The sequence below is a fragment of the Podarcis pityusensis genome (assembly GCF_964106645.2).
Source record: "Podarcis pityusensis genome assembly, chromosome: 16".
NCBI classification, from domain to species: Eukaryota; Metazoa; Chordata; class Lepidosauria; order Squamata; family Lacertidae; genus Podarcis; species Podarcis pityusensis.
In genome coordinates this window covers 6515250-6587338 of record NC_138041.1, presented here as the reverse complement: position 1 = coordinate 6587338, position 72089 = coordinate 6515250, and the positions used below count along the sequence as shown (strand labels likewise).

The following is a 72089-nucleotide window of genomic DNA, read 5'->3' as shown; positions in this document are numbered from 1 at the left end:
CTATGCTGCCTCTACGTCCGCCCCCGCTGCCACCACCTATGCTGCCTCGACGTCCACCAGATCCACCAATGCCACCACTACCACCCATGCTACCCCCACCTAAACCACCCAAGCTACCTCCACCTAAACCACCCCCACCACGGCCCCCCATACTTCCACCCCCATAACCACCACCAATGCCCCCATAACCTCCTCCACCGCCCAGACTGCCACCTGCACCTAAACCACCAAGCCCACGGCCTCCCATACTTCCACCCCCATAACCACCTGCACCACCAAGGCCTCCATAACCTCCTCCTCCACCCATACCACCACCTATGCCCATGCCGCTGCCGCTACCAATAGCACGTCCCCCCATTCCTCCGCTGCCTCCATATCCACCGCCATAGCCTGCGCATGGGTTGTATTGCTCAATGCCAAAGTTTTGGTCAGGGCAGTAGAGCGCTGGTCCTGGGATATTTAGGACGAAGGGTGGTGGCTGTATAGTCACTGTGGATGCAGGACAGCTGGCATAGCACATGTTTCCACCGCCTCCGACGGACATCTTTGCAGGGTGAGAGCTGTTTCTGAAAGAGCACAACGAGAGATCAATGTGGTATGCAACATTTAATTCAACAAACTCGTTCCAAATCCCTACAGATTAATAGAGAAGTTGATAAAGTCATGCCCTCTGCTGCAGCTCACAAAGGTGTCCATGAACAGAAGCGCCCCACAGCTGGATCAGTCCAATAACCCATTGAGTCCTCTTTTCACATTAGCCAACCGGATGCCTACAGAAAGCCCACAAGTAGCCACTCTCCCCACTTGTAGTTCCCATAAACTGGTATTCAGTGACATTGTGCCTTTGGCAGTGGAGAGTAAACACAGTCATTGTGGCTAGAAGCCATTGATATCCTTCTCCTGCCTTAATTCAATGGTTCTAGATTGCAACTCCCATAAGCCCTGACTCTGCTGGCTGCATGGGCTGCTGGAAGGTGACATTTGTAAGAACATCAGAAGAACCCTAAAGACCATCTAGCCCAACATCCTGTTCTCACAGTGGCCAATTAAATTCCTCCAGGATGCCCATGAGCAGGGCATGAATGCAAGAGCCCCTCATTGTTACCGATAAAAAAAAAAAAAGAACCTGACTGCTGGATCAAGCCAAAGGCCCATTTAAACCAACCTCCTGTTCTCACAGTGGCCCACAACCACTGCAGCAGCACTCTGCCCATTTATGATACCCAGCAACTAGAATACATTCTATTGTAGAAGCAATTACCTGCCAATTGCCCAGCTGGCATAGTTTACTCAGGTCACATATTAAGGAAATTAGGAGCAGTCTAACATGTTGGTCATGAAGTCACTTTGGAACAGGGTTCTTTAACCTTCAGTCCCCAGAGGTTCTTGGGCCACAGCTCACATCATCTCCAACTGGTTTAGCAAATGGTCAAGAATGATGGGAGTTGCCCAACAACATCAGTGGACCGATGAACATTGCTTTAGACCTTAATGCTTCATGGCAGTATCTAACAGTGCAACTGTCATTGGCAGACAGCAGCCTGTGAAGACTATAATGCCCATGCCCTTCTTGGGGGCTTCTGATTGGCCAACTGTGGGAAACAGGACGTTGGGTCTGGTGGACCTTTGGCCTGATAATCCAGAAGGTTATACAAATCTATGCTGTGGCCACATTTGGAATACTATGTCCAGTTCTGGCCACCTCAGCTCAGGAAGGATAGTGTACATATCAAAAGGGATATTTGTAGAGCTGGAGAAGCTTCTTGAAAGTGCAAGCAAAATGATCCAGGGGATGAAGGACAGCTTTGTCCTTTGAGGACAGGTTCTAGCATTTGAGACCTCTTAGTTTAGAGAAAAGGTAACTAATGGAAATTTATAAAACTATACGTGGCGTGGAGAAAGTGGATAAGACAGAGCTTTCTGTCCCTTTCTCATAACAGTAAAACTCAGGACTAGCCAATGAAGCTAAGCGTTAGTAGAAAATACTTCTTCACACAGCAAATAGTTAAAACTATGGAGTTCGCTCCTGTGGGAGGCCAATGGCCACCAACTTGGAAGGCTTTAAAAGTGGATTGGAAGAAATCATAGAGGATAAGGTTACCAATGGCTACAAACCATGATGTGTTTGCTCTGCCTTCATGGTCAGAGGCAGTAATGCATCTGAATATCAGTTGCTGGAAACCACAGGAGGGGAGAGCAGTGGTGTGCTCAAAACCCACTTGTGTGTCCCAAAGGCGTCTGGTTGTCCACTGTGTGGACAGGGTGATGGACTAGATGGGCCACTGGCCTGATCCAGCAGGCTTTTCTTATGTCTTCAGGGAACTGACAGACTTTTGGTCTGATAATCCAGAAAAGAAGTTCATTAGACAAAGTCCCTGTGTTTCGTGGTTCTTGAACTGGGATCAGATGAAATATCTTCTGAATTAGTGCCATGGGAGTGGATTTGTCCAGGTTTCATTATTTAGTCATTTGTTTTGGAAAAGGATTGATGAAGAAGACCTTTTCAGGTGGTAGTTATGATCACAGGGAAATTTGTGTGGGAAGCAGGGATGGAACACTTTGGAAAGAAAATCAAGGGAGTTGGCTGCTCAAAGCCCGAACAAAGCGTCATTACTCAAAAGCAAGCCCTGCTGAAAACAATGAGTTTCCCTTCTAAGTGAACAACCCTAATTTAATTGGCCATCAGTCTTCAGGATGGGGCGATCATCTTAAGCTGCACTGCAAGATGTTGCAACTTGCCCTTAGGTTAGCATGATGCAAATCTGAAACCAACTAAATTGACAATGAGTTTTAATTAAAAACCATTAGAGTAATCTCTTAATATCTGACCCTTTAGCTATGTAGTGCTTAATGCAAGAAGAAGAAGAAATATCTTGCAAACCAGCAGCTCCCAAGTCCAGAGGTTCCCTACCTTCCCAATAGACTTGAAGACTTAATGATACTCCTATCATCTCTTGCCTGGCTCAGGTTCAGATGGTGCAGAAAATAAACTCCCCCGCTGTCCCCAAATGGGAAACTGTAACAAAAGGCCATCACAGCCTATATTCCTGTCCTGCTACTAATGAAAGAGGATGAGGACTGCAGAACCCTCTCTTTGTGTCGTTAGAGGACCACCATTGCATTGGCTGCTAAGTTTTGTTTAAATGGAAGTGGATTGAGATTGGAGAGGCTGGTTGGGTTATTCTCTGGCTCAGATTTCAATTAAGAATTATGGAACCTTATTTTCTTTGAGGTGAGGATTCTAAGCATGCAAAGCTCATATCCCGTTCCAGAAAGCATCATCTGCATCTGTATTTTGTATAGTCAAAACTGTTTCTCACAGAAGTGATTGTACCGTTTTGGGTGATGGCAAGCTCCTCCACATAATATTAAAACCAAGGAGGATGTGTTGCATCTAAATAGCAAACAAGTCAACATAGATCAATCACTTTTGCCAGAAACATACTTAGAAAGCTTTCAGAATGCAAGGTTTTCATTGTGCGTGTTCTGCTAAGGTAGTCTCCCAGTATGTTATGATCTAGGGTTAACAAGCCAACTCATTCCACTTTCAATCATGTATATGGAACTGAACACACACACACACATTCATTTGGGTCAAAACACATTCAATATTGGTGCATGCAATGTCTTGACATGAGGGATGCCCCCACAACTTCCCATACCCAAAATTTAGGAAGGGTCATAAGATGCTGCTTTATACTAAATGGGACCATCGGTCCAAAGCAATCTGCTGCAACCTAATCCTTTCCAGGTGTTATGGATTTCAACTCACATTTGCCCCAGCTGGAATGATTGTGCCCAACTGAGTTGATGGGAGTTGAGGTCCAAAACATCTGTAAGGCACCAGGTTGGTGAAGGCTGAACTACACTGATTGGCAATGGCTCTCCAGTATTTCCATAACAATAGCCTTCCCAGCTCCTCCTGAAGATGCTGAGATGCTACTACTGAGATTCATTCCATGAGGACATTGTAATGCCACTGAGCTATGTTCTTTTTAACATAAGAAACTGCCTTACATCAAGTCTGACCACTGTCCATCGAGCTCAATGTTGTCTACACTGATTGGCAGCACCTCTCCAAAGTTTCCGACAATGGTTATCCTAGCCCAACCTGGAGATGTTGGGGACTGAACCCAGGTCCTTCCACATGCAACTCTGAGAAACAATCCCTTCTCTGGATTTTTTCTCTGGATTTCTGAGTCCCCAATAAACTCACCTTGTTTTGCAAGAAGTTCCAGCAAAATGAGAATTAATCACTGCTCTTCTATTGATCTCAAATTATATATTGTATTGTTGTGTGCGCAATTTTTACACATCATTTAGTTCACTCAGGTTTCCCACCCTTCCTTTAAGGGTGGATATGCATCAAACCCCACACAGAAATAGGGTCAGTTTAATGGGGTTGGATCAAGTGCCTTTGTGTACATCGTTTTCTCAAGGTGCAGCAGCAAATTTTGCTCATTGGTGACAACAATTTCTGAGTGCAATTCAAAGTGTTGGTGCTGTCCTTTAAAGCCCTAAATGGCCTCGGCCCAGTATACCTGAAGCAGCATCTCCACCCCCATCATTCTGCCCAGACACTGAGGTCCAGCTCCGAGGGCCTTCTGGCGGTTCCCTCACTACGAGAAGCGAAGTTACAGGAAACCAGGCAGAGGGCCTTCTCAGTAGTGGCGCCCTCCCTGTGGAACGCCCTCCCACCAGATGTCAAAGAAATAAACAACTATCTGCCATTTAGAAGACATCTGAAGGCATCCCTGTTTAGGGAAGTTTTTAATAACTGATGTTTTAATGTATTTTTAACCTTCTGTTGGAAACCACCCAGAGTGGCTGGGGAGACCCAGCTGGATGGGTGGGGTAGAAATAATAAAATTATTATTATTATTATTATTATTATTATTATTATTTCTATAAATTCTCCATATTAAATCAGAACTTGAGAGAAGTCTATTGCAATGCAGAAAAAATCCATGCTACACCAAAGGGACAAGGGAATCCTTTCCTCCCTAGTTTACTTGCCAGCTTAGAAGATATTTTGGAGTTCTGAATCATTCATTCTTTCCCCTGCTACATCCTTTTTATGACTTGCTTATAGCTGTGCTTCTCTGTTACGCTATATAGGCAAGAGGAGATTGCATATGGATAAGAACTTAAAAACAAAAGAATTGCAACAGTAAGGCTGGGAGGCAGGACTGGTCCCAAGGAGGGGCATAGGCACCTGCAGAGGGCCTCCATCTGCGGAGAGAACTTTCTTCTAACTGCTTCTCTAACTGGTAATGTTGATAGGAAGAGCCAGTGGTATCTTGAACTCCTGAATATCATGCAGAAGGCTGAAGATTCAACCCCCAGCATCTGTAAGTAGGGTTGGGACAAACTCCTGTCTGAAATCCCAGAGATTTCTTGCCAGTCCATGGAGAAAATGCTGAGCTTGATGGACCAATGACTTGGCTTGGTAGAATGCCACCTCCTATGGAGACTTCCAGCAGGTGGTCACTGCACTTGCTGGAAGCGAGAAGATACTGAGACAAGGGGCTTTAGGTGGGTTATTTTGCTCCAAGGTCCACCAAAACCTGAAGGCAACCCTGGTGGCAAATTCCACTCCGCAGCCTCCACAGCCTCAGAGTTCTAACCTGAGGAGAAGCCTTCTACTGCTCCACAGGCCCATATGTGTGGAAATCAAGCTTGAAAAGAACATTTTCAAAAGAATCCATAATCTTGTTGATAAGTTCTAACTTAACATTGGCAAATTTGCCAACTTTTTAAGTTTCCCCCACCCTCTAGAAATACTTGCATCTGTTTCCTTGATTCATAATGTTTAGCAGACGGGCAGAACATAAGGACATAAGACCATAAGAGCAGCTTGTTGGAAAAGGCCAATGGCCCATCTAGTATAGCATCCTTTTTCTCACAGTGGCCAATCAGATTTCTCCAGGAATCCCACAGGGAGAGCATGAATGCAAGAGTCCTCCCTAATCATTACCCATAAGAACATCAGAACAGCCTGGCTGCTAGATTAGGCCAATAGTCCACCTAGTCCAACATCCTGCTCACACAGTTGCCAAGCAGATGCCCTAAAGATAAGCCCACAAGCAAGACCAGAGCACAAAAGCACACTCCTCCCCCCTGCAGTTTCCAGCAAGCAGCAAACAGAAGCTTTAGTACTTCCAACCATGGAGACATTGCACAACCAGAAGTTCCCAGGTTTGTTCTCCAGCATCTCCAGGTAGGGTTAGGAATGTTCTTCAGCCGCAACCCCTGTTGCTACTCAGTAAAGCTCACACTGAGCTAAGATGGACCAATGGTCTGAACAGCACAAAGGCAGTTTCTCATGTTCCTAGGATCAAAATTCAGATTCAAGCAACATTAAATGTGGGCATCATCAAGCTGAGAGAACCACCTTGAAGAGGTTCATTCATCTCCAAATTCATTTCAATTGCAATATCAGCTTTGAAAGACACCCGCTTTGACTTACCTGTGCTTGTTATTGGAGGATGGAAAGAGTCAAGAGAGATGATGAAGGCAGTCCTTGGGTGCCGACCTTTTTATACAGTTTCATCCACCACCAGGTGAGTATGACACACTTTTGGGTGTGAATTCATCCATTGACACCTCCATGGAAATTGCTCTTAAGTAATCACCCACTCCCCATACTCTCCAGTGGTTGATTATCAAGCCGATAGGAATAATCACCTTATTGATTGTGTTTACTATTTTTTTTTCCTGCGACTCAGCACACTATGGACTCCACCCAACAAGGTTGCCAAATTGAGGTTATGAACTCTTGGTCTTAATACCTTAAGTGGAAAGAAGTCCAACCTATGAACATCTGTGTAAACACTTTGCACACTGTTCCAAATGTGGAATCACATGCCTTGCTTGCTCCAATTGTCCCTAATTATCAGGGAAGGTCCCAATGTTTGGGATCCTGCCTTGGAATGAATATATATATATATATATATATATATAATCACTCTCCCTATTTTGTCCATAACCTAATGGGGTCATTCAAGGAAACTAAATATTTCCCACTACATAGTTAAATTTTGGAACATGCTTCCATGAGAAGTAGTGATGGTCACCAACTTAGACAACTTTGAAAGGGGGCTAGACAAATTTATAGAGGATAATATGACTAGCATGGGACGCGGGTGGCACTGTGGTCTAAACCACTGGGCCTTGGGCTTGCCAATCAAAAGGTCGGTGGTTCCAATCCTACCGACGGGGTAAGCTTTTGTTGCTCAGTCCCAGCTCCTGCCAACCTAGCAGTTCGAAAGCACGCCAAAAAGTGCAAATAGATAAATAGGTACTGCTCTGATGGGAAGGTAAATGGCATTTCCGTGCACTGCTCTGGTGTCAGTGTTCCATTGCTGGCCATATGACCCAGAAAAACTGTCTGCGGACAAACGTCAGCTCCCTCGGATTCTAAAGCGAGATGAGCACTTCAACCCCAGAGTCGTTCGCGACTGGACTTAACTGTCAGAGGTCCCTTTAGCTTTACCTTTAATATGACTATCAATGTCCAGAAATCATTATGGACATATATACTACCTCCAAGATCAGAGACAGCATGTCTCTGAATACTGTTTGCTAGGATTCAACAGTAGTAGAGGGCTACTCTGTTTGCAGATTTCTTGGATGCATCTAGATGTTCTTTGAGCAGAAAAAGTTGCTGGCCTAGATTGATCTTTGGTCTAATACAGCAGAGATCTTCCTACATTCTCAAAATCAGCCTGTTTGTGATCTGAACAATTTTTGTATATGTTTCACTTCCATTACCTACAGAGATGGAAAAATCTGTCCATTTTGTTTTCTCTCAGTTTCTCATTTTTTCTAATCTTTAATTCAGTTTTTTTCCCATTTCCACACCGGTAAACGGACACAAGTCACCACTCACTGGACAGCAGGCCAATCTACACTCAGTGTTGACACAAGATACATTCAGATACCACTGATTATGTTTCTCCATTGTTTCCTTACCTGATGTCCACATTTTATGTGATCTGCCACATGCAACAAAAATCACTCCTGGAAATCCAGTGGAATATAGTGGAAGTTTAGCCTCATTTCTGTGTTAACTGTTTTCAGAAAAAAAATCAATTTGCAACCTCGTGAACCTGCAAAACCACAAGAGTTTTGCACTGCAATTTCCCCCTGATTTTCATGGATTGTGTCATGAAATGATATATGGGGCAGTATTCCAGCATATACGTAGTTCATACTATTCATGACAGCAGAACCACTAACATTATAACTAGGGAAATGAACACTATAATCCCCACTACTGAATGCACCCATTTTCTAGGGTGTTTGCAGTCTTTTTAAAAAAATATATCTTTGACCCAATGAGCCAAAAAAACACTGACTATTAAATCACTGAAGGCCAACCTGTTGTATAGCATAATGGATGCTGCTAACATCTGATCAGTGATGTATAATATTGATGGGGTGTATGGCTCATGAACTGGCAGGAGAAAAGGGGTGTTCCTGCATAATATCAGAGAGAAATGAGGGAAGGCAGAAAATGGAAGATCATTTCTTTTTTGGCATTTATATCCCATTTTTTTCCTCCAAGGAGCTCAAGGTGGTATACATGTATATCACCCATCCTCACTAAATCCCAGCAACAGCCCTGTGAGGTAAGTTAGGCTGAGAGGTACTGATGGGCTCAAGGTCACCCAGTGGGCTCACCAGTGGCTGAGTGGTGATTCGGACCCTGATCTCCCAGGTCTTAGTCCCACATGTTAACCACTGCACCACACTGGCAGACGGTGTTGGCTGCAAATGGATTTCTCGATAATGCACCCTACCAATTCTAACCAACACTGCATTTCAAATCTACAACAAACAAGCAAGCCATCTCTTAAACATGGGCTGCAAGGAGATATCGTGCCACATCGCACACATATATTCAAGAATCATGTAAAATATTGCAGCGGGTTAACTAACAGACTGTTTTGCTCTGGGCTGCAAATTCTAGTTATAAACTGTATCAATGAATAGAAATGTCTTAAAATACAGTTTATAAGAAAGGGATAGCGAAGGAGAGAGTATATACTAGGGAGAGAAAGAAAGACAGGTATAGAAAAGAATGAAGAAATGTGTGTGAGAGAGAGAGGAGTGCCAACCTGGCCCCACAACCATGGGTGCCCAGGCCATGGGTGCCGTGCAGGATGCATGGCCCTGTCATCGAAATTTGTGGCTGTCCGGTCCCTACATTGGGAATTTTGTGGTTGCTCAGGCACCCAGGGCCCCAGGGAGTTGGCACTCATGGGGTGGGTGGGTGTAGGTAGGTAGGTAGGTAGGTAGGTAGGTAGGTATTGGGTTCAATTTCTAGCATCTCCAGGCAGGGTGAGAATGTCCCCTGTCTAAAACACTGGACAGCCACTGCCAATCAGAGTATACAATACTGAGCTAGATGAACCAATGATAAGACTCAGTATAAGGTATCTTCCTCTGTTCCTATATGTTCAGTACCAGGAGAACTGTAACCTTGCAATTATTTTTCAGGGATATGCCATAGCTCTGTAATAGAATATCTGTTTTGAATGCAGAAGATCTTGGGTTCAATATCCAGCATTTCCAACTAGGGCTGGGATTGTCCCTTGTCTGTAACCCTCGACAGCATTGCCAGTCAGTAAAGAAATTATTGAGCTTGATGGACCAATGGCAACTTCCTTTGTTCACCAACTGTACACATGCTTAAAGACACAAATGATAACAGGGACACTTTTGTAGACACCCCCCCCCCCCGGTTTATATATTACAGAGATTCTTCTGCCTGGTGTATTCAGTCACTTTTCAGAAGTCCGCCTTGCCCAGGCTTCTGAAGCAAAAGATAGCTAATGTAGTGATCAGAAGAGTTTTCGAAATAAAGAAAAAAAGCTTAAGAAGCATTTAATACAACATGTAATCTCTCTACAAATCTAGTTGTGCTTATATAATCACCAGGATGCTCAGTCAGCAGCATTTACTACATTGAGGTTACAGGAGAGGAGGGAAGACGTAACCACATTTTGCCAAAAAGGATAACTAACAACTCTTCCCTGGGGACAAAGTGGTCATGATGACTATGCTCTGCCTCCACATTCAGAGGGAGTGACTTCTGAATACCAGTTGCTGAAAGCCGCAGGAGAGAGTAGAGTGTTCTTGCGTCCAGGTCTTGCTTGAGGGCTTCTCAGAGGCATTTGGTGGACCACTGTGAGAACAGGATGCTAAACTCTCTGGGCCATTGGCCTGATACAGCAGGCTCTTCTTTTGTTCTTCTTCCAAATATTTAAGGGACTCCTTTAGGCAGTTAAGATCAGCAGAGGTGGTGCTATGGATATTTCCACCACCCTCAGAAGTTTGAGTTGTTGTAGCCTGGGAGAAGGCCTTCTCTGCGGCACCTCCTAAGTCCTCCCTCCCCACAGAGATGCATCTGACAACTTCACTGTCCAGCTTTTGGTGAATGCTGAATATATACCACTTTACTCTAGCATTTCACATCTGAAATATTTGTTTTCAGAACCCACTTTATGCTTGTGTGACTACAATTAGTTTTAACACTGATAGAGTGTCAGGTTATATGGTTATAACACACCCTGAGACTAGGTCAGGGTTTCCCAAACTTGGGTCTCCAGCTGTTTTTGGACTACAACTCCCTTCATCCCTAGTTAGCAGGACCAGTGGTCAGGGATGATGGGAACTGTAGTCCAAAAACAGCTGGAGACCCAACAGATGATCCACAGGGTTTCTCCCAGTTCTATGATTCTATGCACTGTTTTTTAATTATTATTAAAAAATCAATTAATGTTTGTTTTTAAATGGTTCCCCCCTTATGTTTATAGCTGTTCTTATTTTATCTGCAAGCTGCCTTAAGTCCCTGTCAGGAAAAAAGTTGAGGTAAAAAATAAATATAATAAATATAATAAAACAAGTGAATTCTTTTTTTATGAATCCCAGTGAACCAGGCCAGTCAAAGTTCCATCTTCTGCAGCCCTGACTGATCAATCGGATGCCCTGTTGTGAAGTCTGCAAGCAGAACAACTTCCATCTTCATAGTTCTAGCCTCATGAGAGAGGAAGAGAAACTTTTCTTTGCCATGTCATGCATGATTTTTAAAATATATGGGCCTTTTGCTTGCCTTTTCTCTAAGCAAAACAGCCCAAATGCGGTCTAAAGTCTTCCTAGTTCAGAGCTTTCAGCCCTAGTTCAGGTGGTCCCAATGGTATGAGGTTTTGCTCGTTTATCTCAGTTGGCCTAGGTGGGGCTCTAAACAACATGGTTTACACAACACAGATCTAGCCCTCAATCAATGAAAGGAAGATGTTGAAAAACACCCAGATCACCTGCCTCGTCTCTCAGGGTGAAGCCGATGGATGCACACGCCTTTTCCAGCTGCTATGCCTTTCAGCATGAATCAGCTGATGATTACAGCTTTATCTGAACAAAGGGATGCGAACATTAAAAAAGAAAGAAAGAAGACAGCAGGACATGCCATGACCCAATTAAATCCATTTCCATTTTGGCACACTCGTCTCCACCCTTCCGCCAAGAATTGGGTTTTGGGACATATCTGTCCACAAAAGCCCTACAATACAAAACAAGTCAGGCTGAAAGAGGTTGACCCATCACCATCCTGTTGGCATTAAGGCCTTGTTTATTTGTAAGCCTTTTCGCCTGATCCAGCAGAGCTTTTTAAATTTCTAAAGTCCAGCATGGTTTCAGCATTTCCTACTTATCAACAACAGAAGAAAGGTACCAGTAGTAACAACCTTATTGCCCAGGCAGGTGCAATCTGTGGTCCTGAAATCAGTGCAATGATTGACACGGGACACAGGTATTGGGTGAAATCAGGCCAGTGTTGGCAAGTTAAATTAATGGAATATGCTGAAATGTCAAAACTGACAATAAGAGGAAGAGACGACAACGAATTTAAGGAAGAATGGAAAATGTTTATTTCATAGATACAGAAGCATTGCACACAGGTTAATACATTAACAGAGTTTTAAGATTACTTGTAATTTTGTTATGAATGGATAATAGGTCATTTAAATAGGTTCAAAATTTAATAATGGGCATGCGGTATGTTGATAAATAATCGAACCAAGGAAGGGACTAGAGGGAAGGCAATTTGTTTTGTTTTGTTTTGTTCTTGTATTGTTGTTTTTCTTTTTGTTATTTTTGGAAAATTAATAAAAAAGTTATCAAGAAGAAAAGAAAGAAATCAGGCCAATGGACTAGGGTGATTTCTTCATTTCCCTCTGCCCCTGCTGGTGGAGTGCCACTCCACTGTGTTGGAAAAGCACTCAACCTCACTCGAATGGAATCACCCGGCAATGTACCCTTAAGCAGGACCTAAGCACAGGTCTCTCTGGGTGACTGAGGTGAGAGATTCCAGGCAGACAGATACCCCAACCCAAGCTCAGGGTGTGGCAGTGGTGGACTTTGGTCTTTGAAATTTCAGCAGCGCCCTCTGAGATGCAAAAATTCTGTGTCTTGCACCTTCTGTTGTTGCAGTGCCCATCTTGGCTTGGCACTCAGTGCTCCTGAGAATCAGCCCTCTAGTCACAACCTGTTTTCTCCCATAATGTTTGCCTGCCCCATTCCTAATGGTTCTTCCTCTTGTTTATGCTGAAAATGTGATGTTTAGGTGCTTTTTTAAAAGCTGCTAATAGTGTTTTATAGATTTTATTTTTATGCTGAGGTCTTTGGATGAAGAGTGGTATATGCATTTAAGAAAGAAAGAAAGAAATCCCAATGGGAACCAAGGGAGGACTTGATAAATGTAGGTTTTTTCGCGCCTTTATGATTTATCGACTGTGAAAATCAAAAGAGGAAGGAGACAGGGAAGGCATAACAGGGTGAGGTTGCCCAGAAGATAAATGTTGCAGAAGGATGCTGGTTTGTTGGTAAAGCACCTGTTTTGCATGGAGATAGTCCCAGGTTGAAATCCTGGCATCTCCAAAAAGATTCCCTGTCTGAAACCCTGGAGAGCTATAGCCAGCCAACATGGGGCAATACTGAGTTGGATGGACCAAAGGTTTTGGCTTGATAAATAAGAACATAAGAAGAGTACAGTGGTACCTTGGGTTACAGATGCTTCAGGTTACAGACTCCGCTAACCCAGAAATAGTACCTCGGGTTGAGAACTTTGCTTCAGGATGAGAACAGTGTTGGGAAACTGTGTACGTGCAGCTACTCACACAGAGGCAATTAAGGTTTGGCAGACAGCCAGAAGGCCATCTGAAGGAGTAAGTCTGCCTGGTGGTAGCAGAGGTCGATGGATCGTAACCATCCTCTGCTACCACCAGGCAGATTTACTCCTTCAGATTGCCTTCTGGCTGTCTGCCAGAAATTGTGTGGCGGCAGTGGAAGGCCCCATTAGCTAAAGTGGTGCTTCAGGTTAAGAAAAGTTTCAGGTTAAGAATGGACCTCCGGAACAAATTAAGTTCTTAACCCGAGGTACCACTGTATGCTGGATCAGGCCAATGGCCCATCAAGTCTGGCATCCTGTGCTCACAGTGCCTAAGCTGATGCCTACAGCAAACTCACAAGCAGGACACAAGGACAACAGCTCTCATGTTTAAAAACACTTTTGTTTTAAAACCAGAAGCTTTTTCATTGGGTACAGTGGATAGGGAGATACCAAGACAAGAGAAAAAATTGTTCTTATACGCAACAACTGCGGCAAGACTTTTGTTAGCCCAAAGATGGAAACAACAGGAGTTACCAACAAAAGAAGAGTGGCAGATGAAGCTGATGGACTTTGCGGAACTGGCGAAGCTGATGGGAAGAATCCGGAAATCAGCGTGACCAAGCATTCCAGAAGGACTGGAACAAATTTATATTACGTTTGAAAGACAACTGTAAGCAATTAACAGCATTTGCAGGGTCATCTGAAGATTTGTAAGATGAAACTGCTGCCTATTCAGGTTGAGTAATATAATATTTTAGGTAACGATATAACTAGGAAACGAAGCAAAGTGGAACGATGCAAAGTTTAATTTTGTAAACCATCAGACGGGAGGGAGGGAGGTCGTTAGGCTCAGTTCAGCCAAAGAGATAAAATAAGAGGATATGATGTTACGTAATGTGATTATGGGGACACGGGTGGCGCTGTGGGTTAAACCACAGAGCCTAGGACTTGCCGATCAGAAGGTTGGCGGTTCGAATCCCCGTGACGGAGTGAGCTCCCGTTGCTCGGTCCCTGCTCCTGCCAACCTAGCAGTTCGAAAGCATGAAGTGCAAGTAGATAAATAGGTACCGCTCCGGCGGGAAGGTAAACGGCGTTTCCGTGCGCTGCTCTGGTTTGCCAGAAGCGGCTTAGTCATACTGGCCACATGACCCAGAAGCTGTACGCTGGCTCCCTCGGCCAATAAAGCGAGATGAGCGCTAATGGTCAGGGCCCCTTTACCTTTATCTTTAATGTGATTATATGTAAAACCAATAAAAATTATTATTATTATTATTATTATTATTATTATTATTATTATTATTTTAAAAAAGACAACAGCAGCTCTCTTCCCTGCTGTGGTTTCCAGCAACTAGTATAATGCAGCTTCTTGTTTTCCTTTGGGGATGGGCTTTAGCTCAGTGGTAGAGCATCTTCTTAATATTCAGGAGGTACCAGGTTCAATCCTTGTCATCTCCAGGTAGGTCTAAGAAAAGACTTGCTGTCTGAAACCCTGGAGAACTACTGCCGCTCAGTGTATGCCGTGCTGGCCTAAGATGAACTAGTAGCCTCACTCAGTATAAAACAGTTTCCTATGATACTGAACTGGGTTGGGGGATGAGGGTAGTCTCTGTAGAGGACAGAATATAGATATAGATATAGATATAATAATAATTAAATCAAAACATTAGTTTTATTGTTTTGTAACAGCACGTTCTACTGTTGTAACCCTCCCTAGGGCCTAATGGAGAAGGGGTGGATAAGAAACCCCATTCATTAAGTAATTAATTAGAACGATTGCTCACTTCCTGCTTCAGGCAACAAGGGTAGAGGTGACTCACATATGGAAACATCTTGAAGGAACCATAGTAGAAGCTTGACACACTTAGGTTTGTTTTCCTCTCGATACGAGAGAGATAAATTGGAGCAAACGTTTTGCTGGTTTAGAGGCCAAATAAAAGAAGGCACGTTCCGTTCAGCGTTAGTCAGTTTACACGGGGACAGGAAGAGTTTTGGAAAGGGCCAGTACGATAGGCACTCTTCTGAAATGGATGGCAGAGCCAGTTCTTTATTCCATAAATTGTGTCAGAAAAGAAGGAACGTATGCATACATGCAAAGTGTGCCAGAAAAAAAAAATGGGACATCCTGGTTTTTTATGTGCATGATAGCAGTGACCATTTGAGGTGCCATGCTATTGTGCCATACTCTTGTCAGGAGCCTTAACAACTCTTGCCCTGAAAAAGGACTTTGGGTGGCTATACCGCACAAGATCTCACAATGAAAAAGTGCTTTTTCAGGGTGGGATCACAGTGCAGGTCATGTGGACTGACGCAGGAGCTTCTCCCAGCAGATGTGTGCCCTGTCTCTTTATCTGAAAAAGTTGGGCACTATGCACATTCCATATGCTGCAAATACCCTGTGAATAGACAGGGTCTATTCCTGCATTGCAGGTTGTACCACACCCTCCAACATTTCTCTGATGAAAATAGGGACGTCCTATTCAATTATTTGTATTTGTATTTGTAATTTTACCTCACTCGTCTGACTGGGTTGCCCCAGCCACAGTGCAGTTTCCAACATACCGTATTTTTTGCTCTATAAGACTCACTTTTTCCCTCCTAAAAAGTAAGGGGAAATGTGTGTGCGTCTTATGGAGTGAATGCAGGCTACGCAGGTATCCCAGAAGCCAGAACAGCAAGAGGGATTGCTGCGCAGCAATCCCTCTTGCTGTTCTGGCTAATGAGATTCAGAATATTTTTTTTCTTGTTTTCCTCCTCCAAAAACTAGGTGCACCTTGTGGTCTGGTGCGTCTTATAGAGCGAAAAATAAGGTATATAAAAATTTAATAAAACATTAAACAACTTCCCTATATAGGGCTGCCTTCAGATGTCTTCTAAAGGTTGTCTTCTAAAGGTTGCACAACCCCATACAACATTTCTCTGATTCTGTGTCGGTCCCTCAGTTGTGGCAATCCCTCCCGACAGCGGTGCAACTGGCTTCTTCACTATCTGGCTTCCTGCAAAATGCTGTAGACACACCTCTTCCACCGGCCCTTTGAGACCTGAGATATGAATTTTCAGGAGCCACCCTATTCCCGTGATTGCAATCTGTTTTAACTGTCTATACTTCTGAATTGTAAGTTCTTGTAAGCTGCTCTGGCACCTGCTGGTGAAGGGCAAGAAATAAATGTAATGATTACAGTAATGATGATAAGAAGAGTAGTAGCAGGTTGTGTGTGTGTGTGTGTGTGTGTGTGTGTGTGTGTGTGTGTTTTACAGAAACGCTGGGCAAAGACATCTGTTTTTGAAAGTTGAAGTCAGCAATATATAGTTTTGGGGTGCAAGGAGAATCATAAAATCATAGCATTGTAGAGTTGGAAGGACCATGAGGATTATCTAGTCCAATCCCCTTGAATGCAGAAATATTTTACCCAATGTGGAGCTCACCTAGTTAGCATCACCTAGGGTACAAAATAGCCCGGCCCTGGCAATCAGGACCTCAAGTACTTTGCAAGAGTGGACCAAGCTTAAACTGTTGAGTATAACAGTCCATATCAAATATGTCCATTTCCCCAGTTAGCATCATTTTTCTAATCACCTAAGATTAGGCCCTCCAAAACCAGAAGTCCACAATTCATGTAAGAGTCTTCTGTCTCGTATAGGCCTCCACTAACTTAAAGGTATAGGTAAAGGACCTCTGGCTGTTAAGTCCAGTCGTGAACGACTCTGGGGTTGCGGCACTCATCTCACTTTACTGGCTGAGGGACCCGACGTTTCGGCCGTAGACAGTTTTTCCGGGTTATGTGGCCAGCATGACTAAGCTTCTTCTGGCAAAATCAGAGCAGCACACGAAAATGCCATTTACCTTCCCATTGGAGTGGTACCTATTTATCTACTTACACTTTTGATGTGCTTTTGAACTTCTAGGTTGGCAGGAGCTGGGACCGAACAACGGGAGCTCACCCCATTGCAGAGATTTGAACCGCTGACCTTCTGATCAGCAAACCCTAGTCTCAGTGGTTTAGACCACAGCACCACCCACATCCACTAACTTAGGCCCTCGTTAAGTAGGAGGGAGTGAATTTGCAACAATATTTGCAGAAATAGGGGAAACTGCCTTATAGCAAGTGAGACCTTTGGTCCATCTAGCGCAGTATTGGCCATACTGAGCAGCAGAGGCTGTCGGGGTTTCAGGCAGGGGTCTTTCCCAACCCTACCTGGTGATTGAACCTGGGACCTTCTGAGTGCAAAGCAGGTGTTCTTCCAATGAGCTACATCCCCTAACCCTCTGGAGCAGAATCTTTAGACGTTCATAGGGGTTTAGTTGAAAGGTAGAGTTGGTAAGGTCATCCCCAAAATTCTTCTGCTAGTGAATGAAACTGCTGGATCCAGAGTCCTTACATGAATGAATATAATTTAAGAATATGAGAAAAGGCATGTTGGATCAGGCCAATGCCCTTCTAGTCGACCATCCTGTTATCACAGTGGTTCCAGTGGCGGAGGAAGGGGGCGGCTCATCCCAGGTGCCATCTCTAAGGGGGGTGATGAGAAGGCACTCCAAGGGGGGGCTCGCCCTGCCGCCCCTGGGCACAGCGGCACGAGCCACCACCACCGCCCTGCCACAGCCATGTGCGGAGGATCCTTCGCTCGCGGCTGCAGCGACGGCAGAGCGATCCTGCCGCTGTCAGCACAGCGCTCGAGTGGCTCCGTCGGCAAACCGCCCCATGGCGTGTGTGCACCACTGCTATGTGCTGCGCATGCATGCGCACCACTGCCACATATGGTGCACATGCATGCACAGCACATAGCACACCATGCATGCAATGTACATACGGTGCACGCGCATGCCCCGCCGGGCAGTTTTCCCCGCCCCCCGACACCCCGGACCAGGTGCTGGTTAGCCTTCTTTTGCCTCTGAGTGGTCAACCAGATGTCCCAATAAGAAACCCTCCAGCAGGACCCAAGCAAAAGGGCACTCTCCCCTCCTGTTCCTTCCAGCAACTGATATTCAGAAGCCTTATTGACTCTTGACTATGGAGACAGAGCAAAGTCATCATGGCTATGATGAGAGGGGGGAAATATGTTGGAGAAAAAAACTAACAGGAACATCGATGACAAAGTTCTCATCAGGAATTGCAACAATCTCACCTTCACAAATAAAGAACCATATAATTAAAAGCCACTACTCCCTTAAAAGTGGAGTAAACATTGTATTAAATCTTGTTTGGGTGGCAATTAATTGCATTGTGTGTGTGTAGTGGGGGGGTGGCTCATATCCTTGATGCTGCCCCCAAAACAGTATAAAAATGCAGGCAACTCAAAACACTCCAGAATCTTCATCTGATTCCATTGCGGCTTCTCCTTGCTAGATATCAAGGTAAGAGAGTAAGCAGACCAGCTTCTGAAATGCTCCTTGGTGGCTGCTTTTATTTTTACTTGGTTTAGGTCTGGATTCAGAATTAGAGTTGTGCAGCCCATTGATGCTAGGGAATAGCATGACTTAAGGGTAGTAGATGTGTGTGTGTGTGTATGTATGTGTGCTCCTGTTGTTTTGTCAGTTACGTATCTATAGGTATCTTGATTTTCTTGATTCAAATATGTTTTTGGAAGCTCAGGTCTCTAACATCTCAATATCTAGCACTGTAGCTAAGTTTGTTTACTTGACCTTGTTTCCTTATCTGATTTCTCCCATTACATATATTTTATTCTACTACATCTGCATGGTAGACAGCATAGTGCTTTCCAAATGATGTTGGACTCCCACCACCATCAAGTATCTAAACACAAGAACTGGAAGATAGGAGCAAAGGAGCTACATTACACCAAATCATACCATTGGTCCATCAAATTAGGCATTGTCTACACCTGGGATGGTGAGCCTGTTGCCTTCCAGATGTTGTTGAGGTACAACTCCACTCATCCTTGGCCCAAGGCCCTTCTGGCTAAGGCTGATAGGAGTTGCAGTCCATGAACATCTGGAGGACTTCTTATGGGCTACAGCAGTTCTCAACCTGTGGGTCCCCAGATGTTGTTGGACTACAACTCCCATCATTCCTAGCCAGCATGACCAGTGGTCAGGGATGATGGGAGTTGTAGTCCAACAACATTTGGGGACCCACAGGTTGAGAACCAATGGGCTACAGGTTTGCTCTGCTCTCCAGTCCTCTTCTACAGAATTCTGGTTTAACCAGGCAAGTGTTGGGAATTAATCCCACAAATGGAGCATGAACAGGCCCAGAATGATGGGATAGATTGGGCTGTGGCCCCTTCTAAGACTGGCCAGGTGGTGATGGCAACCAACTTGGATGACTTTAAAAGAAGTATAGACAAGGTTAAGGAGGATAAGCTACTTCAACTGCTGGCAGCTATATGCCTCTGAATACCATTTGCTGGGAATCACCAGCGGGGAGCATGCTGCTGAGTTTAGCCCCCTTGCAGGCTTCCCATAGACATCTGGTTGGCCACTGTCATGAGCCACATGGAGATATATTGACCAGACTGGTCTGACGGGAAGATGAAAATGGGGAATTGTTGACACTGGACTCTGGTGAAGGGCCCAGTAGGCTGAAGGACATTGATTCAGACCCCAGGAAGGTGACAAGCAGACTGTAAGGACAGAATCCTACCTTGGTGCCATCAGGCACCTCAGATGCTACATCACCTTTTCCTGACGCAGCACCAGAACTATCTCCCATGCCTTCTCCCACTGAGGAGGTTCCTGCAGATAGATTACACAGTGAGACAGCCGAGTCAGTTCCACCTCCATCACCAAGGATATGGAGATGACTGTGCCCAGTTACATGGCTTTGGGTACCACCCACACACCTGACTGTGCCCACCTCACTCTTCAAAAGGAGAGCCATGGGGCGTGTTAAATGTTGGGACAACCACAGCCCTGGTTGTACCTGTTGAGTGCCGACCAATGTGCCTTTTAACCTGACTTTAACCTGAAGGCCTTTGTCTAAAACAGAGCTGAGATTTTAAGTACTGTATCCACCAGTGAGAACAAGGACAGCCAATGTAAGAATGGGATGCTGGACTAGATGGGCCATTGATCTGATCCAGGTGCAGGACTTTTCTTACATGCTTATGAGTAACAATGAGGTCGGGCTCTTGCCCTCAAGCCCTGCCTGTGGGCTTCCAGGAGGAATCTGATTGGCCTCTGTGAGGATGCCAGACCAGATAGGTCATCTTCTTATATTCTTGATGTGGCTTGAAAGCAGAGCTTTGTTGTGGGAAAAGGAGATAAGGTAAAAACTAGCATGTAGAAGGAGAGGGAAGGAGTCAGAGTTGAGGCTGAGAGTGATGCAGTCAAACCCTGGAGTTCTTCTGGTAATATCCATGAACTCCGTTTTTTTCCATATAGTTGGGATCTCTTTTGCATTTTTAAACTAATATCAGATTGCTTTGAACCTTTTCTCTGCACATCCACTGCTTAAAAACACTTATGGGATCCCCGTGGGGGAATGCTGATTTTGACACAACCTTCCATTCCTTCAGTTCATTTCGCCTTCCTTTTTTATGTCCTGATGCACATTGATAAAACACTACGAAAAGCAATTACTGTGAGCAGATTGTCTCATGAGTCTTCTTGTGTAGAGTTTAATCATGCACACATCCATTCCTGCAGATCAGGAAACCCCTGCACAAAACATCAATCAGATTCATTCCTTTGTAGTGAATTATCAAAGCCTATATGAGTATTGCTTATGTAGGGCAAAGGTGGCACACAGGTATTCAAAGCTGCTAAGGAGAGGGCCTTTTCAGGGGTGGCACTTCAGTTCTGGAATGTTCTCCCAAATTTTTATGCTTGGGGGTCAAATGTGCCCCCCCCCCCCAGATCTCTCTATCTGGTCCTCAGGAAATTTTCCAGGCCACATCTTTCACTGGTCCTGCTATGCACCCTGAGTGTTTTTGTCTAGCTCGAACATGACCTTGAATTCTGATAATGCCACTAATTTGCCTGGTTAGAAAATAAAGAGGGATATTTGAGTCAAATTACATTTCTTGCTTTGCCAATTTTTTGCTTCTGGCCCAACACAACACTGATTCACGGCCTAGGTTGTCTAGAAGAAAATGTGGTATTCAGCCTGAAAGTTTCCTAGCCCTTGTCTTCAACCTTTAAAACCTTTAAATTATGTTTAAATCTGTTACTATATGGCTTTGTGGTAGTAAGCTTTTGTAAGTATCACCCAATGGCCATTGGAACCTCTCAGATAATGTATTTATTTTAGGAATGTAAACGGCCAAAAAATAAATAAATTCCAATATATGTAAATAAACATTTCTGCAAATTTTAGCCTGAGATCAATGAATTGGCTCCTGGGTAAGGTAAACTTGGCCCTTTTTGAAATCATTGGGGCTCCATCACCAAGTTGAAAATAGTTTTAAGGTTAGAGGTTGTATTTCAATATTTTGTGGATATTCATGGAGCCACCTAGAGAAAGTTTTTAGTGGGCACACACATGGAAAATAAATAGAATAGAAAGCTACAGGAAACTGAACGTCATGTGAAGAATTCTGGAAATGTATTTCTATATTTAAACTGATTACTCCTCCTGCATTGGTTTCACAATGGAAAGAAGACCAGATAATTTCAAAATCTAAGAAGAAAATAGCTGAGAATAATTACAGAAGATTTCTAACCATGTTTTCCTTACTTGCTTTCTTCCTTCGCCTTCTCCTTAGCTGTGATTCCTACATTGCAGGGAGTTGGTCTACATGACCCTTTTGGGTTCTTCCAATTCTATGGTTCTAATATTCCTGTATGCATTTACCTCCTCTTCTTGCCATAGCATGGAGTCTCTACATCAATATTTCAGCTGCCCTTCATCTGAAGGCCTCCCTGATCTTAGCTACCCTACAGAATTGCCTCCAAAACTAGCTAACCCATAGAATCACCACCAAATGGGGCCTGAATTGAATTTCTGTAGGACACTTAGAGCTCTAGGGGATTGCAACAGCAGGACTAAAACATTTTGATAAGACTCTGTACATTCTCAAGGAGGTACAGTGGTACCTTGAGTTACAAATGCCTCGGGTTACAAACGCTTCATGTTACAAACTCCACTAACTGGAAGAGTTACCTCGAGTTGAGAATTTTGCCCCAGGATGAGAACGGAAATCGTGTGCCGGCGGTGCAGCAGCACCAAGAGGCCCCATTAGTGAAAGCATGCCTCTAGTTAAGAACAGTTTCAGGTTAAGAATGGACCTCCAGAACAAATTAATAACTAGAGGTGCCACTGTACCTCATAGCTATATAGGTCACCTGCCTCCTTGTGTTGCTTCCCAAATGGTTTTTGCTCCCTCTACAAACTCTGTTTTGCACCTCCCTCTGCAATGCTGCTTTGTCTCATTCTACTACTAACATCCACCCATTCTGGAAGTTAGAATGCTGATAGACATTCTATAACTTCACAACAACTTTGCCGGTGATGGAAGCATCTCAGCATGAAGACAAGCATGCCCCATATATTTTAGTTTAGTCATAGATTTAGAGGGAAGACACTTATATTTAGATGGAAGGATAGATAAGTCTAGGCATTGCCTTGACTAACAAGGATTAACAACAATTTCAAAATTAGACAATGCTTATTTCTGAAACATTTTATTTTCAATGCTTTATATGAAGCAACCCCATGAGGTAGATGAAGTTTAGAGAGTGTGATTAGCCAATACCCACTATTGTAGTTTGGGCAGAAAGTGGAACTGAACCAAAGTTGCCTTGCTGGATAGTGGCTCACCATTGACTGGAAAAACAACAACAAAGTGAAGAAATCAGAGACAAAGTGTATTAGTATTGTGTTCAATGGTCATCAGCTTTCCAACTTTTGAAATCTTACCAGGCATTGTCTGTGTAGCTTAATAGCCAATGACGCGGGACGCGGGTGCTGCTGTGGGTTAAACCACAGAGCCTAGGACTTGGCGATCAGAAGGTTGGCAGTTCAAATCCCCACGATGGGGTGAGCTCCCATTGCTCCGTCCCTGCTCCTGCCCACCTAGCAGTTCGAAAGCACGTCAAAGTGCAAGTAGATAAATAGGTACCACTTTGGCGGGAATGTAAACGGTGTTTCCGTGCGCTGCACTGGTTTGCCAGAAGTGGCTTAGTCATGCTGGCCACATGACCCGGAAGCTGTACGCCGGCTCCCTCGGCCAATAAAGCGAGATGAGCACCGCAACCCCAGAGTCGGCCATGACTGGACCTAATAGTCAGGGGTCCCTTTACCTTTACCTTTACTCAGCAGCCTTCAGTGTTAGAAACTTTAGTTTTCAAATTTGATATTCCCAAAGGAAGCCCAAATGCTGTCCCCCAAATACTAAATTTTAGATGCTTTAATGAGTGCAAAAAAAAAAAAAAAGGTTCCCCATATTTTGACCATCCATGTTTACTCTTTTGCCTGGTGTCTTGTTCCAGCGTCACCTCCATCAGGAAACATTATGTCCGGAAGACACTCATGCCATGCATCCTGTCCTGCATCTACGGTCAGAATACAGCCACCACCCTTTGTACTGACCATCCCGGGACCTGCTCTTTATTGCCCACACCAGCCTTTGCGCATTCAACATCACAACCCTTGCGCTCGTGGTGGTGGGAGATATTCTGCCTTTTTCTATGAAGCTCCCTTCGAACTGGAATCAGAGGAGGAACCGGCTTCTGGATATGGTTCAAGCATAGCAATGCTGTACCGCTCTAGGATGGGGCTGCCTTATCCCTGGCTCTAAGTGAGGAACAGAGGAACCCAAGGAAACAAAGGAATAGAGAAACATGGATGAGCTATTTTGCATGGACTTCTGGAAGACCCCACAACCTCAAGTTATGTCAATTAGAACTGTTGAGGGCTAAAACTTCTGAAGTTCAGCTTTAAACATGACAGATCTTCTTATTGTTTGTCGTTTGAAGGATCTTTCTTCTAATTTCACACCCCAACCATGGCAGATCCATATTAATTATCCATATTAATATTTATGGGCACTAATTCAAATTTGTTCTTTCATGTTCTTTTACATATATGCTTTCTTAAAAAGAGGTATTTTACCCATACATGATAAGACTGCCCCTTAAGAAAGCACCCCTAAATTCTGAGAACCTAAGTAAACTACTGACCAGTTGTCAACCTCCCTTTTTCAGGCAAAATTCTTGACCAGATCCCGGTGCTCTTGCGGGAGACTATCTTTCTAGATAATAAAATCCTCACACAATCCTATTGGCAATTAAAAGATCCAGTCTACATTCTCATAAATTTACCCCCTAAATATATACTACAAAGAAACTTGAAAAGAGCAGTTGACCTCATGTTTTGGCATATCTCAATACTATTTGTGTTGGCAATGTTTTAGAAGGGCATGGACCACTTTTAACACACACTTATTCTTAGAAAAGAGATTTTTGGTGATATCCTATCCATGGCTACTCAGAAGTAAGACCCATTGAGATTGGTGAAGCTAGTGTGTATATAGAATTTCAGACGAAAGCATGTGCTTTCTTCACTATGGTGAAAATGGATTTTGCCCCTCATTTTCATTTGTTGGCCATAAAAATCCAACGCAAAGCCTAAAATTTTGAATGAGGAAAAAAATGAGATTACATTATTAATACTGTCTCTTATAGCTGATTTATGTCTGATTTGTTGTAAAACTTTGTGGTTGAAAGGGTAATCATACCTGTGTATGAGTCATACTATCATACTATGTGTAATCATACCTGCCTGTTCTGTTCTCAGTTCATTTTCAAGAGTCTATGCTATCACTTGCTTACCACATTACTGTATATTAAACCTTGCAATGCACCATAGAAGCTTTCATGTGTCTAATAGTGCTTCTTACTTAGCATGGCAAACTACTTAAGAGACTGAGGATGCAATCTTGAAGTGCACGTAAGAAGGAGGAAGTCTCAATGAATACCTAGGATCACAGAATCAGAAATCTGGGTCCCCTGGAAAGAGGTACTTATTATTAAAGCACTCTTGGCACCCTCCGCAAACAAACATCTTCCAGGATTCTTTGGGAGAAGCCAGAAATGTTTAAAATGCTCTGAATGTATAAAGGTAAAAAGGTAAAGGACCCCTGGATGGTTAGGTCCAGTCAAAGGCGGCTATGGGGTGCAGCACTCAGCTTGCTTTTCAGGCCGAGGGAGCCAGCGTTTGTCCACAGAAAGCTTTCTGGATCATGTGGCCAGCATGACTTAACTGCTTCTGGCACAATGGAGCACCGTGACAGAAACCAGAGCACACAGAAACGCCGTTTACCTTCCCACCGCAGCAGTACCTATTTATCTACTTGCTCTGGTGTGCTTTCGAACTGCTAGGTTGGCAGGAGCTGGGACAGAGCAACGGGAGCTCACCCCGTCACGGGGATTTGAACTGCCGACCTCCTGATCGGCAAGCCCAAGAGGCTCAGTGGTTTAGACCACAGTGCCACCCGCATCCCATACTGAATGTATAGCGCAAATGAGGCCATTATGTGTTGACCCCCATTTAAAACCACACATCTATCTCTGTGGCTTCGTGTTTCCCAATCAAAAGTGTCAGTGAAAGCCATTCTGAATCGCTGGTCCACAGTCTGCTTAGAGGCTGCATATTGAATGGCTATTGATTCAGAGGCTGGGACTGTGGTACACATCTGTTGTTTGTTTGAGACAATTATCTGTGAAGGCAGTTTCTATACATACACACACACCCCTCTCTAATCTTCCATCCAAGAGGCATTATCTGAGTTCGAGGATATTCAGACCAGGCCAAAAAAATTCAAGGAAGATGCAAAGCAGGGCTGTTGAGGGTTATGGCCTGGAAAGTGAGTCCCAAGGGCAAGACAGAGAGGTCTGGAGGGATGCATTTGACCCCCAGGTCTACATTAATTCTCTACACTAATTCTACCTTTCACACTGCCTCTCCAGAGCTTCTGAAGCAGCTCCATGTTATAAATGATTTCTACAATTCCATGCAGCTGAAAGTTGGAAGATTCAGGTCAGATAAAAGTAATTCATGCAGTGCATAGTTCAGCTATGGAACTTGTTAACCCCACGAGGCAGGAATGGCCACCAATTTAGATTACTTTGGAAGAGGATTTGACAAAATCATGGAAGAGAAGGCTACCCCTGGCTACTAACCCAATGGCTATGCTCTGGCTCTGCAGTCAAAGGCAGCAATGCTCCTGAATACCCGTTGCTGTAAACTGCAGGAGGCTAGAGTTGATCTTGTGTTAAGGTCCTGCTTGTCGGTTTCCCACAGGCATCTGATTGCCACTGTGAGAAAAGGACGCTGGACTGGATGGACCATTGGCCTCATCCAACAGGATCTTCTTATATCTTTATGCTGTTGTTCTTCCTTCAGATGAAGAACCGGCCATAGCGTAGAATCTGCATGGAATGAAACACTGGACTCAGGTGTTGCTTTGAACACCGTGGTTTCATCTTGACGTGTTGTCACCTTAGATAACTCTTGCGGTTGCCTATCTGGTCTAGGCAGCCAGGTGTATGAGCATGATGGTGCTCAGATAGGTGTTCCTTTGAAGTTGCCCAATGATTTTTCTTCCAGGCCTGGATTAACTTCAATGGGATTAATTTCGGGGAGAACCTGAGATCTTAATCTTGCCCAATTTTTGGTGGGGTGGAATTTGGATATGGTTAAGCATCATTCAGGGCTGAATTTATCCTGTTAGATTTATGAGCTGTCGTGATCGTAGATGAACCTGTACATCAGGATAAAAGTTCAGCAGCAACGATTAATCACATCAAATGAACCTTCTTACCAAGCAATTAGGAATTTGAGTTGGGATAATAACTGGAAACATGGAAATTTGCCATCTGAAATTTGTCATTTGTCATCAGGGCAAGGAACTAGCATGGCCCTGGGACAATTAAGGATTGCATACCTATAACAGGAGGCCATTTTCAACGCATGACTAATAATTTAATAATGAGTGCAGTGTTGTTGATCTATTGTTGTTGTTTTTAGCATTAGCGTTAGCATTTATTAGCATTGGCATCTGTTAGGCATAGGCTCAGGCTATCAGAAGGACCATAGTCTCCCTTCCAAACCTGGCTGGGCTCTAAGATCTTCAGGGGAGGCCTTCTTCTCAATCCTGCCTCCATCACAGGCATGCTTGGTGGGGAAGTGGGACAGGGCCTTCTCTGTGGTGGCTGCTAGACTTTGAACCCCTTTCCAAAAAAGGCTAGACCTAACTATCCTTCTGCCTGTGAAGACTGTTTTATTGTGGGAGGCTTTGAAGAACTGGCTACTTTTAAGGAAAGGGCTTTTAATAGCACTGTGTTCTTTTTAATGCCTCTTTTTAATATATTTGTCTTCATATCATTTTAATTCCATAGATAGTTTCATTACATTTTAAGCATTATATTTTATATATTTTAACTATCTGTGTTTTATCCATGTTTCTTCTAATTTTTGTGAGCTGTCTTGAGCCCCAGTTCTGGAGCGAAAGGTGAGCTATGAATAAATGAAATAATAGTAATTAGTCACTTTACACAAACAAATGCTCAAAGCAACTTAACAAGATAATAATAATAATAATAATAATAATAATAATAATAATAATTTTATTTATATCCCACCCTCCCCAGCCGAAGCCAGGCTCAGGGCAGCTAACAACAATAAAATAAGATAAAATAAGAACAATCAAAAGCTAAGCTAAAGCAGTTTTAAGTGGTATCATTTATGGTGTGAATGTGGTCTCTCTCACATACCTACACATATACACTGTATTTGTCCATATCAGATCATTTTTGTTGTTGTTGTTATGTGGCTTGCCACATAAGGAGTCTCACAGCAAGTCACAAATATAAGACAGAACAAAATGAAAAAAGCAACAAGAAGAAAAATACTTGCAATAACTCATAAGATAGACTCAATGAACCTGCAGCGAAGTCAAATAGGATTGAATCCAGCTAAGACTTACTCAGAGCAGGCCCGCTGAAATTCATTGATCTAAGTTAGTTGTGTTTCTGAATTTCAATTGGTCTTCTATGAGTAGGACTAAAATTGGATTCAAGACATAATCATTAAACTGCAAAATAATTATAATCCATCAAATGTGTTGTGTTTTTACCTGGCACCGAAAGTGTGTTAATGATGGTGCTAGGTATGCCTAACTGGGAAGACTATTCAGCAAGTAGGGAGCCACCACTAAAAAATCCCTTTCTTTCTGTCGTCATCACACTCCAAACCTCCCTTAGCTGGGCCACCTGGGACAGAGTCTCAGATGAATACCAAAGGGTCTGGGTAGGTTAATAGAAGTTAGATATGAATCAAAATTGAAACTGAATTGGGGAGTTTGTGAAGGCCCACACGTACAGGAGATACCTTTCCTCATATCTTTGCCTTCCAACTTTGGAGAATGATAACTGCTCCATCTCTTTGCTCTCTAACTCATGAGGAGTGAGAGGGAGGAGTTAGCATTTTTGTACCCACCCACCCCCTTCATGTATTGAGTGAGCTTAAATTTAGAATGTCTGAAAAGGGCATCGTTGTTGTTGTTTTTGTCATCGTCATCATCATCATTACATACTACTCTTTGTCAAAAGACAACAGAGTGGTTTATCCATACCCCATCTTTTCCAGACTGGGACTCAGAGCAGCTTACACAAATTAAAATAACCATGATAAAATGCAAAAGCTAAAAATGTCTGAAAAATAATTGTTAACCATAGTTAAATTCCAATAGAATTAAAATGATTTATAAACCAAATTATTAAAACATAGCTTTTTCCTTTAAAAAGCAGTCAGCTCCTAAAGGCCTGTTAGAATAAAACCATCGGGTTTAATACCTCAGGTTAAGAACTTAACTCATTCTGGAGGTCCGTTCTTAACCTGAAATTGTTCTTAATCTGAGGTACCACTTTAGCTAATGGGGCCTCCCGCTGCCGCCGCACCACTGCCGCACAATTTCTGTTCTCATCCTGAAGCAAAGTTCTTAAGCTGAGGTACTATTTCTGGGTTAGAGGAGTCTGTAACCTGAAGCGTCTGTAACCTGAAGCGTCTGTAACCCGAGATACTACTATATTCACCTACCAGCAAGATAACGAAGAGGGAGCCAGTCTACCTTCTCTAGGAAGGAAGTTTCAAAGTCTGGGAGCAACCACTGAGAAGACCCTCTGCTACTATTCATTTAAACATATCAGAGCATATATATATATATATATATATATATATATATATATATATATATATTAGACTATACAATGAGGGGAAACATACTAAAAAGTTATAACCAAAAATCTGCTATTATGGAAAGATGTCTTCTTAATTGCCTGCATACGCCTGATGGAATATAAAATTTTCAGCCAACGTTTACAGCACAAAACATAACAGCACTATATAAACACGTAATACGATATCCATACTATACATAAAAAGAATCAAAACAGTTATATAAATACAATTTGTAACAATAAGCAATACATAGTACCTAATCCACAATGAATATAATGAACACATGCTAAGTAGCAACGTCAAAGGATACACAATAGCACCCCAACAATAAACTTGGTGACACTTGTCAGTTGCTGAGTCTTGTAACATTAAGTTATTACCTACTTAACTCGGGAGCAGCTATGCAACATAATGCATATCGAACAACAGCCTCTGGAATAATAAAGGAGGGGGAAATCAACAGTGAGGTATCCAAAGTGCCGAAATGATGTAGAATTGCATCATCTTCTTTCCGTAGAAAACCTAGTCTAAATTTCCACACACCCAAAAAAGGACAGACCTTCTCAATTCTCTCCTGGGACCTTTTCTTATCTTTCCCAGTCTCTCACCCCAGGAGAGCAGGTCCTTAGTCTTTAGTTGTTCCATGGGAATCTCACGGTCATCACTAGCTTTAATGTTTGATTTCTTATTCTCTTTAATATTCTGTTGGAAGCTGCCCAGAGTGGCTGGGGAAACCCAGCCAGATGGGTGGGGTATGTATGTATGTATGTATGTATGTATGTATGTATAAATAAATAAATAAATAAATAAATAAATAAATATTATTATTATTATTATTATTTGAGGGAGGTATTCAGGCAAGAACCAGAGCTTCACATCTGTGCCCTTAAAGTGGATTCAAGCACTCTGACTGCATTTACATGGTAGTTTATCCCATTTCCCCAATATTTCCCTAATTGTTTTATCTCCACTTTATATGTGAGTTTTCACATGGTGCAAAAGCCACTTCTGGAAAACTAATGGAATGCAATGCATGTTTGATGCTCACTTCTGTGTTACTTGACTCCAGAGAAAACAAACCCATTTGCAGGACACTTAGTTCGGAAAATCGTGGGAGCAAAGTGATGAAATTTGGGGTTGTATGCCAGCAGGCAGTTCTTCCCTGCCAATTTCATGGGAGAATATTAGCCATGTCCTTCAAATTGATTTGGGGCCAGATCCTGTTTGGATGTTCCCAGGTCAGCTTGGGTCGTGATAAGGGGGTGCATAGCCCTTGAAAACAACAAATCCCATTATTCATTTATAAATCTTTCCTGCTGCTGCTGCTGCTGCTGCTGCTGCTGCTGCTGTTTGGAATTGCTGAGCAACGCTGGTTACTTTCTGCTAGTGATCAATAAACAGGCTGTGATTTCTGCATTGCATGGGGTTGGTTTAGATGACTGTTGGGGTCCCTTCCAACTCTACAGTTCTGTGATGCTATAATTCTATTATAGGTCACCTGGAAGAGCCCTGTGACTGTGAGGAATTCAGTCGGTAGTGTTTTGTTGTTGTTGTTGCTGTTGCTGTTGTTGTTTATCTGTTTTTAGCCACCTGCTACTGATATGACGCGGGTGGTGCTGTGGGTTAAATCACTGAGCCTAGGACTTGCCCATCAGAAGGTCGGCGGTTCGAATCCCCGTGACGGGGTGAGCTCCCATTGTTCGGTCCCTGCTCCTGCCAACCTAGCAGTTCGAAAGCACGTCAAAGTGCAAGTAGATAAATAGGTACCGCTCCGGCGGGAAGGTAAACGGCGTTTCCGTGCACTGCTCTGGTTTGCCAGAAGCAGCTTAGTCATGCTGGCCACATGACCCGGAAGCTGTACGCCGGCTCCCTTGGCCAATAAAGTGAGATGAGCACCGCAACCCCAGAGTCAGCCATGACTGGACCTAACGGTCAGGGGTCCCTTTACCTTTACTGATATCTACCTGTGATGCATTCTTTTGGTGACAGCACAGGAGTCACTGACCACAACAAATTCACTTATTCCATATTTGTGGTTTGACCTTTCTTCTTTGTTTTTGGTGGCATGCCAGTGAAAGAAGGTGTGCAGAGCCAGCAACTGACTCATTTGCTAAAAATCTTCCCGGAATCACTACCTGCATTACAGGTCACGCAGGTTCTGCTGTTGGGATCACACTGTCGTCTTCTCTCACCCCCTAGAGAGGGCACTGTTCCCATGCGCAGCAGAGCAAGCAATGCCATGGAATGCATCTATTCCTTTCTTACATAAAGAGCCTACCTGTCATTATCTCCCAAACATCAGCAACAGCTTTCATTTGCAAGCAGATTCGCTGGAGGCTGAGAGATAATGAGCATGGCATCAAATGCGCCGAGAGCAAGTCAAATGGCTTATCGGGCGTGGGAGGAAGATTACAGCAGAGAGACACAAGTTATTGAGAAGGGAGATTCTACGGAAGAAAAAGAATTTTGTATGCCGAGTCAGGTACCTGGTTTATCAAGTCTACAGACTGACGGAAGAAGCACTCAGGCTGAGGTATGTCCTACCCTGACTATCCGAGATCCTTTTAACTCAGTGAAAGAGAGATTCAAAGCTTTCCCCCAGAGGCCCTGGGATCTTTCAGCGAGTCTCTGGGGTGATTCCCCCATTTCCTGGTGGAATAGGGAGGGTTCTCTGCTTGGCATGGAAAGCTTTGTCCTTCTGGCTCATATTCTTAGTGAGTGGGAGGCTATGGACAGGGGCCTTTGGGCATGACAACCTATGAAGGGGAGCAGAAACCTTTGGTCCAAGGGATGAAACTAGGTGGCCATGCCTCTAAATCTGGCACCTAGCATTTTCCAAGGGAGGTGGGGTTTGAGATGTGCTTGGGTGTCCAGAGAAGCTGGCAAAGACAACAGGAAGGGCTTTGTGTGCTTCAAGGTCCTAAAGAGAAAGAACATCATGCAGTGGGCAGAGTAAATGCCAATTCCCAGCTAGGATTAGAATCATAGCATTGTAGAGTTGGAAGGGACCCTCAGGGTCATCCAGTCTGACCCCCCGCAATGTAGGAATATGCAGCTGTCCCATAAGGGGATCAAACCTACAACCATGGCATTATCAGCACCACTCTCTAACCAGCTGAGCTATCCAGCTGATCATTAAGGTCACTCAACATACTATGTTCAAGCATAGAGGGTGGAGAAAAGTGAAACATTTAATGGGAGCTTCCATCTAGAGATGCTCCTCCCACTTTTCAATCTCATTGCCTGGTTGGTTGGGCTTAGGAGAGATGACCTTTCCCTTGTACCTACTTTTTGTAAAATTATTTTTGATTTCTACTAGTAGTGATGGAGTTCATACATGTGGTAGTGTAGCAGAATTATGCAAAGTTGTCTGCTAAAACAAGGGCCAGTAACTGCCTAACCTACCTCACAGGGCTGTTGTAGGGATTAAATGAGGATGAGCAGAACCATATACACCACCTTGAGTGAAGGAGAAATGAGGATATCTTCTGCATCTGAACTATGGCATCCTCCCTGTGAAACATTTTTTCTGATACCCTGGTCTTGATTGTCCTCATCCAAGCCTACCATACTAAAACTCAAAGACGCCCTGGTTGTAACTGTCCAAGGATTCCAGCATCTGGTCAGTTCCAGGCCAAGCCAAATTCTTCTTAGATCCCCCAAGGGGAACAGGTTTTGTTGCTGTTCTAGTCCATTAAATAACATAAAAGTGGGTGGAGGGGGAGAGGGGGGAGGAACAAATTTTGTTCTTATTTGTTTTGTGGGGAACAAATAGTGCAGTCTAGCTACTCCCCGATCTTCATCAGGTGCATTAAATGCATGGTGACAATGTGATCAAAATATCACCAAAGCTCCATGGAATTCACCCACAACCAATAACTAAGCATATCTGTGATGGTTGACTGACCCAACCCAAAGAATGCTTACTAACGGTTTCTCATCATCCTGGGTGTGGGAGGAAGTGTCAAGTGGGGTGAGACAGGATTCTGTCCTGGGTCTATTGTTGTGAAACATCCTTATAAAAATGACTTGGTTGAGGGAATTGAAGGAGTGCTCATCCAATTTTCAGATGGCACCAAAATTGAGAGAGGTAGCTAATTCTACAGAAGACAGAATCGGGATTGAAGATGACTTTAACAGATTGGGGAACCGAGTCCGAACTAACATATTGAATTTCAATAGGGGCAAATGTAAGGTTCTGCACTTAGGCAGGAACAAGCATCCCCTGAGGCGCTTCTTCATGTGCCTCCTCTAGGAGAAGTCTGAAGGGCCTTTTCTGCAGTAGCTCGTTGCTTGTGGACTGCTCTCCCCAGGAAGGCTTGCCTGGTACCTTCATTACATATCATTAGGCGCCAAGCAAAAATGTTTCTCTCTAACAATGCACCTGACTGATTAACATTCTGTGGCTTTTAAAAGTATCTATGGGGAGGGGGTGTTATTGATTTGTTTTTGTTTTATTATGTATTTTGTATTGTCATTTTGCGTTTTCTGTTGTGAACCACCCTAGAATATTCGGATGAAGGGCAATAAGCAAATTAATTAATTAATAACCAGCAGAACAAATATAAGATATGTGACAAATATAAGATAGCAGACAACAAGCTTCACAAGAGTCAACAGTGTGATACAGCAGCAATAAAGTTAATGCTATTCTAGGCTACATCAACAGAAGTCTAGCATCCCAATTAAGGGAAAAAATAATGCTGCTATATTCTGCCTTGGTCAGACCACACCTGGAGTACTGTGTCCATTTCTGGGCATTACAATTTAAGAAGGATATTGAGAAGTTGGAGCATTGGCAGATCAGTGCTAGTAAAATTATCAATGGTCTGGAAACCTTGCCTTGTGAGGAACAGTTTAGAATAATAGAATTCCAGAGCTGGAAGGGACCTTGTGGATCATCTAGTCCAAACCCATGCAATGCAAGAATATGCAGCTGTCCCATATGGGGTGTATCAGCCATAGCATATCAGCACCATGTTCTAGTCTAACTCTTTAGGGAGCTGGGGTTTTTCAGCATGGGTAAGAGGAGACCCAGAGGAGATATGATAACCATCTTCAACTATCTAAAGGGCTGTCACATGAAAGATGGAGCAAGTTTGTTTTCTCCTGCTCCAGAAGTTAGGTCCAGAAACAATGGCTTCAGCTTACAAGAAAGGAGATTCTGGCTAAACAACAGGAAGAACTTTCTGATGGTAAGAGCTGTTTGACAGCGGGTAAGACTCCCTTGGGAGGTTGTGGACTCTCCTTCCTAGGAGGTTTTTAAGCAGAGGTTGGACGGCAACCTGCCATGGATACTTACTTGAAATTCCTGCATTGCAGTGGGTTGAACTAGATCAGGCTTCCTCAACCTCGGCCCTCCAGATGTTTTGAGACTACAAATCCCAGCATCCCTGACCACTGGTCCTGCTAGCTAGGGATCGTGGGAGTTGTAGGCCAAAAACATCTGGAGGGCCGAGGTTGAGGAAGCCTGAGGAAGGTTGAGGAAGATGATCTTTGGGGTCCCTTCCAACTCTACAATTCTATGATGGAACAAAAGCGCACCTGCAGAAATAATTTGTTCTTTCCTGCCTCCCATAATTGGCTTTCCCTAGACAGATGCCTCAGTCACCATGTGCCTTGGAGACCTGTTGTCTCCCAACCCTTGAATAATAGGTACGTCTCCCTAAACCATTAACTTCAACTCACTTTTTTGCTCTTGGCCCAGATGTGGTAATAATATACTAGACAGCAAGTTCTCATTTTCTTTCTTCCACGAAGACTGAAGTCAGGTGATTCATCAGAATATAAAGCAAGATGATTCCACATGAAAGCCAGGGTGGAGTTTAAATAATTATAACTAATGGCATTTTTATCCTAGTCTTTCTACAAGGAGTTCAAGAAGTACCAGGTTCACAGTCTTCCCACCACCACAATTTCATCTTCATGACAATCCTAGGTTAGGTAGAATAGTGGCTGGCCCCAGTCACACCCAGGTAGCTTCACAGCTAAGTGGGATTTGAACCCAGACTCACCACTGCTCATCAGGCTCTCTAACCACTATTCATAGACTACCACAGATATAATCCTTGAATGAAGGGCAATCTTCTACTCTTAAGGCATATGCCCTGACTTACTGTCATCTTGATACTTTTGGAAACCATAGCTCAATGACTGAGCACATGCTCTACATGTTGAAGGTGTAACAATAACAACAATAATAATTTATTTATTTATTTATACCCCACCCATCTGGCTGGGTTTCCCCAGCCACTCTGGGCAGCTTCCAACCGAATATTAAAAACACAATACAGCATTAAACGTTAAAAACTTCCCTAAACAGGGCTGCCTTCAGATGTCTTTTAAAAGTAAGATAGTTGCTTATTTCTTGACATCTGATGGGAGGTATCTAGGTATCTAAGGTATCTAGATAGGATTGGAAAAGACTGGCCACTGTCTAAAAATCTGGAGACTCAGTGTAGATAGGCAACCTGTGGTCCTTCAGATATTGTTGGACTCCAACTCTCAGCCCCAGACAATAGAGCCAGTGGTCTTGGATGAAAGGAGTTGTAGTTCAACAATATATTTGGACTCTCCATCTCCCATCAACCCCAGCCAGCATGACTAATGGTCAGGGATGAGTGGAGTCATACTCCAACAACATCTGGAGGGCCCCAGGCTCACCATCCCTGGTGCAGACACTGCTGAGCTTGGAGAACCAGTTGTTTGATTTGGTAAAAGGTAGCTCATTTGCTCCTATCTGCCAGCTCATGCATTTAGCTGCTTGTAGCAGTGGTGGGGCAGCATAAAATCTACTGCCAGAGGCAGAATTCTAGTTACCAGGAATGGTGAGTGGGGAGAGCACTATTGCACTCAGGTTCTGCTTTGGGGCTTTCCATAGGCATCTGATTGACTTCTATGAGAACAGATTGCCATTGGCCTGATTCTTATGTTATTCACTCCAACCATGCCTAATACAACTTGAAACTGTTGTGGCCATATGCATTACCTTCTCTTCAATGGCTGGAGGGAAGCCCATGGCTTGGATCATACCACACATTATACTGAAGGTTTAGCAGGCAGAGGGGCTGCTTTGGTGAGTGTACATGGAAGCAGGCCATAATTACCATGGGCTATTACGTGTGAGTACAGCTCACGCATTTTAGCGAGTCTTCTTGCTACACATCCTAAATTATACTCCACCCTCCAGCAGCTAAATGAAATAGAACATATGTGGGAGTTTGTAGTGTGCAATGCAGAGCTTAATGGGCTTGTATCCTTCTAATAGACCTGATGTCTCATATCTTGGTTTGCCATAGTTACTGGAGAGATATTCATTTTTAATATGAACCTACCTAGTTGACGCTTCCTCAAATGCAGCTGTGCTGTGAGATTTCCACCTTTCGAAATTTTCCCCCTAATTATTTCCAACCCAATAATTAGTACAAAAAGTTGCATGTTAGAGGAGGAAGTTGCATGCCTGTGGTATAGTGTTTAGAGTGTTGGACTAAGAAGTGGGGGATACCAAGTTTCAAATCCCTGCTCCGCCATGAAATTCACTGGGTAACTTTGGGCCAGTCTTTCGACCTAACCTACCTGCCAGAGTTGTTTTGAGGATAAAAATGGGGAAGAAGAGAGTGCTGTAATCACACTGAGCTCCTTAGAGGAAAAGAGGTATATAAATTTAATAAAATAGTAGTCATATATTTGTGAAAATAACAGGAAAGGGGGCATTCAATTGAAAATAATTGCTTGCAAAAATGGGTCTGCTCAGCAAGGGAGGAGCACTGAAACACCATCTGCAACTGGCGTGATCCTTTCTCTGTAAATTTAAACCTACAGGTTTCACATCTCTCTGTTGTCTATTTGGTCTTCCTGCCCCCTCCATATTGCCAAGGCAGATGTGTTCATTGATAAAAAGCACTACAGCAAAACAATTGCTTTTGATGTGACCGCGTACACACTGTTGCATCAAGATTGCTTCTTTGTGCAATTGCTTACTGATTCACCTGTGAAATCCTGTGCGTTGAGCAACCACTCTTTGCAGGGAGGCAATAAAAGTAAAGTAACAGATATGGGAATTGTTCGTTGTGTTGTTGTTTTTATCCCTAATGTGCAGGGCTTTGGTGCAGATCTGCACCAATGAAATATTCCCTCTGCCAGCTCCAAAACAAAAGCCATCTGGTTCTGATCATTTGCATCATTGCATCCAGGTTCTTCTTCTATAGTGTTTTGTCCAGGGCGGATCATTCCATTAGAACGGCAGTTTCCAATACTTTTGATATGGTGAAACATGCATTCAATTTCAAATTCATTATTTATTACTGTTTATTTATTACATTTATATATGTCACAGACTGGTTGGATGCAGAAACAACAACAATAGAAACAATAAAACAACAACAAAGCAATAATCCCCCCTCCCACGACACATTTCAAAGGGCATTGGGTGTCAACCAGCCAATCAGCCAAAGGCCTAGCTGAAGAGGAATGTTTCTGCCTGGCATCTAAAGATATATAATGAAGGAGCCAGCTGAACCTCCGTGGGGAGAGCATTCCACAAAAGAAGAGCCACTGCAGAGAAGACCCTGTTCTCGTGCTGCCACCCTCCAACCTCTCATGGAGGAGGCACATGAAGAAGGGCCTCAGAGGACGATCTCAGGGTCTGCATAGGTTCATATGGAGAGAGAAGGTCCTTGAGGTAGTGCGGTCCTGAGCCATTTAAGGCTTTATAGATGAAAAACAGCACTTTGAATTGGGCCTGCTAAGTACTTGCAAAGTTATTCATAGTTTCTTTTATTTGATTGCAGGATATTGCTTCATAAGCTGTACATTTTTATTCTAAGGCCAGATGACTTTGCATCAGAGAGATGCTGTAACAGTCACTCTAAGTAACATTCTATATGAGCACCTTGAGCTGAATTGTCACCTCATTATTTATTTATTTATTTATTTATTTATTTATTTATTTATTTATTTCCTACCCTTCACCCAAGATCCCAGGGCATATTACAACACTAAAAGGCAATTTTAAAAACATGGACAGACCACATGAATACTTGTCACTCTAAAGGGCTTTCGACCAGGATGTTAGCTGCAACTAGAATTTCAAATTCCCAGCCATAGAAAACCTGGAAAGCAAATGTATTTGGCTATTTCACACAAGAATATGGGGATTCATATAAACTGTGTGTTTCCAGGAAGTTCAGAAGATCCAGAATGCTTTTATGAAATCTGGTGGAATTTTATTTCCTATGCTTTGGACTTAGACACTCATCATTCTCTATCCATTCCATCTTCAGGAGCAGGGGTGTCTTGGTTTATATTGGTTTCTTTCTCTTGTCATTTATTTATTCTTTGCTTTTGCTTATTTAAGGGGTAGTCAACCTTTTTATACCTACCGCCCACTAATGTGTCTTTCTTGATGGTAAAATTTCCTTACCGCCCACCAGTGCTCAATGGAAGGAGGATTTAGCTTGTGCTGTAGAACCCCCTACTGCCCACCTAGAGTCCTGAAATGCCCACTAGTGGGCAGTAGGGACCAGGTTGAAAACCCCTGGCTTATTTTATTGGCATCTGTCTGGGAGACAATAGAAGAGTGTGCTATTGGAGGTAAAGTCAAACTGTTGCAGAGTTACAGCGCCTGCTGTGGCCGTAGAGACCAATATGGGATAGATATATTTTGTTGCGGCTGGGGTAGAAGAAGGCATCTGGTTTCTCTTGTACAGTTGCACCATGCTCCTCCCAGTGATCATTTCTTCTCTGGTTATTACTGCGGATACAAGAACTGACTGTTTGTCTCTAAGCACTGCAGTCGTCTAGGATGGAAGGGTTAATGTTGCCAGCCTTCATGTCATGACTGCAGACATCTTTGTAATCAGGGTGCCGGGGTGCAAAGATCTGCCCAACCCCCCCCCCCTCCGGTTGCCCAGTCCCAGGTGCTCAGGAGGACGGAGCCGGCTGGCCGCCTCAGCATCTCACTGCCTCAGCCACTCCCAAACTCGCAGCGCAGAGCCACCTGCAGCAGAAGAGCCTGCCACGGTGCTCCAACCAATGGGCAGGCTCTTCCCCAGACTTAATTCTCGGGCCCCGGACTCTCAGCCTGGAACCCCTGAGAGCCCAGAGCCTGGGTATCCCACACCCCTAGTGCCTATGGGTAAGACGGCCCTGCTTGTAATGCAAAGTTGGCCTGCCAACAGGCCTAGTCCCTGAAGCCCTCTCCTTGTAAAGCACATCCTTGGTAATCCTGCCATCTTCCATTCTCTGTACATGACCAAGCCAACTTAGATATCTCTAAGACAGAAGTATAAACATGCTGAGCATGTAGGCTTGGAAGAGCACATCTTTGTTTGAGACTCTGTCATGTGATGCCCCAAATCTTCCTGATGCTGTATATATGAAAGCCACTGAAGTATCACTCCTGGCAGGTGTCAGTTGCCCACGACTCACTTCCATAAAACAGCGTGCTCAACACGCAAGCCCAGTAGACCTTCATCTTGGTATGAGAGCTTCTCCATTTGGGGAAACACAAATGTGCTGCTTGTGGGTTTCTCATAGGATCAGTTGGGCCACTGTTAGAACAGAACACTGGACTATGATGGATCTTTGGCCCGATTCAGCAAGTTCTTCTGTTTCTGGTGGTGGTGGGGATATGCAAAAGAACAGAAGCAACCCAAACCTGTAGCAACCTGCAGATGCTCCCATTACATAATTAACGTTAGAAAAATCTTTGTGGTTTGGTGAGGATTCAGGCAGTGTGGAACGTGGGACTGAATAAATTAGAGGAGGCAATTAAAGGAACAGGTTGAGGAATGGCCTTTCATCCCAACAGTTCCCGTGCTGACATTTGCAATGGCTCCTCACCCATTCCTCTCTACATTCTCCCCAAAGGTTTTTGCTTCTCTATTTCTCTTCTCTCCCCGACACCCTTTCTTGTCTATCTCCCTGCCCAGTGGACCACCAGAGGAGTGGACCACCTGCGAGAGGCCTGATCTGATCTCTTGCCCAGAGCTCTTGAACATCAACCAAGAGCCACCAGTTGCCCACCCTTCTCTAAAGACTTCAGACTGTGTCCTGAGTCACATGTGATGGAACATTCAGAGACCGCATGAAGCTTAATGTAGGGGGAAAATGGAGTCTCATTTGAATAATCTCTCAGATGTGGTTGAAAAAAATTAATGCGGCTGGATCAGGAAGTTTCTGGGAATCAGTTTCGCTCAGGGGTATCTTCTGAGTTAGGCAAAAGAAAAGCCTATGCAATTGACTTCTCCCAAATGATTCCCATAAAGAACATGAAGGGCCAATGCACTGCGGTCAGAGAGCTCGCTTTGAGGTTAGGCTAATAATAAAGCCCATGAAGCAATGTGTTCTCAATTGTTCCTGACTATAAAACAGCCACATGTGTAAGACAAACATCACGTCTCATCCAAAGAATAAAAAAAGCAGAAGATCACAAGCAGGTTTCCCGACAATTAGAGCAAATTGAGCCGCGTGGAGCAAATTTTGGCCGGGATATAATTAAGACCTTTGTGTTCAAAGGCTGCCTCATCCCCTTAAGGCTGTCTGAGAATCTTTATAAAAGCTTGCCATGACTCTTAAAAAGAGCTTATTTGAATCCAGCCGCAGAGGGAACCAGGTAAGCCTGATTTGACATGAGCTTGCTTATGATGCTTCTTTGACTGTTTCTGTTCTGAATTGCCCCCCACAACCGAACAAGGAGCCCATCTAGGACCTGCTAATTTTGTGAAAAGTCCAGTTGACTGAAATGGGAGCACCTTGGATTAAAACAAGAATGCTTCTTCAAGCATCTTGAATGACTCAGACAGAGCACCTCTTGTGTAAGCAGAAAGTCCAAGGTCCAATCCCTGCCATCTCTAGGTAAGGATTGAAGGGACCCCTGCCTAAAATCTTGGAAGGCAAGTGCCACTCAGTGTAGACAATATTGACCTAGATGGACCAGTGTTCTAACTCAATATAAGGCAGATTCCTCTATTCTTGTGTAAGCGCACTTCTTCTTTGTAATGCTTGAGTTGATAGTCAAATTGTTTGCCCCTTTACGTCCTTTCACATCAGTCAAAATCTGAACCATTGACAGCTACCTTTTTATCCATGACTTTGTTTAATTGTTTAAGGAAGGGACATAGCACTCATAACTCCTGGATATTACTAGATTCCATGGGTTTGGTCAAGATAACTCTTAGGATCCCTTCCAACTCTACAATTCTGTGGATCCTAAGATTAGATACCTTAAGGAAGAAAAGTTGTTTTCCTAACCCACCTCCTGCACCCCCTAAAAACTTCTCCAGAGAATCAGATAGGTCCTCCTAGGGTGGTTTGCTGGGTTTTGCTGGGGGAAGAGGGATTGTTTCAAACCAGGCTTAGAATCTAAAATGAGCTGAGTAAGGTCATGACAAGGAAGCTTCCCACTGCTTCCTTCATTCATGAACCTCCCTCTTCATTCCACAATGGTCTGGAGGCCCTGCTCCCCAGGCCACAGGTAGCTTCAGAGAGGACAAGGGAGTAGAAACTTTCCTTCTGTGAACTTCCTTCACTAAATGCATCTTGGGATCTAAGTCACTAAGGCTTAAATCTGAGTAGGCATGCATGCGTTTTGCTGTACATGACTGTCTGTTGGTGTTCACTACAATTGGCAGCGGGGAAAAGTCAAAATTCAGTGATGCTTATGGGAAACCATAGGATGAATCTTTACAAACTTTTCTTCTTAATTCACCGTCTTATTCTTATTCGTCTCACTGTAGTTGTTTTTGTTGGTGGTGATCAAGTATAGCTGAGAAACAGGGATGGGGAGAAATTCCATGAAAACCCCATAAGTCATTCAGAGAAGGAATCCCCCACTGGATTCTGAATTTCACTTGCAAGGATCTTTTGTCGACAATTCCATCATTCCAATGTAGTCTTCAGTCCCCTCTCTGTATTTTAACTGGAACCTAGGAAGCTGCCTTTACTGTGTTTGACAACTGATCGATCTAGCTCAGTACTGTCTAGACTGGCAACTTCCTTTCCCAGCCATACCTGGAAATGCTGGGGGTTTCACCTGGGGCTGTCTGCCTGTGAAGCTGATGCTCTACCACTAAGCTACCACCCTTTCCCATCCCCTCCCTTCCTGTCAGCCTCATCCTGCTTTGCTTTCTTTCTGTCTCCTTCCACTTTTGATTTTCATGGCTGAAAATCAACATACCCTTAATGGCACAAAGACATTTATCAATTCCTCCATTGATTCCCATTTGGCTAGAAATTGCACCCTGCTTTGGAAAATACAAATTGAGATGGCCTGCCATTCACATTTTTAAAAAAAATAAAAAAAAATTATTCGCTTTCATTTTTAACAATTACCATCATACTCAAATCATAATCATTTTACAAGTAGGATTATCAGAATCCGAAGACTTCCCTCCACCCCTCCATGGTTTCCCTAAATATTCTTTTCAAACTGCATTGTATCATATTTTCCATATTTTCTTAAAACTCAGTTGTAACCATAATTCTCGCTTCATTGCAAGTGTTTGCTTTTTTTACAATTCTGCCAATGTTTTTAATTGTTTACAGTGTTCTTTCAAGTAACTTATAAAATTTCCCCGTTCTTTATTAAATTGATTGTCCTCTTGATCTCTGATCAAGTTCTATTCATATTTTCAATATAGCATTAGACAATAAATAGGTAGATATCTTCTTCAGGTTTCCAAGATACTGACTCTAGAAATGATTGGGAATGGACATAGATCTGCGGCCACTTCAGACTGGTGTTTTTGTTTGTTTGTTTGCTTGTTTGTTTGTAATCTATTTATTTTGGTAGATGTGTTCTGAAACATGTTATTGATGCAATAAGAGTGCAATACTTGTGACTTATACTGTGGCATTATTCTGCTTTATGAGCTGTTCTGTAGTGTTTCTCTATTGCTACTGCATTATCTGGAGGGGCACTTCGTGCTATAGTTCAAGAAAAGAGGAGCAAAACAGGAGCATCTGCAGTGTAAAAACTTACAGGATATCAGCAAGAGGTTATGGGCTGTGTACCAGTTGGAAAGAAAGCTATATACCCACCCCTTAAACTCTTGCTGGTGTAATTAGTATCGGAAGTGAATAATCACACAAATAATCACAAATTGGCAATAATAATAAGGGCTTCCTGAGGGCACTCTGATCAAGGATGGAGAAACTGTGGACCCCTAGATTTTTCCAGTATCCAAATCCCATCAGTCCCGGTAGCACAGTGAATGGCCAGGGATGCTGGGAGACACAGCCCAACAGCTGCTGCAAAGTCACATATTCCCTGTTGCTGACTTGCACCCAGTTCTTTGATGTCAACCATAGTACGAGTTTTGCTGTTAGTAGTCTAAAATTTACAGGAAGGTCTTAAATGGGAGTGAGGTGCATTCATTTTAATTAAAAATGAGCAAGGAACTGGTTTACATCAAGGATACTTGCAGTTTCTCCCTCTGGCAAACATATCCCAGTAAATACAACAGATGAATCCCGTGCTCTGTATAGTCATTTCATCCCAGGCTTCTCCAAACCAACTCATTTATTTGTTCAGAAGTCAAAGTGTTGCTTTTGGAAACCCGCCTAAACTGGTTCTTGAGATGATGAGACTAGCCCTTTAGCAATTAAGATAGCTTCTGGAATGCCATCCACACCCTGCTCACCACGCTCTCATTTCTCTCAAATGCTCTCTGAATTGTCAAGTTAGCTTCCCTTTCGACAGATGAGTTTATTTTACATATCCATCTATTTATTTTGATCAATTGTATACCACTTAGTCATCCGTGGTCATCCGTGGTATGCTAAAGAAATACCATTGGGATAAACTCAGAAATGACTTAAGATACCTGCTGATTTTTAAGAAGTCTTTTTCCGCAAGGTGGTGGAAGTTCAACAGGGAGGTGGCTTGCTGATCTCAGCAGGGAGGGAGCGCCATAGAACTGGTTCCACCATAACTGAACACACAGCTCCTGATGGATTCAAGCCATACATAATTTGCAATTTGCAATAGATAGCGTAGAAAGGATTTGCATTCTTATTTCTGTGAAATGGGTACGCAGATATTTCCCCCTTCCCTCTTGCATCTGTCACAATTGTGTGTGGGCATCTCATTCCCATCTTTCACTCCAGTAGTGCATGATTCAGATAAGCGGACTACGCCCATCTTGGAGCTTACTCAAAGATACTCTCCTTTATGTATTGCTATACCTCTGCTACCCGTGCCCTCATTTTACAGCATATATCAAGGTGTGCAGCCTGCTAGGTAGGTTCCCCCCAATCACAATGGCCTTGCTCAGGAATAATAATAATAATAGTAATAATAGTAATAATAATTTATTTATACCCTGCCCATGTGGCTGGGTTTCCCCAGCCACTCTGGGTGGCGTCCAACAAAATATCAAAATACAATAATCCTTCAGATATTAAAAGGTCCCCTAAACAGGGCTGCCTTCAGATGTCTCCTAAAAGTCTGGCAGTTGTTTTTTTCTTTGGCATCTGGTGGGAGGGTGTTCCATAGGGCAGGCGCCACTACCAAGAACACCCTCTGCCTGGTTCCCTGTAACTTCACTTCTTGCAGTGAGGGACCCGGCAGAAGGCCCGTGGTGCTGGACCTGTGTCCAGGCTGAACGATGGGGGTGGAGACGCTCCTTCAAGTATACTGCGCCGAGGCCGTTTAGGGCTTTCAAGGTCAGCACCAACACTTTGAATTGTGCTCAGAAATGTACAGGGAGCCAATGAAGATCTTTCAGGACCAGTGTTATGTGGTCTCAGCGGCTGCTCCCAGTCACCAGGCTAGGTGCCGCATTCTAGATTAGTTGTAGTTTCCAGGTCACCTTCAAAGGTAGCCCCATGCAGAGCGCATTGCAGTAGTCCAAGTGGGAGATAACTGGAACTAGGAACAAGAGGGTTGGAGGTTCTCAGGTTCCTCCTTGACCTCTTCCTGATGAGATGTCTGTGCCAGTTACACAGTGAGGCAGTTAAGCAGCTTCAAGTTCTAGGTTGCATCGAGGGGAGGGATTCCTTTTCAGAAGTTAACACACTTCTGATGTATTGAAGGCTTCTTCTTCTCATTAAGACCATTAGAAGAGTCTGGCTGCTGTATGGGGTCAAAGGTGAATCTCATTCAACATCCTGTTCTCATGATGGCCAAGCAGAACACAGGAAGATGCCATATACCAAATCACACCATTAGTCTATTTAATTCTATATTGCATGCCGAGGCCCAAGGCCCCACAGTTCCCTTATATAATAAATATGCAGACATGAATATTTTAGGTTAAGGGGATAAAATAGGCCACAACTTTGATTTGAGCGGTTTGGCTTAAGCATTGGGTGAAACCAGACTATATCCTGACTCCTGCCCGTCTGCAGGGAGTCTCACTAAGGGTAAACCACCAGTAGGGGGAGCCCTATGACGAACGTCAAATTGGGGCACCCCCAGGGTCCCCTATGGGGTCATGTCATGGCCCTACCCAGGCTTCGGACAGGATCCACACGCCTGGAACTCTTTAAGAGCATACCCTTATTGAGGAGGGGCAGCGAAAGGAGGACACCCCCCGCAGCCGTGCCGCAGTTTAAATGGCCTGTAATAATAATAATAATAATAATAATAATAATAATAATAATAATTTATATCCTGCCCATCTGGCTGGGTTTCCCCACTCTGGGCAGCTTCTACCGAGAAGACCCTCTGTAGCCACACCCCCAGCCATGTCGATTGGACAGCTGGGAGTGTGATGCGGCTGGGAGTCCCCATGACACAGGTGGCATCCCTCCATCTTCCAGCTGGGTCACTGGGAGGTCCCGAATGCTGTGCCGCAACACCGCCCACCGGGGGAGCGGACTTGTCTGCAATGAGTGTCAGTGGCTCCCCAGAAGTTCAGACTGGGTTTTCTTCCAGCCCTGCCTGGAGATGTTGCGGACTGAACTTGGAATCCTTCTGGATATAACACAGATGTTCTACAACTATGGATCTTCCCTCAAAAATAATTCTAAGATTCTAGTCCTCATCGTTCTGAATAAAGTGCTGTAATAAACAGAAATATGAAAAGCTGCATTAGTCCAAGTAAGACCATTGATCCATTTAGTTCAGTATTGTCTACATTGACTGCCAGCGGCTCTCCAAGATTTCTGCCTCTTGCAACCCTCCCTGGAGATGCCAGTGATACAAATTGGGATGCATTTTTATGCAAAGCAATTTCTTTCCCATCAAACTTTGTTTATTTATACTGGATTTTATGTTGATGTGTTTTATTGTTTTACATTTTTAGACTTTGTATTGCAAACTGCCTTGAGATGACAGTGTAATGAAGGGCAGGCCATAAACTGGGTTAATAAGCAAGCAAAAGAATTTCTTGAATTTATGAGCCACCCTAATTAAACAATAATAACAGTTCTATGGGCGTTGTGCTTGGGAAAAGAGCTAAAACTAAAGCATGCCATAAAACAACTCAATGGGATCATTGCATGAATAAAAAACACCTCTGCAACAGTAAAATTATTACATTCAGATGCAAAACTGAATGTTGACACACATCAAGATGTTGTCATCCAATCTAACAAGACGTAGACCAGCTATGAAAGCTAAAACCAGCCAGATTTTCATTATTCTGTACAAACTAAGAAAACAAAACAAAACAATAACAATGATGTTAAGAGCTATGAATAGATCTTAAATAGGCTGGCATTCTAAAAATAAAAGCTTTGTGTTGGAGAACATTCCACAGGTAGGGGAGCCAGGCTGACTCAGAACATTTGGGAAAATACAATATCCCCACACAAACATTCCATATAGAGAAGCTGGCTACCTCATCATTGGCAATGGAATGTCATCCCCCACAGAACCTGAAGGTAGCAGGTGGGTTAGGAATTGTCTTATATTGAGTCTGACCCTTCGTGCATCTACCTCAACATCGTCTACAAGGACCAACAGTGGCTCTCCAGGGATTCAGGCAGGGAGACCTACCTGGAGATGCTAGGGATTGAACCACTGAACTATGCAGCCCTCACCTTCAAAATAACAGTAAGATTCCAGTCCTCATGGTTCTGAACAAAGGTCTGGTTTAGAAAACAGGAATGTAGAGAGAATAAGCTTCTTTTCTCCTGCTCAGGAGGGTAGGGCTCGAACCAATGGCTTCAAGTTACAAGAAAGGAGATTCAGACTAAACATCAGAAAGAACTTTCTGACAGTAAGAGCTATTCGGCCATGGAAAGTTCTCCCTCAGGCGGTGATGGACTCTCCTTCCTTGGAGGTTTTTAAGCAGAGGTTGGATGGCCGTCTGCAATGGATGCTTTAGCTGAGATTCCTGCATTGCAATGGGTTGGACTAGATGACCCTTGGGAACTCTTCCAGCTCGAAAAGTCTATGATTCTAGGCTAGCTTATGCACCAACCATTGGTGTCTACACTGATTGGCAACAGCTCTTTGCCCAACATAGAGAAATCTCCTTTATACCAAATTAGGCCATTGGTCCATTTAGGTCAGTACTGTCTCTAAGGTGACTGGTTGTGTTTCTCCAGAACTTCAGACAAGGCTTCTTTCCCAGCCCTATCTGAAGATGCTAGGGACTGAACGTAGGACCTTCTGCATTCAAAACAGATGCTCTACTTCTGAGCTATGGCCCTTTCTTGGGTTGTTGTTTAGGGGGGCACCTGAGGGATCCAGCTGCCAAGCATCCCCCCATGATGGTTGCTGTACACTGCCTCATGGTAGGACAGACCCTGCAGAGTGTAGAGGGCACAGTCAATGGCGTTGCTGATTTAGCTCAAACTCTGGTGAAGTTTGCTGAATTGAACTATTTTCTTGGGGGGTTGGGTAATTTAGTCTTCTGTTTGTAAGCCTGACTGGGGAATTTCACCCTATCATTTCTTTTGAAGTCCAACCCTTAATAGAGACACACCTTTTCCAACCTCTAATTTAGAAACCACAAATGCTTCTTCTTCCCCTTTGACTTGTTTCCTCATTGTAGAAACACCCATCTTGTAGATGACTTTCCTCCCCTAACCGGTCTGTCATTGCGTCTATTTCTATGATGCATCCCTGATCTCATCTGGGCCTTTCAAGGGTTGCTGCTTGGGCTGGTGAGACATAATTAGAAATGCTGAGAAAGCTAGGGAGAGAAAGAGAAAAATAATAATAATCAGGGAGTGCCTGAGCTCTCCTAACACATATAAAGCCAGGGGAAATAGCCCTGTAACTCCACATAGGTGATGAGTTCCTTAGTGTCAAGCAAGAGTGAAGCAGGTATGTACCAAATTCACAATGTTCCTCATTGAACTGGACTCTCAAAGAAGTCAAGGAATCAGAGGAAGGAAGGAAGGAAGGAAGGAAGGAAGGAAGGAAGGAAGGAAGGAGAAGGGGAAATTGTGAGCAGGCAAAGGGACGTAGGGAGGACAGTGTACCCTTTGGAATGTGACCTGCACCCAGAGGAAAGGATGTTTCCAAAATGGCCATGGGGCTGCTTTATGTAAGCAAGTCACCATAATAACCAGCCATGCAAGCCATGTGGAAGGCAGAAGAAATTCAAACAGGTCATTAGAAATGTCACAAAGAATCCCAGGCAGGCAGGAAAGGATTCATTTGGAGCAATTGAGGCAGGCTGGTCATTTGTGAGCAAGTGCAATTGCCATTTCCAGCGGGAAGTGAGTGACAGAGAGCCACGGGCCCTGGTTCCCTAGATTCTTCCATGGTCTCGCCAAAATTGCAAGAACAGCCAGGCACATGAAGAGTTTGTAATGAATTTGGAGAGTCTTTGTGTGGAGTTTTGAAGAACACAGATGGAAGATTATTTATTAATTTGTTATTTGCATTCTCCTCCCCACCACCAACTCACAATACAACTTCTCTAGATGATTCTTATATTCAAGGATGGAAAAAGTGTGGCCCTTCTCAAGATGCTGTTGGACTCCAACTCCCAACAGCCCCAGAAGCCAGTCTGGCCAATAGTCAGAAGTGTTGATGGGAGTTGTAGTCTAGGAAGATCTGCAGGGGTAAGACTATTTTTGTAGACATGGATGTAGGTAGGCTATTTTAGAATCTGGACTTGATAACTTTATAGGAAAGCAAGTAGGGAAACTGGTGCCCTCCAGATGTTGTTGAACTCCCATCAGCTCCAGCAACCAGCATAGCTGATGACCAGGGACCATGAGAGTTGTATTCCAACAACATCTGGAGGGCCTAAGGTTCCCCGACCCTGTTTTAAGTAGACAGACAACAATGGAAGAGGTTGGAAGAGGGTCTTCACATTCCTGTTGACTCTGAACTTGGCCAAGAGTGAAATTCCAAGGTAAAATTGGGGGCTTTGAGGTTGTACAAAGGCATATGGGAAATTGAGAGAAAAGCTACAATCACTTCTCTGAGATTAGTGGACTTTTATGAGGATGGAAGTATGGTGGCTCCATCCAAGTACTGTATGTCCTTTTTTAAATAGCCTCAGAACACCAAACTAACTCTGCTTCTCCCTGATCTATTTTCTGTCTCCAGGCTGAAATCCATTCCAGCAGAATGTCCACATCGGGTGTGAAGTGCGTCACCACACCATGCGTCACTTCGTGCCCGGATGCAAAAGTGGTGATACATCCACCACCGATGGTCCTCACTCTACCAGGACTGAGCCTCACCACAGCCCCTAACCAATGTCTGGTGGAAACCCAGACGTCGTGTCTCACCAATGGCTCCGAGCTGTGCGGTGATGGATCTTCCAAAGCAATTGTCACTAAATCCTCTGGTCTGCGTGCTGTTTCCGGTGGAGACACCCCGTGTTGTACGACCACCTGCCCTGACTCGCAGGTGGTGATACAGCCACCTCCTGTTTGCATTACGATCCCAGGTGCAGTCCTCACTAGCTACCCCAATGAATGCCTCATCCAGACCTCAAACCCCTGTGTCCCTAGTGGTTCCCAGCCACATGCCATCGCCCGCTCTACATCAGTTTCTGACTGCTCCCTTACCCCACAGCGTATGACTCGTTCTACCTCTGTCCCATGCGGTCTCAATAGCACACCGGCATGTGTGACACAAGGTCCTGGTTCCAAAGTGGTGATATACCCACCACCGATTGAGGTCACCATCCCTGGCCCTATTTTGGAAATTGCTGCAGAGGAGTGCACAGTGGAGGTCTACAACCCGTGTGACACTGCCGGTGCCATCACCAGTGGTGAAGAGCGATGTGCCATCACCAGTGGCGAAGAAGGGGAAGTCAAAGCCCTGACGGCACGTGCCTTATCCTGCACTAAAGTGTGTGGGGTGTTGGGTGCTTCTTCTTCATGTGTCTCCCAAGGACCAGAGATGAAGATTGTCATCCAGCCCCCTCCTATTGAAGTTGACCTTCCTGGACCAATCCTGCAAGTCTTCCCAGAAGCGTGCAAAGTGGAAACACTTACCCCATGTGCTCCTGAGCCACAGGCACTGTGCAGCAACAGTGATCCAGCTACCTCAACAGCTCTTGCCACCAGGACCAGCTCGCTGTCCACCATTAAACGTCCTCTGCCTGATATGAGAAGGCCTGCCCGCCCTTGGGCTGAGATGTACAGCCGGTCCATAACTCCAAGGAGCATTTTGGCCAAGACTTCCAGATTTTCCAAATACCACCATGGCTTCAGCACTTCAAGCTATCAGTCATCTTACTGAATTCCTCCATGCATATTGTACAAGAGACAGCTGGAATAAAGAGGTGGCCTTCGTGGCTTGGCTGATGAAGAAGAGCTTTCATCCCAAACACCTATCAAATAGATGGACAATATTATTTTCCCTTAAATTCTTTGAAAGACATATCTAAGATGTGCTTTCTGTACTATTGTGCCCAGTTAGGTCCCACTGGGACCTAATTGTACACTGTCGGAAACCCTGCATTCCATTGATTGCAGTGTTTACATGCCCTTAATTGTACCCTTTGTCTTTGGTCTTGTTTCTCTTGATGGGGCATCGCAAATGAACAGAAGAAATGGTGCCTTATAGAGAGACCAGGGTGTGTCTCTGAATACCAGTTACTGCAATCAAAAGTGAAGAGAGTTGTTGTTTCACTTGTGGGTTTCGCAGAGGCATCTACTTGGCCACTGTGACAACAGGAAACTGAACTAGGTGGGCCTTTGGCCTGATCAACAGAGCTCTTCTTATGTTCAGCTCTGCTTTAATTTCATTTTGCTATTGTAGTGTAAATGGACTCATAATCTAATGTGAAATCAAGAGGCCGGGATCAGGTATCATCACTAACTATAGGTGATGGGTGGTCTTCAACTAATACTATTACATCATTGCAAGGATTTCTGCTTGTGCAATGAGACTTGCCTTCCTCTGTTCTGCCTCCCAGAACCTGTTCCAGAGGATTGGCAGAAGAACCCACTGGTCAGATTTAAGGGACGAAAGGGGCAGAACATTCAATTGCACAAGCAGAAATCATTGAGCTGAAAGTAACATTCACACGGCACTGTGATGGATTCAACCCACGAATCCTAAGCATCCTCACAAAAGAGGAGGTACTCTTCACCTCAACAGCAGTTACTTCTGAGTAAACAACCACAGAGCCACATGCTGCATAAGAGGTTCAATAGTCCATGCAGTGGGAGGAAATGGGGACTGGAAGATTTAGCTCATAGGTCGCATTGCGTTTTTAAACACTGATATATTTAAAATAATGTTTACCATAATTTAAAGAAAGCCTTGTTTTGATCATGTGTGAAATGTGTTTTGTTTTTAATTTAGGGAAAAAATCCATTTGTCAAAGTGCATATTTCTGTAATAATAAAGCAAACGATGACTTCTCAAGCTGGTGTTTTATAATGCTTTTGTGCAACCAGGATGGTGGTCGGGTTTTGGAAACCATGCCCTTTAAGGAGTGGCTGAAAGACCTTCCTTTCTTTAGCGTGGAGAAGAAAGTGGTCTTCGTATATCATAAGGGACGTCAGTCACACAGAATATGGAGCAGGCTTGCCCTCTAGAGGGCAGGACTAGATTGTCTCTAGGAAACTGAGATTCCAACCTGTCTGAAATTTCCCCAAAACAGGTAGAACTAGATCAGGGATGGGGAACTTCAGGTGCAGTGGGACAGTTGCAGCCCTCAAGATTGTATACTGGGCTCTTGGGACTCAGTCCAGGTCACACATCCTCCAGAAACATATAACCCTCCAACATTTCTCAGATGAAAATAGGGACTGGTGGGGAAAATAGGGGCATTCCGGGGCCAAATCAGAAGCTGCATTGGCTTTCATAATTCTGTTTCTGTCCCTGGAAAATAGGGGCACTTGGAGTGTATGGAAACCCACCCATCACTGACCCTGTTTTGCAACCACATTGAGTGTTTCTGTCTGAATGGAATGTGCCTTTGAACTCTGGTCACACTGGGTGGAAGATAGAGAGGGATGTGTGAGTGTGTGTCTTTTAGAAACTGGGATACCTTACACAGGTGTCAGGCTTCAGGGAATTGGCTCCACACCCACCCACAGGGCCAGTAGTTAAGCAGAACAAAGGAAAAAGAGTCTTCTTACCAGTTAGAAACTTTAATAATCACAATGAGAGAACGAAGAATCTATCTCCTAGAATGGCAGTGCTCCCAATTAAGAATTCTACCCCCTTATGTCCCTATTTTGACCACACTGCAGGAGGCAGTGGAAGACAGAAGTGCCTGGCGTGTTCTGGTCCATGGGGTAACGAAGAGTCGGACACGACTAAACAATTAAACAACAACAACATGTCCCTATTAAATTAATCCACTTCACTTCTGTGTCTTGTAATCTGAGTTTGGAGCCTCTGTGTTTTCTGTTCTGCCACTTTCTGAGCTCTTCTTGACCTTGGGGAGAGCAGGGGAATACTTTCCAGAGACAGTGAATCTCTCTCTCCCAGTGTTTCTTCTCCTAGCTGTTCCCCATCCAGTATTTCCCAGCTTCTGCCTTCTGGTTGTTTTTTTTTAATAGAATTTTTTTATTCAGATTTCACAAAAATTTTTAACAGACAAAACAACACAAACCAACACAAAACAAAACAAAAACATGTATAATTTCAAATCCTTATTTTCATATAACTTATTTCCCAGACTCCCCCATACCTCCCCTTACTGCATTCTAATTTCAAACTTTTTTTCAACAAATTCTTACTCTCAATCTTCTCAGATTTATAACCTCCTTTCTTCTTTTTAATCTTAGTCTTTACAGCTGTAAACCCCTTAATTTATAATACCAGCGCCATTCTAGCACTCATTAATTTTACAGTATTTCTTAAGATAATTCTTAAATTTTCTCCAATCCTCTTCCACCGCCTCTTTTCCCTGGTCTCGGATTCTGCCGGTCATTTCTGCCAGTCCCATATAGTCTATCACCTTCATCTGCCATTCTTCCAAGGTGGGTAGCTCTTCCGTCTTCCAATACTTTGCGATGAGTATTCTTGCTGCTGTTGTAGCATACATAAAAAAAGTTCTATCTTTCTTTGACACCAATTGGCCGACAATGCCCAAGAGAAAGGCTTCTGGTTTCTTAGGGAAAGTACATTTAAGTACCTTTTTCATTTCATTATATATCATTTCCCAGAAGACCTTAATCTTTGGGCACGTCCACCAAAGGTGAAAGAACGTACCTTCAATTTCTTTACATTTCCAACATTTGTTATCAGGCAAATGGTAAATCTTTGCAAGCTTGACTGGGGTCATGTACCACCTATAAATCATTTTCATAATATTTTCCTTTAAGGCATTACATGCCGTAAATTTCATACTGGTGGTCTACAACTGTTCCCAGTCAGCAAACATAATGTTATGACCAATATCTTGAGCCCACTTAATCATAGCTGATTTAACTGTTTCATCCTGCGTATTCCATTTCAACAGTAAGTTATACATCTTTGACAAATTCTTAGTATTGGGTTCTAACAATTCTGTTTCTAATTTTGACTTTTCCACCTGGAAGCCAATTTTCCTGTCCAACTTGTAGACCTCCATTATTTGATAATAATGGAGCCAATCTCGCACTTTATCTTTCAATTTTTCAAAACTCTGCACCAGCTTCTGCCTTCTGAACTGTGTCCCTCTGCAAACCACTGTTCCAAATCTATACTGTCTGCCTGCTCCTCGGAAGATTCAGGATCTGGAGCAGGAGCAGGGGAAGACGGAAGGCTCCCATTCCTCCTCAGTGCTGCCCTCTTCAGCACAGTCCCTGACAACAGGTGAAATTTAAATATTCAGAGTGGTTTAACAAGCAGTCCCTCTTCCCAGGGAACTCTAGGAATTGTAGTTCTCTGAGGAAGAATGTGGGGGGGGGGGGACTACTAACAACTCTCAGCAACCTTACCAAACTATAGCTCTCAGTATTCTTTGGGGGAAGCCATGACTGATTAAAGTGGTATCTTAGGCTTTAAATGTATGTGGGTGAATGGGTCCAAGCATTCTTAAAAGACTGCACTACGCTGGCTTTCATAACAGCATAGTCACATATGCAAAAAAGCTAGCCTGCATTTAGATCAGGGGTCGGCAGCCTAAGGCCCACGGGCCACAAGCAGCCCATGGGGGTCATTTAACTGGCCCATGGACACCCGCCGCTCACTCGGTCGCGAAGCAGAGTGGGGACCGCCTTCCGCGATGCTGGCTGGCTTCCCATTGGCTGCAGGAAGCTCCTGCAGCCAATGGGAAGCTGTGCACGCCTCCTTCGTGCCAGGAGTGTCAGAAATAGTGTTTGTGCATGCACACATGCACTCCAGCCCACCGCAGCGTCTGCGGGACTGTGAACTGGCCCAAGCCACAAAAAACTTTGCCAACCCCTGATTTAGACGGATGGGGGACCTGCAATGAAAAGTTGCAGCTGGGAGTGCTTTGGTTCAAAACACCAATCAGCCATGCCTTTTCCAATGCTACTCAGTTCTATCCTCCTTTTCCTTCCTCTGCCCCCTCAACAGTCAGCCAATATCTCAATATCTCATATTGAATTAGTATGCTCAGTCTTCACTGGGCTGTTTCTTGTTTCTTTGCTCCCTTTCAAGTTCCACCCTATTTATTTATTTATTTATTTAGGTGCTTCTGTAACCTTTGGGACCCCTCCCCATAAAACCATCTAATCTCTCCTTCTGGTCACTTGAAGGTGGCAGTCACATTGGTTCCATAAAGATCCATACTCAGAGGATGAGTTTACTATTAGTGTACTTTCCTTTTTACTTAAAGGTATTGATACACTGTAGTTTGCATGGCCAATAAGGGGGGGGGGTCATATCAATTGCAGCAGAAGGATTGGAAAACAGGTCCAGGTGAGCTTTTTAACAGAGTGGAGGGGGTGCTGTGAAAGGCCTGTCCCCTCCGCTAAGTGAAATCTGTTGGAAAATATTTAATATTAGACACACACACACAGAGAGAGAGAGAGAGAGAGAGAGAGAGAGAGAGAGAGTGCGCAAGCCACTCCGCTAAGTGCACCACCCCTCCTTTAGGCTTGGGGAGAGAGGGAAGGAGTAGCTTGGGGTGAGCTGCATGAGGAACGGCTTGTGGTGAGTTGTGGACAAATAGGTGAGCGGGCAGCAAGGTGTAAAGCTAGAGAGGCTTGGTCAGGTGTGAGAGAAGAGCAAGTAAGAGGTGACAGAAGTTTATCTGAAAATAGAGATGATGTACATATTTTTGTGGATGGGATGTGGGTGGCGCTAAACCACTGAGCCTAGGGCTTGCCGATCGGAAGGTCAGCGGTTTGAATCCCACCAACCTAGCAGTTCAAAAGTACATCAGAGTGCAAATAGATAAATAAGTACCGCTCCGGCGGGAAGGTAAATGGCATTTGGTTTATTCATGCTGGCCATATGACCCGGAAAAACTGTCTGCAGACAAACGCCGGCTCCCTCGGCTTGTAAAGTAAGATGAGCGTCACAACCCCAGAGTCGTTCGTGACTGGACTGAACTGTCAGGGGCCCTTTACCTTTACTATATACTTTTGTAACCCAAGAAAATTACACACACACACACAGCGTTGATGATGATGATGATGATGATGATGATGATGATGATATATTTATACCCTGCCCATCTGGCTGGGTTTCCCCAGCCACTCTAGGCGGCTCCCAACAGAATATTAAAAACACAATAAAACATCAAACATTTAAAATTTCCCGAAACAGGTCTGCCTTCAGATGTCTTCTAAAAGTCAGGCAGTTGTTCATTTCCTTGACATCGATGGGACAGCGTTCCACAGGGCTGCTGCCACTACCGAGAAGGCCCTCTGCCTGGTTCCCTGTAACCTCCCTTCTCACAGTTAGGGAACCGTCAGAAGGCCCTCAGCACTGGACCTCAGTGTCTGGGCTGAATGATGGGGGTGGAGACACTCCTTCAGGTATACTGGGCCAGGGCCATTTAGGGCTTTAAAAGTCAGCACCAACACTTTGTGTGTGGTTTTTTTGGTTTTTTTTATATAATAAATTTTATTATTACTTTGAATTGTGCTCGGAAACGTACTGGGAGCCAATGAGCCAATGTAGGTCTTTCGGGACTGGTGTTATATGGTGTTGATGGACACTCCCAGTCACCAGTCTAGCTGCTACATTCTAGATTAGTTGTAGTTTCCAGGTCACCTTCAAAGGTAGCCCCATGTAGAGCACATTGCAGTAGTCCAACTGGGAGATAACTAGAGCATGCACCACTCTGGCAAGACAGTGGATAGAGTCTTGACAAAGTGGACAGAGACAAGTTTTTCTTCCTACTCTCAGAACACTAGAACTCATGGGCATCCATTGAAACTGAATGTTGGGAGATTCAGGACAGATATGCCAGGACAGGGCATAGTTAAACGATGGAACTCCGTCCCACAGTGGACCATGTTGGCCAGCACCTTGACTGACTGTAAAAGAAGTTTAGATGAATTCATGGAGGAAAAGGCTGTTAAGGGCTACTAGCAATGTTGGCTATGCTCTGTTGCCATGGTTGGAGGTCGTAATACTTCAGAATACAGTGGTACCTCGGGTTACATACGCTTCAGGTTACATATGCTTTAGGTTACAGACTCCGCTAACCCAGAAATAGTACCTCGGGTTAAGAACTTTGCTTCAGGATGAGAACAGAAATCGTGCTCTGGTGGCACGGCGGCAGCGGGAGGCCCCATTAGCTAAAGTGGTCCTTCAGCTTAAGAACTGTTTCACGTTAAGAACAGACTTCCAGAACGAATTAAGTACTTAACCCGAGGTACCACTGTACTGGTTGCTGGAAGCTGCAGGAGGTGAGAGTGGCTCTCGTGCTTGACTGCTGCTTGCAAGCTACCCTGTGGGGCATCTGCTTGGCCACTGTGAGAACAGGATGCTCATCTAGATGGGCCATTGGCCTGATCCCAGAGGTATCTTATCATATTCTTAAGGGCAAAGAGTTAGCAAATGGGATACCGTATTTTTCGCTCTATAACACGCACCGGACCATAACACGCACGTAGTTTTTAGAGGAGACATGTGATCTGACAGTGAGTTTGGAGTAGCCCAATGCAAAAATCCTGAGGATCCATGTGGATCCATGCTTTGTAACCACGGAGGAGGGAAGGAAGGGGAACCATGGATCCTCTGCTCACGACTGCAGCAGACACACACACACACCCCGCCACCCGCAGGCATTCGCTCCATAACACGCACAGACATTTCCCCTTACTTTCTAGGAGGAAAAAAGTGAATGTTATGGTGCAAAAAATACGGTAAGTGGAAGAAGCAGCAGGAGGAGTCCTTAATAGAAGTGTGTGTGTGTGTGTGTGTGTGAGAGAGAGAGAGAGAGAGAGAGAGAGAGAGAGAGAGAGAGAGAGAGGAGTTGGGAATTTTCATGAATTTTGGGGGGAGAGAAAGCACACAGATTGAAGCAGAAATGAAACAGGAAATAATTCCCCCGCCCCCATTTCTTTCTCCCCTTGCAAAAAAGAAGGCCACCTTGCATATTTTTCTCTGAATTTTCTCCACCACTTTCCTTGGGTGGTGGCTGCCCTAACTTCCTCCTCCTCTCCTCCTATTCCAGGGAATTGTGAAGAATGCAAAACGGTGGCCAGTCTGCTAACACAGTTTCCCCCCACCCCCTGCATTTTTGTTAGAAGTTGCCTAGATAAATAGATAGTAAATAGATGGGTATAATAAATGCATCATCATCACCACCATCGCATTGCCACAGATAATGATGTGAACCACCCTCAACAAAGTGTTGGAGAATTTTTCCTTACTCTGCCCACAAATAAGGTGGTTAATTTTGAAAGGACAGTTGTGCACAGCTCAGATAAATATGTGTGCAGAACATTGGTCTAACAAGCCCAATGTCCTAGACCAGATGTGGGATGGTGGGAATTGTAGTCCCAAAACATATTGAGGGCCAAGTTGGCGATCAATAGGTTAAGTCCATAGAGTAAGCTGTCCTGCCAAGCTTAGCACTTCATCTTGGAAAGGTTATAAAACTCCTTGTTCTGTCTTCCACCATGTGAAGACTACCAGGAAAGGGGATCCAAATTTGGACTGTGTAGCTTAAGCAAGCCATCTTTATGTTTGTATACAAATAATTTAAAAACATTTGCCACTTTTAGAACCTAAATTAAACTGTCCATCTTTACCTGCTGCTGCATGGAAAAGCACATGAATCTGACGTTTGAAGAGTTCGTAAGTAAACCATTTTAAACTTACAAAGCTTTTGGTCTCTTTCTATGCTAAGGAAAGTGGGGACATTTAGAAGTAACCTAGAATGGAGTCAATTAAAGGTCTAATAGTCTATATTTCCACACTTCCCTCATATTCACTTTACCCAAGAATGGACACTGATTTGTTCTTCTCCATGCTTCATCAGGAAAGAAACCAACTGATAAATGAATGAGAGGACAAAATAGCCATGATGCATTGAAGTTTTTAATGATGAAAGTTAGAAAATGGATACAATTGGAGAGTGAAAAAGAATGGTTACAGAGTTTTAAAAACCTAACATTGTTCAAGTTTCAGTACAATCAATCACCTTCTGAGTGAAAGGGGGTAGGCACTTACAATGACAATATATGAGTAAACAGTAGCAAAAAGGATGAAGTAACTATAAACAGTAAACAGTAGCAAAAAGGAAAAGGATGAAGTAACTATTGTGATGAGGAGGAAACTGAGAGAGTCATATCCAGGGAAGGTAGACACAGAGGTCGAGGACCCAACAATCCCACCAAGATGGCAAGAGTGGAAGGTGCTCAACACTCTGAGAAGACGATCTTATTTTGCCCACTAACGTTGCATGGTCTCCGTAGTGACTTAACATGGACCACATTCACAGCATGAAGTGTTGACATTACCACAGTGGGCAGTGCTGCACAGGAATGCTGCTGGCATGATCACATCATAGCCTGGGTAGCACATATCGACTCTCATGCCTGGGCCATAGCCTCCATGACCCCCATGTCCACCCCCATAAGACCCAGAGCCACAGCAGGAGGGTGGGCAGCATTCGGAAGCGCACACACAGTGGCAGGACACTCTGGGGTCGCAGTGACAGATGAGACGGGGTCCTGGAACGGTCAGGGAGCAACCGCCGGGTTGGACGTGCACGAGTGAGGTGTCGCCAGTGTCAACCAAGACTCCGCCACTGCCAGCGCCAGCTCCGCCACCACCATATCCTCCATGTCCGCCGCCGTATCCGCCGCCATATCCGCCACAACATGATGTTCCACAGCAAGCCATCTTGAGTGAGAGAGAGGGATCTGAAACACAGAAGAGGTGGACAGTGAACAAACAGGAGAGCATTGGATGGATGGGCCTCAGACATACTCTCAGGCAATCCATGACGCGAAGCTTGATTGGAATTCCAAAGGCAGATGTTTTCTCTACTGTGTGGATTCATCAATTTTGGCTACATATGGACACAGACTCAAAAAGCAAGTTCACTGACAGTATGTAGTAGGGGTGGAGTTCCTGTGGAGTTCTCCCAGGTCCTGAAGTGCCTCTGCTCTGGCCCTGTTCCCTGGAGCACGTATAGGGAACCCGTGGCCCTACAGATGCTGCTGGACTCCAACTCCCATCACCCCCAGCCAGCATGGTCATAGCTCAGGGGTGATGGGAGTTGCCATCCAGCAATAATCTGGAGGACCATAGAGTTCCCCATTCTTGCAATGCATGAATACATGAAGATGGTTTGTGCAATATCTCCCCTATAGTCTCTATCCCTGCTTGGAGACACCAGGGATTGAACCTGGGACCTTCTCCATGGACCACTGAGCTATGGTCCAACCCCCACTCTATCTGCTTGCATATAGAACAAATCAATGTCTTCCAGGCCTTTTAACATGCAAATAAACACAATCACTCAGCGCAAAAGTATTCTAGAGATTATCCCCTCCCTCAATAAGAACCAAAATACTGTCAAGTAGGATGGATGAAGGTCTGTCTATTCATTGCCCCATTTCCAATAATGGAAGCATGAAAACAGCAGCTAGCCCTTGTATTTTTCTCTCCACTACCTGGCCATTGAAGGTATAGCATCAAAGTTACACCTGGCCAATAAAGCTACACTTTTGCCAAAAAGACAAAATGCAACATGTTACCTGGTTTGCTGAAGGTAAGTCTTGAGTGTGAAGTCAACTGAAGCTGATGAAAAGGCTCCGGAGCTCAGTGCTTTTATACACACCTGGCCAGCTTTGAAAAGCTGTGACCTTTTTACATCAGTTGCTAATTATTGACACCATGACACATGGCTATATATGTCAATTCTCCAAACAGATTCCTTATTAACTGCCTGTGGTCTACTGTCAAATCCTTATAATAAAGCATCTCTATTACAACCAACAGATTCCTTTCTTTTTATAATTTTAATGGGGAATGGTCAGCCAGGTGATGAGGAAATTAACCTGGCTTCATTTATTCTGTGAATCACCTCAGCAACAACACGTTCGACACACAACTCCTCACATAAACTCAGCTTGACTCAAAAAATTCCAAAACAATTCTGATGTTTTTATGGTTAACCGTGAGAGGGGGCTTGTGAGTTCATGCCCTACCTGTTGGCTTTCTGGAGCAATTTGATTGGCCATTGCGAGAATAGGATGCTGGACTAAATGGGTCATTTGTCTGACCCAGCAGTCTTTCTGACACATTTTTAGGAAGTTCAGTGCTTAAGACACTTGTCAGTCAATGTAGACATTGGGAGGTTTCCAAGATGGCCACCGTGTAAAGTTCCTCCTTCCAGTTCTCTCCGACCTCTTCTCCTGATTTGGATTTTACAACCACTGGAGTAAGTTATTTACTTTAGTTTTGCATTTTGCTAGACAGGTAATTGCTGGACTCTCCACTGGTGTGATGCCAGATTTTAATTAAGTTTGACGAAGGAGGATTGCTTTGGATTGATCTGGGCATCTGACCTTGTCTTGATGGCTAAGAAAAAAGCTGCAGTGGCAGCGAGAGCCCTCCGAGTCAAGCCATTTAACCAGATCAAAAAGAAAATCTAAACAATTAAGCTTGACAGACTTCTCGGACTGGGCAATTGCTGAAATTGCACAAGATGTACCTGATTGGCTAGAAACAAGGAGGGGGGAGCATAAGGAGGAGGGGGGCAACGGGCACGATGCCAACCCACAGTCTCCTCACAGTTCTAAACAGCAGTTAACCAGCTGTTTTGAAGACACCCCCCCCCACAAGCAGCCAAAAGGCCCAAGGTCAAAAGGCTCAAAGAAAAATGGGACCACAGGAAAGACTACGAAGATTAAAGCAACCCAATTAACCCATGCCGCTGCCCAAACAACACCTCAAAAGCTATTTTCACCATATGGAGCTAATGAGGAGATTTCAGCTGGGAAATTGCTAAGTTTGTTAGGAGAACAAAGCTTACTTACCGGAAGGTCATCGGCACTGATTCTTCAAAAGTTGGAAAGCATCAAGAACTTTGTGGTTGGTGGTCAGGGGGCGGAGAGCCCAGTGCGGTCCCCCGAGTCCCGGGGGAATAATGCTGAGTGGGTACCACCGGGCAGGCTGGAGCCCCCTAATCCTTCCAGGGAGAGCCCCCAAGCTGCACAGCCCATATATAATCTCCGGAAGGAGGCCAAGGGCCCTCCTCATACCAGGAGGTGTTTGCAGCTGGATCAGTTCTGATTATCCAAAATAACTGGGAGAACAAACGGCGTTGGATCTCCAGACTGAGAGCCTGCCTCTCCTTATCTGAACTTTTGAGATTCACCCCCATCGTTCTGCCCGGACACTGAGGTCCAACGCCAAGGGCCTTCTGGCGGTTCCCTCACTGCGAGAAGCAAAGCTACAGGGAACCAGGCAGAGGGCCTTCTCGGTAGTGGCACCTGCCCTGTGGAACACCCTCCCACCAGATGTCAAAGAGATAAACAACTACCTGACATTCAGAAGACCTCTTAAGGCAGCCCTGTTCAGGGAAGTTTTTAATGTGTGACATCTTAGTGTATTTTGGGTCTTTGTGGAAGCCGCCCAGAGTGGCTGGGGAAACCCAGCCAGATGGGCGGGGTACAAATAATAAATTATTATTATTATTATTATTATTATTATTATTATTATTATGGCTCTCTGGACTTATAAATGCTGGAAAAACTGCAGAGCCATCCAAGAGTAACAAAGCTACTTCTCAATTTTCAAAGTCATGCCATCCTCGTGCTTCTCCCTAAAATGTGTGGCTTCTTGAGTCATTTCCACATTACAGTTAAAGGGTGTTTGCAGACTTGGATGCTGTACCTCTACTCCCAGCTATAAAGAGGCCAGCAAGTTGGTTATCCCCTGAGCAACCCCCGACCCTAGCTTTGCACTGCCTTCAAGGTTAAGCCAACGTGGAAATCTTCCAGTTCCTCTGACTGATACTAACACAGCTGCAGCTAATATAGAAGGCCTCAAATAGTGACTCTAAAGAAATCTCAGCTCCTTAGGAAGGTTGAGGAAAGAGCAATGATAAACGTAACCCCATTAACTCCATACTAGAGGAAATTGAAAAAATAACAAATAGTATTCAAGTTTTGATGCGTGACCTCAACAAGCCTAGGCCAAACCTCCATAAACCTGCTAATGTGGGCAGCAGGAATATGAATAATGATAGGTCTGGAAAAGAGGAGATACTGGCCTTTCTACGGGAGGAATCCCCAGTAAGGGACTCACCCAACCAAGAAAGGCATTTGCAGACCAAAGGACTGGATCCAACTGTATGCTGAGTTAGCATCTATGACACTATAGATATTTCAGCCACACCTCTGCCCATAGAACAGACTTTGCCCACAGTTACAGAGGACGAGCAAGCAAGATCAGAAACTACACAGATGTCTGGGGGATTATCCAAACTCGATCAGGAGACACACACTGGGAAGTTGGTCACCCTGAGCGCTGAGCTGCAATTGCCCCCAGCTGAGGACCATCCAGAAACTTTCCTGATAGGTAACATAATGCCTAACCTGCCGGATGTATCACAAACTACCCATCAACCTATTCTCCCACCTGTGTTCCAGGACTGCCTCAAAGCCCATCTTCAAGAAGTTAATATCTTAGTACATCAACCTTCATCTTGCCTTGCAAATGCTGACTTGGTTATGTCAGCATTAGAGGACACCTCAACAGAAGAAGAACCCCCGGAAACAATTTCTGGAATGCAAATCCCCATCGATGCTCTCAGTCCTAGCAATCTCACCCCGCAAACTGTCTACTCGATTTTGAAAAGGGACTGACAGCAGATAGTTCAAGAAGTGTCAACACCAGAGACCATGGTCTAACAACTGGCACCCCTGAGGCACTAGAGGAAATGCTACAGGATCCGCCTGGAGTCCCTAGTGATAGCCAGTCTAATGACACCTACTTAGATTGACTTTGCGCCAAGGCGGGGAAACCAGTGCAACACTCTTCCCTGAAGTTGCTATCATGGAATGTGGCAGGATGGTCCTCAAAGTTATTCTACCCTAACTTTGTTAAGCTAATAAGAGAGCACCATATAGTTTGTTTACAAGAAACTTGGTCGACACGGCACATTGACTTTGCCGGCTATAACGCCTATGCGGTTCTGGCAGTCAAACTCCACAAGAAAGGCAGGCCCACAGGTGGCTTGCTAACCCTGGTGGCTCCCCATATAAAATGTGAACGCATCCTCTCGGCTAATGCAAATTGCAAACTTTTAGTAGCAAAGATAGAGCTGGAGAGCCATGCCATGTTACTGGTCAATGTGTATATTCCTCCCACCTCTACTGTCATAGCCAAGAACCATCAATGGGATCTCCTTGCACACGTCCTCGAGAATCTGGACACTATTTGCCCCAATTTACCCATTATCTTGACAGGGGAGTTTAATGCCCGCCTAGGCCAAGGGTGGGAGGTATATACAAAAGCTTGGGAGATCTTGGACTCTACTGCCCTCCCTGACTTCTGCTTAAGGGAAAGAGAATCACGGGACTTAGAAATCAACCTGGCGGGCTTACGGCTCACCAAGCCAACTACCAATCAGGACTTTGGTGTGGCTTAATGGGAAGGCTCTGGGAACTTTACCTTCCTCTCCCCACAAGGAAATAGTGTGGTAGACTATATTCTGGTCCCCACTAAACTGCTGCCCCACGTGGTTGAGTTCCACATAGCTGATCCTATGGTTAGTGACCATCTCCCTTTTCAATGTAAATTTGTCTTTCCATAGAGAGTGCCAGAATATATAATCAATCCACACCCCCAGGTACCGCATCCTCGGTACACAAGGATTCGAATTAATGAGCATACGCTATCGTCTTTCCAAACCTTGGTGTATTCTGATCGTGTGAATCACTTGATCTCGGTAGGGAGTGGTGAACTTTCCCCAGTAGCTAGAGTCACTTGGTTTGAGGAGCTTATGGACATTCTAATAACCGAATTGCCCCATTCACACTTGCACAGGCCACCTAAGAAACTGGGGTTTGGTGAGTGGCATGATAACGAAATCAAAGGCATTAAAGTAGAGGTTAGGAGAATCTACAGAGAGTCTAGAGAGACAGGCAGCTCCCAATTGCCTGATACATAGTTTGTTAGAACCAGGCAACTTAGGGAGTCTATCCAGCTTAGCCAGATAAGATACAACCAGGCTTGCTGGGATTCGCTGCTTTCAGCCATCCTTACCAATGATCATAAGAAATGTTGGAAGGTTATTGCAAACCCCCCACAGACTCAAGATCATCGGCTGACATTGATTCCATCTATGCTATGGGTAGAGCATTTTAAGGTGATCTTCTATGACAATTGTATTCCATCAGACAGCCAAGATCTTGCCCCTTGTTCGACCCTGGTTGAGTGACCCCCTGTCTCCATTACTGAAGTCGAAAACTTAATTTCTCAGATGGAACTAGGCAAAATTGCAGGCCCTGATGCCGTCCCACCTGAACCACCGTCCCAGACTGGTGGGCTCCGATTCTAGCGGAACTATTCACTGTGGTGGATAGAACTGGAATTTTGCCTAATTCATGGCAGAAATCCATAATTATCCCAATCTTTAAAAGGGGGGACAAAAAGATACCATCCAACTATCAACCAATAAGTCCATTGTCAAATATTGGGAAATTGTATGCAAAACATCTATTATCCAAATTAACCACATGGCTTGACGTGAACAACATCATAGGCCCAGAGCAGGCATGGTTTAGGCCAGGGAAATCCACTTTATGTAACTATATAGTGTTATCCCATTTAGCCGCCAAGTACACGCGGCACCGTAAAGAAAGCCTATATGTGGCCTTTTTAGATCTTAAGGCTGCTTTTGATTCAGTTGATAGGGGGCTGTTATGGTTGAAACTGGAGTCATTGGGCCTAGATCCTAAGTTACCTTACCTGATTAAAAAGCTTTACTCAAATAATACCTGTTGGATAATAATAACCCCAGGGGACGAGGTGTCAGACCCTGTTGTTATAAATTGAGGGGTGAAACAGGGCTGTGTTCTTGCTTCCTCTCTTTTTAATCTCTTCTTAAATGACCTTGCCCCATTATTAAAACTGGTGGATGCTCACAGCCCAAAACTCAATGCATCAAAAATTCCCATTCTCCTATACGCAGATGATATGATTCTGCTCTCAAGGAGAAGAATTGGCTTAAAGCGTTTGCTAAATGCCTGCATTGACTGTCTGTCTAGAATGAAAATGAGCATGAACTTCAATAAAAGCAAAATAATGGTTTTCAGGAATTCTCGTAAGAGCTATAGTTGGGGTTTTGGTGGGAAACACACACAGCAGGTATTCGAATTCAACTATTTGGGGATCACTTTCCATCACAGGCTCCGGTGGTCTTCACACTGCGCAGTGGCGGTAAATGCCAGCAAGCTGTCTATGCAGGCCATAATGTGCTTCTTTGCAACAAGAAGTAACCAACACATCCCTTCTGCCCTTAAGGGTTTTAATGCCAAAGTTAGAGCTCAACTGCTCTATGGAATTCCAATCTGGATGTCAGGGTTTACCCAGTCAGTGGAACAAGTGCAGGCAGCCTTTCTATTTAAGATTTTCACTGTCCCACACTGTGTACCCTACGCAGCCCTGTGTCTAGAGCAGCCTTTCTCAACCTGTGGGTCCCCAGATGTCATTGAACTACAACTCGCATCACCCCTAGCTAGCAAGGCCAAAGGTCAGGGATGATGGGAGTTGTAGTCCAACAACATCTGGGGACCCACAGGTTGAGAACCGCTGGTCTAGAGGTGGACCAACATAATATAAGCTAGAGACAGTTGCCTGGACAACTTTTCTTTTATGCTGGCTAAACATTTGTTTTTCAGCAGACAAAGATACTTTACTTAGTGAAGTTCTGTCACACTCCTTCCCATCCCCAGGGCTACAACTGTTTTGTACAAAGATATGGCAACTTGGGCTTTCAGAGGATTTCCTGGGTGCTGTGGCTTTTCCAGTCACCAAGGCCATGTTAAAAACTAGGCTGTGGGACATAGATTGCCAGGAACATAATTCACCTGCGGAAAAAACATGTCCCCCTCTCTATTTTTAACTCTCTTGGGCACAGGAATTTAACCTCAATTATCTACAATGTTTGCGTAAACCCGCAAGAAGGGCTTTTTCGCTGGCTAGGTTCAATTCTAATCCTTCTAACCTCCTTTGGGGTAGGTTTGCAGGTATGGCAGAAGGATTTGCCCATGTGATGCCAACCTGGTGAAAACTCTAGCTCACATGGTCCTTAAAGATAAAATGTATGATGATCTCAATCAATAATTCTTAGACCAACTATGTATCCCAATATGGAAACCAGAGACAGAGGTCATATGCTTATTATTACAGGGGAGAGACCAGGAGCTCACCAAGACAGTAGCTAAGTTCCACTATTTGATTTTTTGCCACCAAAGTACGCTACCTCTCTCCCCTAATAATGAAGTTTCTTTGTCTTATCATTTGGATACCCTTAAAATTCCTTGCTTCTTTTGCCTAAGGAGGAGTGCTAATGGGACTGAACAGAAGAGCCCTGCTGGATCAGGCCAAAGATAAATCAGCCTCATACAGTCAATGTATTTAATTCTAATTGATGCATGAAGGGGTTAAGTCAGTGATGGCCAAACTTGGCCCTCCAGTTGTTTTTGGACAACAACTCCCACCATGCCTGGCTGGACAGGTGGTCAGACATGGTGGGGATTGTAGTCCCAAAACAGCTGGAGAGCCAAGCTGGCCATCACTAGGTTAAGTCCATAGAGTAAGCTGTCTTGCCAAGCTTAGCTAGGTCTCATCTCTTCACCTTGGAAGGGTTATCAAACTCCTTGTTCTGTCTGTCTTCCACCATGTGAACACTACCTGGAAGGGGGATCCATGTTTGGACTGTGTAGCTTAAGCAAGCCATCTTTATGTTTGTATACAAATAATTTAGAAACATTTGCCACTTTTGGAATGTAAATTAAACTGTCCATTTTAACCTGCTGCTGCATGTAAAAGCACATGAATCTGACGTTTGAAGAGTTTGTAAGCAAACCATTTTAAACTTGCCAAACATATGGTCCCTTTCTATGCTAAGGAAAGTGGGGACATTTGGAAGCAACCTAGAAGGGGATCTTTTAAAGCTCTAACAGCTTATATTTCCACACTTTACTTTGTTGTGCGATTTGTGATTGGAAATCTCTGCTGGCACGCTCTCAGCAAAGATTAGTAGCCCCAAACTTGGATTTAAGAATCCAGGGAATCACCCTTTTAATAGAACTAAAAGATTTATTCATTTAACCAAATACGAAACAAAAACCAATAAAAGACCCAACTGGTCCAGCATCTTGTTCTCAAAGTGGCCAACCAGATACCTCTCCTGGAAACCTGCAAGCAGTACAGCAGCAACTTTCCCCGCAGGTGATTCTCAGAAACCAGATATTCAGAGGCAAGAACATAACTAGAGTGTCTAGAAGCCAATGATAGGCTTATCCTCTATGAAGTCAATCTATATTTTCCCTCATATTCACTTTACCCAAGAACGGACACAGGTTCGTTCTTCTCCATGCCTCATCAAGAAAAAAACCAACTGATAAATGGATGAGAGGACAAAATATCCATGATGCATTGAAGTTTTTAATGACAAAAGATAGAAAATGGATACAATTGGAGAGTGAAAAAGAATGGTTACAGAGTTTTAAAAAGCTAACATTGTTCATGTTTCAGTACAATCAATCACCTTCTGAGTGGAAGGGGGTAGGCACTTACAATGACAATATATGAGTAAACAGTAGCAAAAAGTAACTATAAACAGTAAACAATAGAAAAAAGGAAAAGGATGAGGTAACTATTGTGATGAGGAGGAAACTGAGAGAGTCATATCCAGGGAAGGTAGGCCCAGAGGTCGAGGACCCAACAATCCCACCAAGATGGCAAGAGTGGAAGGTGCTCAACCATCTGAAAAGACGATCCTATTTTGCCCAGTAACGTTGCATGGCCTCCGTAATGACTTAACATGGACCACATTCACAGCATGAAGTGTTGACATTACCACAGTGGGCAGTGCTGCACAGGAATGCTGCTGGCATGATCACATCATAGCCTGGGTAGCACATATCGACTCTCATGCCTGGGCCATAGCCTCCATGACCCCCATGTCCACCCCCATAAGACCCAGAGCCACAGCAGGAGGGTGGGCAGCATTCGGAAGCGCACACACAGTGGCAGGACACTCTGGGGTCGCAGTGACAGATGAGACGGGGTCCTGGAACGGTCAGGGAACAACCGCCGGGTTGGACGTGCACGAGTGAGGTGTCGCCAGTGTCAACCAAGACTCCGCCACTGCCGGCGCCAGCTCCGCCACCACCATATCCTCCGTGTCCGCCACCATATCCGCCGCCATATCCGCCACAACACGATGTTCCACAGCAGGCCATCTTGAGTGAGAGAGAGGGTTCTGAAACACACAACAGATGGACAGTGAACAAACAGGAGAGGATCGGACGGTTGGGCCTCGGACATACTCCCAGGCAAGCCGTGACGAGATGCTTAGATTTGGTGTTAGATGTGGTCTAATCCAGCCCTATCAGTGTCACTAGGAACCCTTCCTAAGAGAGTGTCAGTATTTCGGCCCCATAAAAATGCATTGTTCATGTGCTCCAGGATTCCTGATCCCATTTGCATCATGTTGTGAGGAGGGGAAGGACTGGTGTTAAGACTGGTCATGCTTGTGTGCATGAAGATATTGTGAGTATTCAGATAAAGAAGCTTCTGGGTTTTGTGTGGCTGGAATGGAGCCTGTAGTACAGATGTGGGAACCTTTGGCTCTCCAGATGCTGCTGAACTGCAACTCCCATCTTCCTTTGCCATAGGCCATGTTTACTGGAGCTGGTTTCCTGGAGTTTTAGTTCAGGAATATCTGGAGGTCCAGTTGTTGCTTTGTATTACAAAGAGATTAATCAATCCAATGTTTAATCAGTTGGGGGTGGGGTAGGTTTTTCACAATACATTTCACAATCCCTGTTATCTTGGAAATACCCCTCCTCTCATGCACAAATGATAGGTGGATGGGTGGGTCTGCAAATCAAAACTGGAAAATAAAAATACTATAAATTGTTCCATTCAGTTTCCAATTTAGAACACGGTACACCATGCTTCAGTTCTGGGGAACCTGAAACCCTCCAGCTCCCATCATCCCTAAGCATTGGCTCTGCTGGCCGGGGCTGATGGGATTTGGAGTCCACCAACTTCTCAGGGAGGGCAGAAATTCCCCATCCTTGATTTTAGATCTGTTGGGCTTTTGACATGTTAAGCTGCATGACAGAGTTCAGACATGAACAGGCAATGGATAATCTACTACAGGGATAAATAATAGAGGACATATTACCACGAGCTCCCTGTGTTGCTGGCCCCATGTGGTGAACAACCAGAACCATAGGCTGGAGAGCTCCTTAGCAATACAAGAGGACTACAAAGTCATGTAGATCTGACTGGAACTGTGCCCGGAAAGCTATACCCACTGGATCTCACACCTAGTTGAAAGCTCTCACTCAGTAGCTGCCTAGGTCGCTGTTCTGACCCATGACCTCCTTGAGACACTATATCATAAGAGGGAAACGTGCGGTCTTCCACATGTTGCTATAGTATAACTCCCATCATGCTTCACTCTTGGCCATGCTGGCTGCTGGAGCTGCTAAGAGTTGGGATGCTGTTGGACTCCCATCACCCCCAGCCAGCTTGGTCATTGCTCAGGGATGATGGGAGTTGCCATCCAGCAATAATCTGGAGGACCATAGAGTTCCCCATTCTTGCAATGCATGAATACATGAAGATGGTTTGTGCAATATCTCCCCTATATTCTCTATCCCTGCTTGGAGACACCAGGGATTGAACCTGGGACTTTCTCCATTCACCACTGAGCTATCGTCCAACCCCCATTCTATCTGCTTGCATATAGAACAAATCAAATATTCCAGGCCTTTTAACATGCAAAGAAACACGATCACTCAGTGCAAAAGTATTATAGAGATTATCCCTTCCCTCAATAAAAACCAAATAACTGTCAAGTTGGATGGATGAAGGTCTGCCTATTCATTGTCGCATTTCCAATAATGGAAGCATGAAAACAGCAGCTAGCCCTTGTTTTTCTCTCTAACACCTGGCCATTGAAAGTATAGCATCCAAGTTACACCTGGCCAATAAAGCTACACCTTTGCCAAACAGACAAAATGCAACACGTTACCTGGTTTGCTGAAGGTAAGTCTTGAGTGTGAAGTCAACTGAAGCTGATGAAAAGGCTCCTGAGCTCAGTGCTTTTATACACACCTGGCCAGCTTTGAAAAGCTGTGACCTTTTTACATCAGTTGCTAATTATTGACACCATGACACACGGCTATGTATGTCAGTTCTTCAAACAGATTCCTTATTCACTGCCTGTGGTCTAGTGTCCGATCCATATAATAAAGCATCTCTATTCCAATTCATAGATTCCTTTCTTTTTATAAGTTTAATGGGGAATGGTCAGCCAGGTGATGAGGAAATTAACCTGGCTTCATTTATTCTGTGAATCACCCCAGCAACAACACTTTCCACACACAACTCCTCACATAAACTCAGCTTGACTCAATAAATTCCAAAACAATGTTTTTATGGTTAACCGTGAGAGGGGGCTTGTGAGTTCTTGCCCTACCTGTTGGCTTTCTTAAGCAATTTGATTGGCCATTGAGAGAATAGGATGCTGGACTAAATGGTCAGCCAGGTGATGAGGAAATTAACCTGGCTTCATTTATTCTGTGAATCACCTCCAACAACAACACATTGCACACAGAGATCATGATGAGCTCCTCTCACAAACTCAGCTTGTCCCCAAAAAATCGAAAACAATTCCCAAACAATTCTGGTGTTTTTAGGGTTAACCGTGAGAGGGGGCTTGTGTGTTCATGCCCTACCTTTTGGCTTCCTGGAGCAATTTGATTGGCCATTGCAAGAATAGGATGCTGGACTAAATGGGTCTTTTGTCTGATCCAGCAGTGTTTCTGTC

General features: G+C 44.2%; 2 protein-coding genes across 4 annotated transcripts in view; one reads left to right on the top strand and one right to left on the bottom strand.

The window, feature by feature from the left end:
- LOC308464990 (uncharacterized protein) overlaps nucleotides 1–6628 on the bottom strand; it is a 7841-nt gene extending 1213 nt beyond the window's left edge. Inside the window, exons 1-2 of the mRNA XM_080984756.1 lie at nucleotides 6470–6628; nucleotides 1–566 (exon numbers count right to left, since the gene is read on the bottom strand). The exon at nucleotides 1–566 is cut by the window's left edge and continues 1213 nt beyond it. Of these exons, the coding sequence (XP_080840882.1) occupies nucleotides 1–544 (544 nt within the window). The 5' untranslated portion in view covers nucleotides 545–566; nucleotides 6470–6628. The remainder of the gene's footprint in view (nucleotides 567–6469) is intronic.
- A 24992-nt stretch (nucleotides 6629–31620) lies between these two features.
- On the top strand, nucleotides 31621–52054 carry LOC308464974 (uncharacterized protein). 3 transcript variants are annotated; one of them, XM_080984722.1, is made up of 2 exons: nucleotides 31621–31846; nucleotides 49775–52054. In XM_080984722.1, exons 1-2 carry the CDS (start codon nucleotides 31661–31663, stop codon nucleotides 50918–50920), a joined length of 1332 nt encoding a protein of 443 aa, XP_080840848.1. In that variant the 5' UTR covers nucleotides 31621–31660; the 3' UTR covers nucleotides 50921–52054. The 3 variants fall into 3 exon arrangements, with proteins under 3 accessions (XP_080840848.1, XP_080840849.1, XP_080840850.1); XM_080984723.1 differs by lacking the exon at nucleotides 31621–31846 and adding an exon at nucleotides 40695–40927; XM_080984724.1 differs by lacking the exon at nucleotides 31621–31846 and adding an exon at nucleotides 48092–48535.
- The last annotated feature ends 20035 nt before the right edge of the window (nucleotides 52055–72089 follow it).

Bases quoted from the DNA above. Each gene is read 5' to 3' on its own strand.
- LOC308464974 (XM_080984722.1), top strand. From the start codon at position 31,661: ATGAGCATGGCATCAAATGCGCCGAGAGCAAGTCAAATGGCTTATCGG. The intron at 31,847-49,774 runs GTATGTCCTACC...TTCTGTCTCCAG, and splicing joins GAAGAAGCACTCAGGCTGAG to GCTGAAATCCATTCCAGCAG.